Raw genomic sequence first — 70,526 nt, forward strand, 5'->3', positions numbered from 1 at the left:
CAGGGAATGTCCAGTTCCCTAAGGCCATATTATACCTGTAGCAACTGGTCCTGGACTTGTTGTGTTGTTTAATTCAAAATGATTTGAGAACTAGTCTGAAGACAACTGATCCCAAATCAGATGTTAGGACGAGGATGTAACTAGAGCCTCTGTCTCACTGGTCTCTAGCCTACTTGCTGTGTTCACTTCAGCCACACTGGACAGCTGGGAATGTGGAACAGACACACAGGACAGAGTGCCCATTCAGGCTACTCTGGGAAGGGGTTTTCCAAAGTGTGTACACACACACACAGTCAGACAAGGAACATACACGGTCACACAAATGCACACACACACACACAAATGCACACACACACACACAAATGCACACACACAAATGCACACACACACACACACACACACACACACACACACACACACACACACACACACACACACACACACACACACACACACACACACACACACACACACACACACACACACACACACACACACACACACACACACACACACACACACACACACACACACACACACTGTGGGACCTGAGTTTCTATGGTCAGAGCCCCTCGCTGTCTCACACTGTCACTCCTCATGACTCTGCACCCCAAACTATAACTTGACTGGCAGTTATCCACCAAGCAAACTAAAATCCAACAAAAGTTCCTCAAGCTGAGATGTTGTCTGGTTTGTATCACAAACACTCCACATGATTGGTCAAACAACATTTTTTTTTATTACAAAAATATCCTTTCAATTAAACAGGTTAAAACAGATAATCACATTTTGATGTTTATAAATCAATGGCTTCTAGAAAAATAAAACTTGTGTCAGTTCGGAGGTAATTTCTCCAAATGTAGTTTCAAATGTCACTTTTTTTAAGGTTGCCATGTTGCGGAGAATTTGTCTCCCACACTGTCTTGTCTTACCAGGATTTGGGAAACATTCTGCTTAGGTGTACCAGGATTCAGACGACACCTCAAAACATATTATGTGATATTCATTTTGACACAGCACTATAAAGATTTGCCCATTTGAAAAAGCCCCACGAATAGCAAATAAATATTCAATCATATATAATACTGTGAATACATATTTCCAGGCACAAATAACATAGGTCAACATCTATAGGTTAAATTGAAAATAGATTACTTACTCAAAACGTGAACAACATACAAATATACAGTACAACAAATAGCGCCATGCTAATGACAGACAACATTATTACAGTATCTTCAACCGGAAAGAAGCTTATGTATTTCAAATCCAATAAATCAAAAAAAAAAAAATATGTGCATTAATGACAACTTTGGTAAACAGGTTAGGAAAGTGCAACAGATTAACAATTTGATGCCGGAATATTGAATTGAGGTATGTGACATTCAAATATCGTAATTAACATCCAATTTCCCATCTATATTTTCTACAGACCACGCAATCAACCATCTCCACACAGAAACACAACCATGCAGTATCATGTGATAATTCATATGGATCATGTAGTCAAACATGAGTGGGTTTGCACTGGAAATCGCTTCATCTTGCCAAACCAAAGGTATTTCACAAAAAAATATTTTACACTTACTTACTTTTTCAACTGGTATTTATCAGGTATTTACTCTGAAATTATATGGTAACAATGGGTACTTTATGGCATTTCCTTCAAGGAACAACCCATTCAAATGGTGGCCAGTGGTGTTTGTTGTTACGAATCCGAAGGAAACAGATAATTCAAAGTCACTACTGTGTTATCATTTTACCATGTAGTATCCTGGTAAATACCTGGTCTTTTATGTACTGTAAAATAAAGTGCTAGCACTATTTCTCCCACTACGACCACCAAGCTAGTACTGACACTCCAACTCTGCATCGCTAATCTATTCGATTCAGTCTTTTAACAACCAAAAAGCATGGTAGCGTCTGAAGTCCCTGTTCCAGTCCATTTTCTTCCATTTAGTGCCTAATGAACACAACCCAGTTGAACTAGTCAGTTTTCTAAGCTCCCCGGTCCTAACCCTTCTTAGGGTGCATGTAGTGCTTTTTTTCAGTGCTTAATTATCGTCAGTTAGCGATATTTGTCTTAACACCCCCATGGGGTGGGAGGGGCAGTAACTCTCATAGCTTGGGAGTAGGGCAAAGTTGCCCCTAGATGTTGGGTCAGTTTTGCATTTTCCCCACTTTATGGTTTGGATTGGGGAACGGAAGATTATCCTATAGCTGTACCTAGGGGAAACTTCACGCCGGAGCTCATAGCCTGACGCACTTTGTCCAGGTGGGACTGGGTGCTAATTACCGCTGACGCCGCCCCATGTCAAGGCCCACTTTTAGTTTTTGATTTTTGTCACATGTGGATTGGCGCTGTTCCTCAGCAGTGATTCGGTCGAGTCCGTGCTCATGCGTGGGGAGATCCGGTGTCCTTTATGGACTCGGCACGTGGAGTTGGCATCTCTAGTAGGGCTCTGGAAGATAAATGAATGATGATCATGAGTAAAAGTGTTCCTTCCCATAGCCTAACTAGGCATAGTAGCACTTTGAGGATAATGTATGAAACACTCCAAATAAATAAAATGATCATTATAGCATTATTATTATTTTAGAGAAGTGCTCTTTGTTGTTCCCTAATGTGATAGCTGACCAATCAGCCTGTTACCAAACCATAGTAAACTTTTTTGACCCGATACAATGCTATTTTACAGTAAACAAATTGACAACAGACTTTCAGCACACTTATAGGGAAAGACATTCAACATGCACAGCACTTACACAAATGACTGATGATTGTCTAAGAGAAATTGATGATAAAATAATGTGAGGGCCGTCTTGTTAGACTTCAGTGCTGCTTTTGACATTATCGATCATAGTCTGCTGCTGGAAAAACATATGTGTTATGGCTTTACAACCCCTGCTATATTGTGGATAAAGAGGTACCTGTCTAACAAAACACATCATCCAGATATCCAACATAATCCAGGTCGAATCAGGAATTCCCCAGGGCAGCTGTCTAGGCCCCTTACTTTTCACAATCTTTACCAATGACATGTAAAACCAGTGTGTATATGTATGCGGATGACTCAACACTATATGCGTTAGGTACTACAGCGACTGAAATGACTGCAACACTTAACAAAAAGCTGCAGTGAGTTTCAGAATGGGTGGCAAGGAATAAGTTAGTCCTAAATATTTCTACAACTAAAAGCATTGTATTGGGATAAGTCATTCACTAAACCCTAAACCTCAACGAGATCTTGTAATGAATAATGTGGAAATTGAGTAAGTTGAGGTGACTAAACTGTTTGACAGTTATCATCAAAATATATTGATACAACAGGCATAGTAGCTCGGAAGGTACTGACACACGCATACAAGCGCTAGCACACCCACTTTACACACACGTACATTGTAATATTGTTGTATTATACATTTTGTATTGTAGATATGTAGTGGTGTAATAATGTTTTATGATGTACTATTTTATCTTTGCTTTATATGTAATGTAAGTGCCTTAATGTGTTTGGACTCCAGGAAGAGTAGCTGCTGCCTTGGCAACAGCTAATGGGGATCCCTAATAAATACAAATACTGTAACGTAATATCCGTTAGCGAACTACAGGCCAACCCTGCAATTACTATTGCAACAACACATCATCAGTAGGGTAAAACTAACCTGTCTCACGACGGTCTAAGATGGGGAGAAGTCTAAAGCGCTGCTCTGCCTTCTCAACAACACTATCAACAAGGCAGGTCTTACAGGCCTTAATTTTGTCTCACTTGGACTACTGTTCAGTTGTGTGGTCAGGTGCAACAAAGAGGGACTTACAATTGGCTCAGAACAGGGCAGCACGGCTGGCCCTTAAACGTACACAGGGAGCTAACATTAATGATATGCATGTCAATCTCTCATGGCTCAAAGTGGAAGAGAGATTTACTTCATCACTACTTGGTTTTGTAAGAAGTGTTGACAAGCTGAATGTACCGAGCTGTCTGTTTAAACTAGTAGCACACAGCTCAGACACACATGCATACCCCACAAGACATGCCACCAGAGGTCTTTTCACAATCCCAAAGTCCAGAACAGACTATGGGAGGCACACAGTACTACATAAAGCCATGACTACATGGAACTCTATTCCACATCAGGTAACTGATGCAAGCAGTATAATCAGATTTTAAAAACAAGTACAAATACACCTTATGGAACAGCGGGGAGTGTGAAGAGACACACACAAAAGTACAGACACACGCATACGCACACAAGCCCTAGCACACCCACTTTACACACACGTACATTGTAATATTGTTGTATTGTTGTATTATACATTTTGTATTGTAGATATGTAGTGGTGTAATAATGTTTTATGATGTACTATTTTATCTTTGCTTTATATGTAATGTAAGTGCCTTAATGTGTTTGGACTCCAGGAAGAGTAGCTGCTGCCTTGGCAACAGCTAATGGGGATCCCTAATAAATACAAATACTGTATCTTATTAGCCGTTAGCGAACTGTATGAAGAACATGTCTGTCGAAACGTCATTGTATCCTCAATTCTGAAATTCATGGCAAATTAGGGGAGGGACATAAAAGCTTCCTTTCATGGCTATTTATTTTACTCCTGTAACACGTTTGTGTGTAATGTATGTTAGTAATGACTGTGTGTGTGTGTGTGGCCTCACCTGTGCCTGTGTGTGTAGCTGCTCCTGTAGTCGAGATAATTCCTCTTGCAGGTCCTGGATCCTGCCCTGCGCTCTCTCCCTGTCTGCCCGCTCCGAGTTAAAGTCATCTGTGTAGATGAGAACCTGTGAAGAAGAGAGGGAAAGGGTGAGGGTGTGTGTGTGAGAAAGAGAGAGGGATATGTTTCTGATGTGTACGTGTCAGAGAGAGAGAGAGATGGAAGAGGGAGAGCAAGAGTGGGGAGACAGAGGGACAAACAAACAGAGAGATAGAAAGAGAAAAATAAAGATAGAGAACGTGAGAGAGAGAAAGAAAGAGAAATTGAAAGAGAGAGGAGTCAGACGATCCTAGACCACACTAACCTGTTGCTCTAGCATCTGGATACGGTCCTTGTATCGTCTCCTGCTCTCATCCAGCTCTCTCCCCAACCTCCCACAGTCCCCCAACTTCTCCTCCAGTAGGCCGTTGAGCCTGGCTATCTCCTGCTGGAGCAAACCAGCTTTGGCTGAGGCCAACTCTGGGAACAAGTCCAGGCCAGGCCCAGGCTCTTGTGTAGGTCTGGGCCCTAACCTATGCCCCATACCTGGAGCAGGGCTGGAGGAAACAGCCAGGGCACTAGATTCATTCAGCTTCTGACACAGGTACCTCACATACTGTTCCCTGCTCGAGTCATACTTTTGCCATTTGGAGTTTAGACCTTCCACCTGGGAAAATTAAGGAGGGAGGGAGGGAGGGGAAGAGGGAGACATTAGTCAAAAACATGTGCACACACTTGCGCACACATAGCTTCACACAAACACACACACAGAAGGCTGTTCAACTTTGGTTCTGATAGCCCATATGCTATGACAATGTTGGATAACTACAGTCTGCAAAAACATGACAGTAATTACTACAGTTTATGTGTACTACAGTTTCTTTACTATAGTATTTATACTTTAATAAACTGTAAATAGTACAGTATACTAGAGTCATGTATATTCAATACTACAGTATTCACTGTAGTGTGCACTGCTGTGCATAGTGCTGTAAAGTCTACAAAAACAGTGAATACCATAGTATACTATAGTATTTTTTTCATGTGGGTAGAATGGGGTTTATACAGTGTGCTCCTGCTTACATATGCCACTCTTTGAGTTAGCTTTTGGTTCTCTTCTTGGAGTTTGCTGACTCGAATGTCAACGCGACCAGCTTCCGTATAATCCAATATCTGACCATGAAAAGGGGAAACAAGAGCTCAAAATGATACTTTCCATTTAGAAATCCAACAGAAACAAACACAAATAACTTGACTGAAAAGCACATAATGGCAGACACAGAGCGATTCCAAATGCTTTAGTACACACACCTCTTTTTCATTGCTTTCATTGTTATGTTTGAAAGACAGTTACAGTGCTCTTCCCAGTGAGCACAAGACATTGAAAATACGTAAATTGCCGATGGAGTTGTAGCTCGGATGTAGATACTGCTGTTCTCCTCTCTCAGTTGGAGTTTAGTGCTTGCAACCCCAGGATTGTGGGCTTTTGGTTTAGATTCCCGCATAGGCCACATATACTGAATATAACATTCAGTATATACACAGTTTGTGGATATGAGTTAGCTATTTACACTCGTACCCGTCTACAGGTTCAAAATAGCAGATATGGGTGATGATAAATGCCTAAATTGGAACACAGTGGCTGTACAGTAACATGCTATATGTGAAGTCAAAATGAAAGGTCTCTGCTTCCCAGCGCAGTACTGGTTTTGACTGAACTTGAACACCGCGCGTGACAATAAGTTATCCCCATCTCTCCCGCAAATGTTGTCTGAGTGAGGGAAATGCTATAAATAAAGAGGACTCAATGTATTTTGAAAGATGAGACATTGAGGATTATAATACCACTTTGATGTCACACAAGCAAGCCAAACACCCCTTAGTTCAAATGTGCACTTCCCCATTCCATATCATAAAACTCACGTGATATACAGTGCCAACGATTATGATCACAATGTTTGATGTACAGTTAGTTACAAGATGACATGGCGTATTGTGACGAAATTTGGCAGGGAACACGCATCTAAATGCACTCGTGATTATTTTATAATCGCACCAAAATGTGTATTTGCTTCTCTGACTTGCCTTGTGAAAGCCTAACACTTGTAAGATCGTATTTCGTAATTTAGCTAGCAATAGAACACGCTTTCAAATCATGCCCACCTGACCGGATTGCGATTTAGAATATCGTCAAAATATATTGATACAACAGGCATAGTAGCTCGGAAGGTACAGACACACGCATATACGTAAACAATTACGTAGGATATTACGTCGGAACTGTGCGCACTTTGGAGAGGTGTGCTTCCACATGGAGACACCAGCTAGACCTCTCACTTGTCATTTCTTTGTCTTATGTTGCACCTACCCCAAATTTACCGTGAATGTTCTTATCGTGTTACTGAATGTATCCAGAGCATTTTCAGAGTTCGTATTCAACAACGGCGGCAAAAAGTACAGTAAATTTAAAACGCACATAAAATCAACAGTGTAATGTTTGGATTCAGTCTTGTGTCAGATTAACTGTTTTGTCCTCACCCTTTAGTCTAATATTTATTTTTCCCATAATCTCCAAACTGTTCCCCTTTTGATTGCTACCCTGTTTATGCATGTGCTTTTCATATATCTTCTGTAAGAAACATTTCAACTTAGCCCTATCTTTAGGCCAATTCCCACGAGTGTAAGGGGTTAACTATAATTTGCCTTGGATAAAAGTGCTTGATAACTATGCTATTACACACTTATTATAAACTGGGTGAGTCAAGCCCTGAATGCAGATATCAATAGCAATAAGGCACCTCGGGGGTTTGTGGTATATGGCCAATATACCACGGCTAAGGGCTGTGTCTAGAACTGCCCTTAGCCGGGCTATATTGGCCGTATACCACATCTCCTCGGGCCTTATTGCTTAATTATACAACCTTCATACACACCTCTTTTGCCTTCTGCTGCATTTTCACCTCCTCCGTCACTCTCTCTCCTCCCTTCTCTCTCTCTAGTCGGCCCAGTAACTCCTGACACACCCTGACTGTGGCTCCCAGTTGGCCCCGGAGCTGGTCGGCCTCTCCAGCCAGCGAGGTGCACAGGACGGCACGGGTGGCCTGGGCACGGTCCCTCTCGGCCAGGGCAGAGCGGAGCCTCTGGATATCCTGGTCCTTCTCGTGGTCTGATTGACGGATCACACTCTCCAGCTCTCGCTCCATCTCCCTCAGCAGCTGTTGCAACCTCTGTATCTCCTTCAGGGGTGGGAGAAAATAATAGAATAGGCTTCAGTGTCAAATGTGTGTCAAATGCAGAAGATACTTCAAAAATATAGATTATTATTATTGATGGACAATATAGCTTTTTGGAATGTTTTATTGTGTTGAATTATGACTTGTATCTGACACAGATGTGTTTGTTTTATGAAGTTAAGGCGAAACAACACTGACACCTGCACCGCTGTAGTTGTTCACATTGAAATGGAAAAAAAGTTTTTGCTATAGCAACATCCTCTCTGTACTGCAAGGTGGTTTTGAAGCAGGGACATTTTTATCAAGCCTGGTTGGCAAGTTTGGTGGTTAGGTTAGGCCTACACTAATAGTCTTCCCAATAGACCAAGTGCATATAGGAATGGTGTGGTCATATATATATATATATATATATATATATATATATATATATATATATATATATATATATATATATATATATATATACATATACATATATATATATATGTCATCAATGATCGTTTTAATACTTGCAGAGCAGACTTTGAAATTAAGTAGGGCTATAACCTAATATTAAAAAGCACAACTATGTTTCACAGGTTTAGCCTAAACATTAAATGCACATGATACACATTAAGAACACATAACATACAGTAAATTCTACTCACTTGTTGTCTCAACTCTGCTTGCTGAACCGCATTCATTTCTGTGTCTTTCAATTTGAGCTTCAGCTTGCAGATTTCTTTGCATAAACTTTCCAGCAAAGATTCGGCCGGTGCTATGACAACAGGGTCATACCCTTCCACATTGATACAGGTGTTTTCGTATTTGCCTAACCTAGCCTTCAAATCTGCGATTAAATTGTCCCTTTTCTTGATTTTCTTACTTAATGTGTCAATCTCCAGCCGAGTTTCGTGGTAAAAAGTAGTCAATGTATGGCAGCTCCGTATTTTTGATTTCAGCGTATCATTATCCAAATCGACATCCATCGTGTTCTTTATTCCAGTCATGTTCCTTATTCCAGAGGTCATTTATCGCTGTTGCTTCTGACAGATGTGGATGGGGAAAAATCTTCAATATTCCATCAGCTTCTGAAATGATTCTGTTAGTTCGACAGAGTTTGTGTTCGTAGGTTATGCAACATGTCTTCAAGATTAGGTTGAGGATGTCAACTAAGTAGCCTAAGGATGTGCCTCATCTGAATTTGGAAATATATAATTCCGACAATTACAGGGGATTTCCAAGAGGGGCTTCCCCGAGACAATAGGTGGATTTTTCTTGTACTTTACTTTTTAACAACGTCGGGTATATTGACAACACCTTTCCGAGTTGATCAATCATCCATTCCAGTAACAATCTAAATTATATGCTTTCGTTCCTTCATAAATGTTCTAACAATAAAGGACACTGGAATAAATTGACACAGTTTGACGGGAGCAAAATAAAAAAAACGCAGCTGCTTGAACTATTTGCACATGCGTACGACTTTTCCGGTAACATAGTAGGCTAACGTTACCTCCCTTTTGTGACATGAGTAAATCCACAGATCATGCAATTCTGGTTTGACAGTTTCTAAACTAACGGCCTTTGCTTGAGTAATCCGCGTTGGTAAAAATCCGTGAAGCAACTCTGTTTTATCGGATGGAATGTAAATGAGTTGCCGGTAGCTCTATTTTCCTAAATGAATGACAATTCCGATAAATTTAATGAAATTAATTTATGTACCCCTAATCTAGTGTGTTTAATTCAATTGTTTACAAACCAGATGTTGTATTCAACATGATGTGATAAATGAGTTACCCGTAGGCAATGAACTTTCAACCTCAAATTTATCGAGCCTACTTTGCGATTTTAGCCAAAAATGTATGGCCAGTACGGGTATCGAACCCGCGACCTTCGCGTTATTAGCACGACGCTCTAACCAACTGAGCTAACCGGCCAGATGTCAACTGAATGTGACAAAATTAAAAAGAACATGTGTTCACTCTTCAAACCAAGTTCGTGATGATATATTGTAACCAACGGCAAGTCGCACCAAGGCGTAACAAATCATGATACAATTGTAACAAAATCGGTTACCAATGTCACATTTATTTTCCGTTTCGATGTAGGCCACTGCCCTAAAGAAAGTAAGATCTGAGTGGGTAACAGCTCATCACAATTTTCTGGGTAGAATTATTGCCGAAGGCCTGTGGTGTAAAGTACTAAAGTAAAACGACTTCAAAGTACTACATAAGTAGTTTTTTTGGGGTATCTGTACTTTACTTTACCATTTCTATTTTTGCCAACTTTTACTTGTACTTCACTACATTCCTAAAGAAAACAATATACTTTTTACTCCATACATTTTCCCTGACACCAAAAGTACTCGTTACATTTTGACAGGAAAATGGTCCAATTCATATACTTATCAAGAGAACATCCCTGGTCATCTACTGCTTCTGATCTGGCAGACTCATCAAACACAAATGCTTCATTTGTAAATGATGTCTGAGTGTTGAAGTGTGCCCCTGGCTATCCATCAATAAAAAATATAAAAAATTGTGCCCTCTGGTTTTCTTAATAAAATGAATTTGAAACGATTTATACTTTGACTTTAACTTTTGATACTTAAGTACATTTTAGCTATTCAATTCACTTTTGATACATAAAACCAAATACTTTTCGACTTTTACTCAAGTAGTATTTTACTAGGTGACTTTCACTTATACTTGAGTCATTTTCTATTAAGGTATTTTTACCTTTTTTAAAGTATGACAATTGAGTACTTTTTCCACCACTGCCCAAGGCCATGAACTCAAATAAACACGAAAATGAGTCAAAACATTGGTTCAGACAACAGACAGATGTATTTATTGACCATTATTTTATCAGGTTAGCAGACAGAGAACTCACTAAGTGGAGAGAATCATGGCATCCCAATGCTCTTTAATGCAGTTAAGTTTATGCAAGAAAACTGATGGATTGGTAATTATTTGTATTTTCAATCAGTGATTATTAGATAAATTACACAATAATATCAATACCATTCTCATTACAGTGCAATACAATTCGAAAATGGCATGTAAAATACAGAAAATACAACAAAATACAAATACAACTATATATATATATATATATATATATATATATATATATATATACAGTACTAGTCACATTTGGACACACCTACTTATTCAAGGGTCTTTCTTTATTTTAAAAAATATTTTCTACATTGTATAATAATAGTGAAGACATCAAAACTATGAAGTAACACATATGGAATCATGTGCTAAAAAAAGTGTTAAACAAATCAAAATATATTTTAGATTTGAGATTCTTCAAAATAGCCACCTGTCACGTTCTGACCTTAGTTCCTTTGATTTGTCTTTGCTTTAGTATGGTCAGGGCGTGAGTTGGGTGGGTTGTCTATGTTCAGTTTTTTATGTTGTGTTTGCCTGGAATGGTTCTCAATCAGAGGCAGGTGTCGTTAGTTGTCTCTGATCGAGAATCATACTTAGGTAGCCTTTTCCCACTTATGTTTCGTGGGTGTTTATTTTCTGTTCTGTGTTTGTATTTCACCGTTAAGGACTGTTTTTGTTTCGTTCTCGTGTTTTGTTGTTTTTGTTCGAGTATTTGTTTTCTTTAAAAGAGAATATGAATACTTACCACGCTTCATCTTGGTCCTCCTCTCTCTCTCCCAACGACGAACGTTACAGAAACACCCACCACCAAAGGACCAAGCAGCATGGTAACAGCCAGTAGCAGCAGCAGCAGCAAGGACGGCAAGGGACCCTGGGCACAGGCCGGAGAATATCGCCGCCCCAAGGCTGAGCTGGAGGCATCGAAAGCCGAGAGGCAGTGGTATGAGGAGGCAGTTGGAAGCACGAGAGGCAGCCCCAAACATTTCTTGGGGGGAGCCCATGGGGAGTGTGGCGAAGTCAGGTAGGAGACCTGTGTCAACTTCCCGTGCTTACCGTGGAGAGAGAGGGACCGGGCAGGTACCGTGTTATGCCGTGAGGTGCACGGTGTCCCCGGTGCGCAGGCATTGCCCGGTGCGGTACATAGCAGCGCCTCGTATTGGCCGGGCTAGGTTGGGCATCGAGCCAGTTGCCATGAAGCCGACTCAGCGCATCTGGTCTCCAGTGCGTCTCCTCGGGCCGGGGTACATGGCACCCGCCCTATGCATGGTGTCCCCGGTTCGCCAGCACAGCCCAGTGCGGACTATTCCACCTCGCCGCACTGGCCTGGCTACGGGGAGCATTCAGACAGGTAGGGTTGGGCAGGCAGTGCGCCTCCACGGTCCGGTCTATCCGGTGCCGCCTCCACGTACCAGCCCTCCGGTGGCAGCCCCTCGCACCAGGCTGTCTCTCCGTCTCTTCCCTACAGGTGCTCCCGCCTGTCCAGTGCTGTCAGAGTCTTCCTCATGCCCAGCGCTGCCAGAGTCTCCCGTCTGTCCTGAGCTATGCAGAGTCTCCCAGTTTGTCCTAAGCTGCCAGAGTCTCCCATATGTCCTGTGCTGCCAGAGTCTCCCGTCTGTCCTGAGCTGGCAGAGTCGCCCGTCTGTCCGGAGCTGGCAGAGTCGCCCGTCTGTCCGGAGCTACCAGAGTCGCCCGTCCGCCAGGAGCTACCAGAGCCGTCCGCCAGCCAGGAGCTGCCAGAGCCGTCCGTCAGCCAGGAGCTGCCAGAGCCGTCCGTCAGCCAGGAGCTTCCAGAGCCGTCCGTCAGCCAGGAGCTGCCAGAGCCGTTCGTCAGCCAGGAGCTTCCAGAGCCATCCGTCAGCCAGGAGCTGCCGGAATGCCTGTCACTCTGGTGCTGCCGGAGTCGTCCTTCACTCCCGCCTGTCCGGTGCTGCCAGAACCTCCTGTCCATTCGGGACACATTGCTAGGGTCCCCAGTCCGACGCCGCCGCTCGATAGAGTCCATGGAGGTGGTTGAGGAGGCGGACAAAGACTATGGTGGAGTGGGGTCCACGTCCCGCGCCAGAACCGCCACCGAGGTGTCATTAGTTGTCTCGGTAGCCTTTTCCCACTTGTGTTTCGTGGGTGTTTATTTTCTGTTCTGTGTTTGTAATTCACCGTTTAGGACTGTTTTCGTTTCGTTCTCGTGTTTTGTTGTTTTTGTTCGAATATTTGTTTTCATTAAAAGAGAATATGAATACTTACCACACTGCACCTTGGTCCTCCTCTCTCTCTCCCAACTACGAACGTTACACCACTCTTTGCCTTGATGACAACTTTGCACACTCTTGGTATTCTCTCAACCAGCTTCATGAGTTAGTCACCTGGAATGCATTTAAATTAACAGGTGTGCCTAGGTAAAAGTTCATTTGTGGAATTGTTTTTCTTCTTGTTGTGACAAGGTAAGGGTGGTATACAGAAGATAGCCCTAATTGGTAAAAGACCAAGTCCATATTATGGCAAAAACAACTCAAATAAGAAAAGAGAAACAACAGTCCGTCATTACTTTAAGACTTGAATGTCAGTCAATACGGAACATTTCAAGAACTTCGAAAGTTTTTTCAAGTGCAGTTGCAAAAACCATCAAGCACTATGATGAAACTGGCTCTCATTAGGATCGCCACAGGAAAGGAAGACCCAGAGTTACCTCTGCTGCAGAGGATAAATTCATAAGAGTTACCAGCCTCAGAAGTTGTAGACGAAATAAATGCTTCACAGAGTTCAAGTAACAGACACATCTCAACATCAACTGTTCGGAGGAGACTGCGTGAATCTGGCCTTCATGGTCAAATTGCTGCAAAGAAACCACTACCAAAGGACACCAATAATAAGAAGAGACTTGCTTGGGCCAAGAAACACGAACAATGGACATTAGATCTGTCAAAATCTGTCCTTTGGTCCGATGAGTCCAAATTTGTGATATTTGGTTCCAACCGCTGTGTCTTTGTGAGATGCAGAGTAGGTGAATGGATGGTCTCTGCATGTGTGGTTCCCACCGTGAAAGATGGAGGAGGAGGTGTGATGGTGTGGGGGTGCTTTGCTGGTGACACTGTCTGTGATTTATTTAGAATTCAAGGCACACTTAACCAGCATGGCTACCACAGCATTCTGCCGCAATACACCATCCAATCTAGTTTTCACTTAGTGGGTCTATCATTTGTTTTTCAACAGGGCAATGACCCAACACACCTCCAGGCTGTGTAAGGTCTATTTCACCAAGAAGGAGAGTGAGTGCTGCATCAGATGACCTGGCCTCCACAATCACCCGACCTCAACCCAGTTGATATGGTTTGGGAAGAGTTTGACAGTGGTGAAGGAAAAGCAACAAGTGCTCAGCATATGTGGGAACTCCTTCAAGACTGCTGGAAAAGCAACAGTCTTGAAGGAGTTCTCACAGCTGGTTGTGCAAATGCCAAGAGTGTGCAAAGTTGTCATCAAGGCAATGTAGGGTACTTTGAAGAATCTAAAGTATAATTTAATTTGTTAAACACTTTTTTGGTTACTACATGATTTTATGTGTTATTTCATAGTTTTGATCTCTTCACTATTATTCTACAATGTAGAAAATAGTACAAATAAAGAAAAACCCTTGAATAAGTAGGTGTACATTTTTTTGACTGGTACTGTATATATATATTTGGGACCCATATGTATAATTTGTACTGTTCTTTATAAAAAAATTGATATTTGTTATATTTGACTGTGTAAAACCTAGCACTACTACCTATTTATCTGAGATTGAGGCAAATATATAGCATTTATCACACCAAACTGGAAGTCTTCCGACGAGCTTGGAAAGACAGTACCGTGCAGTACCGAAGAGCCCTTACTGCTGCTCGATCATCCTATTTTTCTAACTTAATTGAGGAAAATAAGAACAATCCAAAATTCCTTTTTGATACTGTCGCAAAGCTAACTAAAAAGCAGCATTCCCCAAGAGAGGATGACTTTCACTTTAGCAGTGATAAATTCATGAACTTCTTTGAGGAAAAGATTATGATTATTAGAAAGCAAATTACGGACTCCTCTTTAAATCTGCGTATTCCTTCAAAGCTCAGTTGTCCTGAGTCTGCACAACTCTCCCAGGACCTAGGATCAAGAGAGACGCTCAAGTGTTTTAGTACTATATCTCTTGACACAATGATGAAAATAATCATGGCCTCTAAACCTTCAAGCTGCATACTGGACCCTATTCCAACTAAACTACTGAAAGAGCTGCTTCCTGTGCTTGGCCCTTCTATGTTGAACATACTAAACGGCTCTCTATCCACCGGATGTGTACCTGTCACTCCGACCGAAGGACACTCCCCTTCCCATTCGGGTGGCTGTTCGGAGGTCGGTCGTAGTCGCCAGGCTACTAGCTGCTACTGATTATTTCCTCCCCCTCCTTATGTGTTGATTGAGTGCACCTGTTTTGAATTAGGTAGTAGGCTTTATTAGTCAGCCGGCCCGCAAAGTTCCTTGTGCGGGATTAATTATTGTGACCATCTGTTTTAGTGTACTTGTGTGCACGTGTATGGGTTTGTGTTTTTCCCATTTTGTGGGTTTTCCCTGGACCGTTTAAGTCCCCCTGTTTGGGGGCATTTGTTCGTTCATTACGCCCTGTGTGTTCGTGAGGGTTGGCTTATGTTCGCCGTTTGTCGGTGCATTAAAATAGCACTCACCTGAACTCTGCTTCCTGCGCTTGACTCCTCACCCACTACACTCAGATCGTTACAGAATCCCGCACCACTGAGGAATGGAGTCAGCAGGAGCAACAGCCACTCCCCTCCCATCGATGGAAGAGAGGGTTCTACATCACACCACCGTTCTCCATTGGATCGGAACGGCGATGGATCTGGTGATGGAGAGAATGGACCGATGGAAGAGAAGCGGTCTCCTCTCTCCACCTTCGCCCCCCTCTCCTCAGGACTCCCCAACTCCAGCACCCTCTGTCTTACGCTCCCGAGGGTCTATGAAGGAGCGGCAGCAGGATGCCAGGGGTTCTTACTCCAGCTAGAACTGTACCTGGCCACCGTCAGACCTACTCCCTCGGGAGCGGAGAGGGTGAATGTCCTCATCTCCTGCCTCACGGGTCGTGCTCTGGAGTGGGCAAATGCAGTTTGGAATGGCCCAGACTCAGCTAAGGAGCACTACCCCGCTTCCGCGCCGTGTTTGACCATCCTCCAGATGGCCGAGCGGCGGGAGAACGACTATTCCATCTTCGGCAGGAGAAAAGGAGCGCCCAGGATTACGCGTTGGAGTTCCGTACCTTGGCAGCAGGATCTGGGTGGAACGACAGGGCCCTTATCAACCACTACAGGTGTAGTCTCCGGGAGGACGTCCGCAGGGAGCTAGCGTGTCGGGACACCGCTCTTTCATTGGATGAGCTAATTGACATGTCCATCCGACTGGACAATCTGCTGGCTGCCTGCGGGCGTTCGGAGAGGGTCCTGTGTGTTCCACCACCCAGCACCTCCACTCCTGTTTCGATGGAGTTGGGAGGGGCTTTGCCGAGGGGTACCAGAGGAGGAGGCTTCCTCTGCACCAACTGTTGTCGGAGAGGACACACGGCCGATCGGTGCTGGGGGGGTCCGTCTGGGAGTCGAGATGGCAGGCGGAACATTTCTCGATCACCCCAGGTGAGTCAGCACCAAACTCACCCAGAACCCCCTGTTGGTCACATGTTTGTCTTGATTTTTTTTCTTAAATTTTTTCCCTCTTCCCAGCATAGGCCGCTAGTCGATTCAGGCGCAGCTGGGAACTTTATGGATCGCGGACTTGCTATTAAATTAGGTGTTCCGCTTGTGCCGATAGATTCTCCCTTTCCCGTGCACTCCCTAGATAGCCGGCCATTAGGGTCCGGGGTGGTCAGGGAGACCACGATCCCACTGGACATGGTAACGCAGGGGAATCATAGGGAGCGTATCAGTCTCTATATTATTGATTCGCCTGTGTTTCCAGTGGTATTAGGGATTCCCTGGCTGGCCCGGCACAATCCTAAAATTTTGTGGAAACAGAGGGTTCTCCAGGGGTGGTCAGAGGAGTGTTCTGGAAGGTGTCTGGGAGTTTCCGTCGGTGCCACCTCGGTGGAAAGTCCAGACCAGGGTCCCACAGTGTGCATTCCCCCCGAGTATGCCAATTTGGCAATCGCTTTTAGTAAAAAGAAGGCGACTAAATTACCACCACATCGACCGGGAAGGGATTGTGCGATAGATCTCCAGGGTAACGCTGCGCTTCCCAAGAGTCACGTGTACCCATTGCCCCAAGAGGAGACGTTGGCTATGGAGACATATATCACGGAGTCTCTGGGACAGGGGTACATTCGGTCCTCCATTTCACCCGTCTCCTCGAGTTTCTTTTTTGTGAAGAAGAAGGAGGGAGGATTGCGTCCATGTATTGATTATAGAGGTCTAAATGCCATCACAGTGGGGTTCAGCTACCCACTACCTCTCATTGCTACGGCAGTGGAATCCTTTCAGGGAGCGCAGTTCTTCACAAAATTGGATCTCAGGAGCACGTATAGCCTGGTGCGTATTCGGAAGGGAGACGAGTGGAAAACCGCATTTAGTACCACATCGGGCCACTATGAGTACTGCGTCATGCCGTATGGGTTAAAAAATGCTCCAGCCATTTTTCAATCCTTTGTAGACGATATTCTCAGGGACCTGCACGGGCAGGGAGTGGTTGTTTATATCGATGACATTCTGATCTACTCAGCCACTCACGCCGCGCATGTGTCTCTGGTACGCAAGGTGCTTGGTAGACTGCTGGAGAATGACCTATACGTCAAGGCTGAGAAGTGTGTGTTCTCCAAACGAGCCGTCTCCTTTCTGGGTTATCGCATTTCCACCTCGGGGGTGGAGATGGAGGGTGACCGCAGTAAGGCCGTGCGTAATTGGCCGACTCCAACCACGGTAAAAGAGGTGCAGCAGTTTTTTGGGTTTTGCCAACTACTACCGGAGGTTTATCCGGGGTTTTGGCCAGGTAGCGGCTCCAATTACCTCACTGCTAAACGGGGGCCCGGTGCGGTTGCGATGGTCAGCAGAGGCGGACAGAGCTTTCAATAGGTTGAGGGCGCTGTTCACGGATGCACCCGTGTTGGCGCATCCGGACCCCTCTCTAGCATTCATAGTGGAGGTGGACGCGTCCGAGGCTGGGGGGTGCCGTGCTATCACAGCGCTCGGGTACGCCACCAAAACTCCGCCCCTGCTCTTTCTTCTTGAGTAAGCTCAGCCCAGCGGAGCGTAACTATGATGTGGGGGACCGGGAGTTGTTAGCGGTGGTCAGGGCTCTGAAGGTGTGGAGACACTGGCTTGAGGGGGCTAAGCACCCCTTTCTCATCTGGACCGACCACCAAAATCTGGAGTATATTCGGGCAGCTAGGAGACTGAACCCGCGGCAGGCAAGGTGGGCCATGTTTTTCACTCGATTCCGGTTCACTTTATCATATAGACCGGGCTCCCAGAACGTGAAGGCGGACGCACTGTCCCGCCTTTACGACACGGAGGATAGGTCCACCGAACCTACTCCCATCCTTCCGGCCTCAAAGCTGATGGCACCGGTGATATGGGAGGTGGACTCGGACATCGAGCGGGCGTTACGGGCTGAACCCACGCCTCCTCAGTGTCCGGCGGGGCGGAGGTACGTGCTGCTTGGTGTTCGAGACCAACTGATTCGGTCCTACCCTCCTCGGGTCACCCTGGGGTGAGGAGGACAGTGGGGAGCCTTCGGGGAAGGTATTGGTGGCCTACCTTGGCTAGGGACGTTAAGGTTTATGTCTCCTCCTGTTCGGTATGCGCCCAGAGTAAGGCTCCTAGGCACCTTCCTAGAGGGAAGTTACAACCCCTCCCCGTTCCACAACGGCCATGGTCACATCTATCCGTAGATTTCCTGACCGAACTTCCCCCGTCTCAGGGCAACACCACGGTTCTGGTGATTGTGGATTGGTTCTCTAAGTCCTGCCGTCTCCTCCCGTTGCCCGGTATCCCAACAGCCCTACAGACTGCGGAGGCATTATTCACCCACGTCTTCCGGCACTACGGGGTGCCGGAGGACATCGTTTCTGATCGGGGCCCCCAGTTCACGTCCCGAGTATGGAGGGCGTTCATGGAGCGTCTGGGGGTCTCGGTCAGCCTGACCTCCGGTTATCACCCCGAAAGTAATGGGCAGGTGGAGAGAGTAAACCAGGAGGTGGGTAGGTTTCTGCGGTCGTACTGCCAGGTCCGGCCAGGGGAGTGGGCGAGATACATCCCCTGGGCTGAAATGGCCCAGAACTCACTACGCTCTCCTCTAGTAATGTGTCCCCCTTTCAGTGTGTGTTGGGGTACCAGCCGGTCCTGGCACCGTGGCATCCGAGCCAGACCGAGGCTCCTGCGGTGGAGGAATGGGTGCAGCGCTCCAAAGAGACCTGGAGGGCCGTCCAGGGATCCCTTCAACAGGCTAGTGGATGGCAGAAAAGGAGTGCTGACCGCCACCGCAGTGAGGCCCCCGTGTTTGTACCAGGGGACAGGGTCTGGCTCTCGACCCGAAACCTACCCCTCCGCGTGCCCTGCCGGAAGCTTGGGCCGCAGTGTGTAGGGCCGTTCAAAGTCCTGAGGAGAATAAACGAGGTGTGTTATCGATTACAACTCCCTTCCTATTATTGTATTAACCCCTCGTTTCATGTGTCTCTCCTCAGGCCGGTGGTAGCTGGTCCCCTACAGGACGGTGAGGTACTGGAGGTCCCTCCTCCCCCTCTGGACATCGAGGGGTCCCCGGCATATACGATACGGGCCATTCTGGACTCGAGACGCCGGGTGAGGGGCCTGCAGTACCTCGTGGACTGGGAGGGGTACGGTCCGGAGTAGAGGTGCTGGGTACCCACCAGGGACATTTTGGATCCGTCAATGTTGAGGGATTTTCATCGCCTCCATCCGGATCGCCCTGCGCCTCGTCCTCCGGGTCGACCTCGAGGCCGGTGTCGGCGCGCTGCGGGAGCCACGCGTCAAGGGGGGGGTACTGTCACGACTCCGACCGAAGGACACTCCCCTTCCCTTTCGGTTGGCGCTCGGCGGTCGCCGTCGCCGGCCTACTAGCTGCTACTGATTATTTCCTCCCCCTCCTTATGTGTTGATTGAGTGCACCTGTTTTGAATTAGGTAGTAGGCTTTATTAGTCAGCCGGCCCGCAGAGTTCCTTGTGCGGGATTAATTATTGTGACCATCTGTTTTAGTGTACTTGTGTGCACACCTCTTTGGATGTGTTTTTTTCCCATTTTGTGGTTTTTCCTGGACAGTTTAAGTTCCCCTGTTTGGGGGCATTTGTTCGTTCATTACGCCCTGTGTGTTCGTGAGGGTTGGCTTATGTTCGCCGTTTGTCGGTGCATTAAAATAGCACTCACCTGAACTCTCTGCTTCCTGTGCTTGACTCCTCACCCACTACACTCAGATCGTTACAGTACTAAACTCACTAAAAGTGGCAGTAATAAAGCCTCTCTTGAAAAAGCCAAACCTTGACCCAGAAAATATAAAAAACTATCGGCCTATATCGAATCTTCCATTCCTCTCAAAATTTTTAGAAAAGGCTGTTGCACAGCAACTTACTGCCTTCCTAAAGACAAACAATGTATACGAAATGCTTCAGTCTGGTTTTAGACCCCATCATAGCACTGAGACGGCACTTGTGAAGGTGGTAAATTACATTTTAATGGCATCGGACCGAGGCTCTGCATCTGTCCTCGTGCTCCTAGACCTTAGTGCTGCTTTTGATACCATCGATCACCACATTCTTTTGGAGAGATTGGAAACCCAGATTGGTCTACACGGACAAGTTCTGGCCTGGTTTAGATCGTATCTGTCGGAAGGATATCAGTTTGTCTCTGTGAATGGTTTGTCCTCTGACAAATCAACTGTAAATTTTGGTGTTCCTCAAGGTTCCGTTTTAGGACCACTATTGTTTTCACTATATAATTTACCTCTTGGGGATGTTATTCGAAAACATAATGTTAACTTTCACTGCTATGCGGATGACACACAGCAGTACATTTCAATGAAACATGGTGAAGCTCCAAAATTGCCATTGCTAGAAGCATGTGTTTCAGACATAAGGAAGTGGATGGCTGCAAACTTTCTACTTTTAAACTCGGACAAAACAGAGATGCTTGTTCTAGGTCCCAAGAAACAAAAAATCTTCTGTTGAATCTGACAATTAATCTTAATGGTTGTACAGTCGTCTCAAATAAAACTGTGGCGTTACTCTGGACCCTGATCTCTCTTTTGAAGAACATATCAAGACCATTTCAAGGACAGCTTTTTTCCATCTACGTAACATTGCAAAAATCAGAAACTTTCTGGCCAAAAATGATGCAGAAAAATTTATCCATGCTTTTGTCACTTCTAGGTTAGACTGCTGCAATACTCTACTTTCCGACTACCCGGATAACGCACTAAATAAACTTCAGTTGGTGCTAAATACGGCTGCTAGAATCCTGACTATAACCAAAAAAAATTATCATATTACTCCAGTGCTAGCCTCTCTACACTGGCTTCCTGTCAAAGCAAGGGCTGATTTCAAGGTTTTACTGCTAACCTACAAAGCATTACATGGGCTTGCTCCTACCTATCTCTCTGATTTGGTCCTGCCGTACATACCTACACGTACGCTACGGTCACAAGACGCAGGCCTCCTAATTGTCCCTAGAATTTCTAAGCAAACAGCTGGAGGCAGGGCTTTCTCCTATAGAGCTCCATTTTCTATGGAACGGTCTGCCTACTTATGTCAGAGACGCAAACTCGGTCTCAACCTTTAAGTCTTTACTGAAGACTCATCTCTTCAGTGGGTCATATGATTGAGTGTAGTCTGGCCCAGGAGTGGGAAGGTGAACGGAAAGGCTCTGGAGCAACGAACCGCCCTTGCTGTCTCTGCCTGGCTGGTTCCCCTCTTTCCACTGGGATTATCTGCCTCTAACCCTATTACAGGGGCTGAGTCACTGGCTTACTGGGGCTCTCTCATGCCGTCCCTGGAAGGGGTGCGTCACCTGAATGGGTTGATTCACTGATTTGGTCATCCTGTCTGGGTTGGCGCCCCCCCTTGGGTTGTGCCATGGCGGAGATCTTTGTGGGCTATACTCAGCCTTGTCTCAGGATGGTAAATTGGTGGTTGAAGATATCCCTCTAGTGGTGTGGGGGCTGTGCTTTGGCAAAGTGGGTGGGGTTATATCCTTCCTCTTTGGCCCTGTCCGGGGGTGTCCTCGAATGGGGCCACAGTGTCTCCTGACCCCTCCTGTCTCAGCCTCCAGTATTTATGCTGCAGTAGTTTATGTGTCGGGGCTAGGGTCAGTTTGTTATATCTGGAGTACTTCTACTGTCCTATTCAGTGTCCTGTGTGAATCTAAGTGTGCGTTCTCTAATTCTCTCCTTCTCTCTTTCTTTCTACCTCTCGGAGGACCTGAGCCCTAGGACCATGCCCCAGGACGACCTGACATGATGACTCCTTGCTGTCCCCAGTCCACCTGGCCGTGCTGCTGCTCCAGTTTCAACTGACCTGAGCCCTAGGACCATGCCCCAGGACTACCTGACATGATGACTCCTTGCTGTCCCCAGTCCACCTGGCCGTGCTGCTGCTCCAGTTTCAACTGTTTTGCCTTATTATTATTCGACCATGCGGGTCATTTATGAACATTTTAACATCTTGGCCATGTTCTGTTATAATCTCCACCCGGCACAGCCAGAAGAGGACTGGCCACCCCACATAGTCTGGTTCCTCTCTAGGTTTCTTCCTAGGTTTTGGCCTTTCTAGGGAGTTTTTCCTAGCCACCGTGCTTCTACACCTGCATTGCTTGCTGTTTGGGGTTTTAGGCTGGGTTTCTGTACAGCACTTTGAGATATCAGCTGATGTACGAAGGGCTATATAAATAAATTTGATTTGATTTAAATTTGATTTATCATGTTTTAGGGAAGACCCAGATGCAGACAGTGTCGAAGTAACAAAAGTTTATTACTAGAACAGGGGGCAGGCAAAACAACAGGTCAAGGGCAGGCAGAGGTCAGTAATCCAGATCAGAGTCAAACAACCCCATGCCATAATTAGATAGTGAAAAAACACATCCATCTCTATCATAATTTCTATAAACAATAAAATATAATTTACCAACATTTCTGAAAATGGATATATAGCATTTTGGAATTAAACTCTTTGTGAAAATGAGTGAAAAAAGCAAATGAATAGGAAGAATATTTGCAACCATGATTTCAAACCATCTACTACAACACTTAAACCTATATTTCTAAGCAGTAGGCTGATCAGTTTATTTTCATTTTTATTTCATGCCAACATCAAAACAAATCATAGAAGTCAATGTCATACTATATTACTTGATCTACACTGTACTCCCTCCCCTTGCTTAATTTGAAATGCATCCAACCTGATACAGTCAAATGGGGGATGTTAGCATTATCTCCGTAAACTCAACTCTCTATGCTCCTCTTCAGGCATGAGCAAATCATCCATTGGATAATGACCATCGTCACCTATATCTTGGATGAAATACTCCTCACTGTCACAGGCAGTGCTGTGGACACCCTGCTGGCAGTCTGTAGCTTGGCTCTGGTGTCTCTCCTCACTCTCACTGGTATCACTCTCTTTACTGTCACTGGTATTGCTGCTATCACTGGTCTCACTAGTGTCACTGCTCTCGCTACTTTCACTGCTTTCGCTACTATCGCTGGTATCCTTGATGTTACTTGTGTCTCTTATGTCAAAGTTAACAGTACTGACGTCACTGGTAACAGTACTGACATTACCAGTAACAGCACTGACGTCACTGGTATCAATGCTGACACTGGTCTCACTGAGAGAATCAGAGGCTTTGAGGAAGCTCTCTACCAATGCCAAGGCTGCATTGCTCTGAACTGTATCGCCAGGCTGGCTGTGGTTGGTTGTCAAAGTGGTGGAAGAGAGTCTGCTCTGTTTCACTGCTCCTTGATTAGTGGGTAGGTCCAGCTGCCCTTTGACCTCAGAGCTGCTGTTGTCCTCTGCACTCAAGACTCGGACGGCAAACACTCGGATCCAATTCTAGAGAAGTGGACAAGACACAGATGGGTGAAATAAAGGTTGGTTGTCATCAGTTCATACAGAATGGTAATCCTTAATTTGAAATCAAATCAAACATGCGCCGAATATGACTGTACAGTGAACCTTTCCCAACGATGCAGAGTTTCAAAAATAGCAAATAACACAAGCGGAATAAAATAAAATACACAAGAATGGAGCTACAGTGCATTCGGAAAGTATTCAGACCCATTGACTTTTTCCACATTTTGTTACATTACAGTGTTATTATAACATGTATTAAGTCCATTTTTTTCTCATCAATCTACACACAATACCCCATAATGACAAAGCAAAGATTTTTTTGTGCAAATGTATAAAAAAACAACAACAGAAATATCACATTTACATAAGTCTTCAGACCCTTTACTCAGTACTTTGTTGAAGCATCTTTGGCAGCTATTACAGCCTCGAGTCTTTTTGAGTATGACGCTACAAGCTTGGCACACCTGTATTTGGGGAGTTTCTCACATTCTTCTCTGCAGATCCTCTCAAGCTCTGTCAGGTTGGATGGGAGCGTTGCTGCACAGCTATTTTCAGGTCTCTCCAGAGATGCTAGATCTGATTAAAGTCAGGGCTCTGGATGGGTCACTCAAGGACATTCAGAGACTTGTCCCAAAGCCACTCCTGTGTTGTCTTGGCTGTGTGCTTAGGGTTGTTGTCCTATTGGAAGGTGAACCTTCGCCCCAGTCTGAGGTCCTGAGTGCTCTGAAGCAGGTTTTCATCAAGGATTTCTCTGAACTGTGCTTCGTTCATGTTTCCTTCGATACTGACAAGTCTCCCAGTCCTTGCCGCTGAATAACATCCCCACAGCATGATGCTGCCACCACCATGCTTCACTGTAGGGATGGTGCCAGGTTTCCTCCAGATGTAACTGTCACGCCTGCTCCCGCCTTTCATTACGCACACCTGTCACCATCATTACGCGCATCAGCGCTCATTGGACTCACCTGAACTCCTTCACGTTTTGATTGCATTCCCTATATCTGTCTGTTTTCTCTGTTTCATCTCCATGTCAGCATTATTGTTGTTTCCGTTTCCACTGTCCAGACGTTGTCCGTATTCTGTTCCTGTCTGTGGTTTTTAAATGTTCACTCCCCGTGCCTGCATCTCATCTCCAGCGGTAATCCTTAGTGTGACGCTTGGCATTCAGGCCAAATAATTCAATCTTGGTTTAATCAGACCAGAGAATATTATTTCTCATGGTCTGAGAGTCCTTCAGGTGCCTTTTGGCAAACTCCAAGTGGGCTTTCATGTGCCTTTTACTGTGGAGTGGCACAGCTGTCTAAGGTGCAGCAGTTTAAGGCACTACCTCTCAGTGCTAGAGGTGTCACTTCAGACCCTGATTCGATCCTGGGCTGTATCACGTCTGGCTGTGATTGGGAGTCCCGTAGGGCAGCACACAATTGGCCCAGCGACGCCCGTGTTAGGGTTTGGCCATCGTTGTAAATAAGAATTTGTTCTTAACTGACTTGCCAAGTTAAATAAAGGTTCAACTAAAAAAATGAAAATAAAAAGTGTGACTTCCGTCTGCCCAGTCTACCATAATGGCTGATTGGCGGAGTGCTGCAGTGATGGTTGTCCTCCTGGAAGGTTCTCCCATCTCCATAGAGGAACTCTGGAGCTCTGTCAGAGTGACCATCAGGTTATTTTACACCTCCCTGACCAAGGCCCTTCTCCCCTGATTGCTCAGTTTGGCCGGGCGGCCAGCTCTAGGAAGAATCTTGGTGATTCCAAACATCTTTCATTTAAGAATGATGGAGGCCATTGTGTTCTTGGGAACCTTCATTGTTGCTGAAATGGTACCTTTATGGTGCCCTTCCCGAGATCTGTGCCTCGACACAATCATGTCTCGGAGCTCTACGGACAATTCCTTCAACCTCATGGCTTGGTTTTTGCTCTGAGATGCACTGTCAACTGTGGGACCTTACATAGACAGGTGTGTGACTTTACATTTACATTTACATTTAAGTCATTTAGCAGAATAATGTCCAGTTAATTGAATTTACCACAGGTGGAAACATCTCAAGGATGATCCAATGGAAACAGGATGCACCTGAGCTCAATTTCGAGTCTCATAGCAAAGGGTCTGAATACTTATAAGGTATTTCTGTCATCTTGTGTTATTTTGTATAGATTGATGAGGAAAATGTTTTATTTAATCAATTTTAGAATAAGGCTGTAACGTAACAAAATGTGGAAAAAGTCAAGGGTTCTGAATACTTTCAGAATGCACGGTATATACTGGGATTACTAGTACCAGATCAATGTGCACAGCTACGAGGTACTTGAGGTAGATACTGTACGTACATGAAGGCAGGGTAAAGTGACTAGGCATCCAGATAGATAATAATAAGAGTAAAATAAAGAAAAGAGTAGCAGCAGCAAATTATGAGTGTAAAAGTGTGTGTGTGAATGTGCGTGCGTGTATGTATGTGTGTGTTGTGTCGGTATGCGTGTGTATGTTATGTGTGTGTGTGTGTGTGTGTATGTGTGCGTGCGTGTGTGTGTGTGTGTGCATGCGTATGCATTTTAATAATATAATAATAATAATATATGCCATTTAGCAGACGCTTTTATCCAAAGCGACTTACAGTCATGTGTGCATACATTCTACGTATGGGTGGTCCCAGGGAATGAACCCACTACCCTGGCGTTACAAGTGCCATGCTCTACCAACTGAGCTACAGAAGGACCACAATGTTTGAAGGTGTGAGAGATTTGTATAGGAGTGACAGTGAAGTGCGTGTGATCAAATGTGTGAAGGTGTATAGGTGTAGTGAGTGTGCGTAGGGTCAGTGCAGATTGTTTGGGTACCATTCATTGGTTATTTTAGCAGTCTGGCTGGAGTCTGGCTGGAGTCTTTGGCAATTTTTTGAGCCTTCCTCTGATGAGCTAGTAGATTGTGAATGACTCGTAAGCACATACTGTATGTAGTAAGTGCTCTGTGCAGACTAAATATAAATGTCAAACTAAGATTTTGACAGGCTTAGCATTGTGTAAAAATGCGTTCTTATTATAAGTACATGACATAACAGGACACAGGATACTATGACAAGTGCAAGACGAACCTTTCGAATGTTTTCTTCACTGCCTTGGCTGTTGTCTCTTGTATCCCCAATAGCATTGGAGTCAGTCTGCTGAAACAAACCAACAGAAGATACAGTAAATGCAACCATCGTCATTTTCCTGACATGTTGTAAAATTGATTGCATCTTTCTCATTTTATTGTCTTGATATGCACTCTGTGAAATGGTGTAAATCTGAGGATCTTTACCCTGTCCTCCAGTGATTGGCTCGCACTCTCCAAAGAATGGCTCTCGGAAGACTGTGTGAAGGGGAACAGATTGCAACAAAATGGACCAAGGAGGTATTTTTCAATGTATTTATTTTTTGTATCGACTAACAGCCCTAGTATTTGCACAACCAGAACAACTCACATTAAATACAACACTACAGTTTACTGTAGAATACTACAATACTTACTATAGAATTCTACAGTAAACTGTAGGATACTGTAGAATACTATACTACACACTATAGTGTCCCTCAATCATTTCTAGTACTTACTATACAACATTGTAGTCTACTGTAGAATACTATAGTAAATACTACAGTATTATCTGCAAAAAAATCTCCGTAGTAAATACTACAGTAATGTCTACAAAAACACCACAGTGTGCGAAATACTGCACTTTTTATATTACAGTATTTCATTTGCATTTACTCTGCCCATTCCCCTCCCGATATAGCAATTTATGCCACGCACAAGTGAGAAACCTACATGCCAAGTATAGAACATATATTGCGTTCTCTACAGGGTATAGAAAAGAGCAGAAGCTCTGAACTATCCTTTCAGACCCCAGTCCTACCTACGTACAGGTTATGGAAAATGTGCTCTTTTAGTATTTCTCCAGTAGGTTTCCTGAAGGAGAAAGCCTCCACTTCTATGTCAAAGATAATAAAACTAAAACACTATAGTAAATACTATATTACTTTCCGCAAAAACACAACAGTAAATACTACAGTATACTACAGTCTGCAAAAACACTATAGTAAATACTACAGTACTGTATACTACAATCTGCAAAAACACTACAGTAATTACTATAGTATATACTACAGTTTTCTTTTACTACAGTGTTTGTACTATATTTTACTGTGAATACTACAGTATACTACAGTAAAAACTACAGTGAATAATATAGTATTTATACCATAGTATACTTAAGCAATAAGGCCCGGGGGTGTGTGGTATATAACATGGCTAAGGGGTGTTCTTATGCAGGATGCGACTCGGAGTGGCTAGATACAGCCCTTAGCCGTGGTATAATGGCCATGTACTATAAACCCTGAGGTGTCTTATTCCTATTATAAACTTGTTACCAATGTATTTAAAGCAGTAAAAATATAAGTTTTGTCATACCCTGCTGTACCACGGCTGTCAGCCAATCAGCATTCAGGGCTCGAACCACCCAGTTAATAATATAGTATTTTCAAGTGGGAAGGATAATACTGGAGTAGGAATACTGTTGTTGTCACTCACCTCTGAATTGGATTCCAATGATTCGGACTCAGACTCTGAACTCTGAAACGCAATTTAACACAGATTGAACATTAAAGATTAGAGCCACTTGATAAAGGAGAACAGCGTATGTATCAAGCGTCTCAGAGTATGCTGATCTATGATCAGTTTTGTCTTGTAGATCATAATGAATAAGGTTACATGGACAATGGGGACTACTGCTCTGAAACGCTGTGTAAATACGCCCCCCAGATATATTTAGGCATTGCTTGTAATGTCAATACATTTGAGCAGCCTTTAAAAAAAAAAGATGAACTTACTTGGTCCTCTGAGGTACTTTCTTCTGAGCTCTATAAGAAAAGAGATGTGGGTTATTATAAACATTTGTATGTATTACAAATAATAAGCATAGTACATTTATGTCTTGTTCATGCAAGTGATTATAAAGTGTAACGGATATGTGTTAGATAAAGACCTATTCTGATTTTCGCCACTGCACTTACAACTGTACGTTTTACATTCTACACCTTTTGACATTTTAATATTATTCCATTCAACCCACCTTGAGCTCTGAAGTGTCACTTTGATTCGGAGATTGTGAGGCGGATGAACTTAACCTTTGCGTTTGAGTCTGAAACACAATGCCAGCAGAAAACCGCAATGCATTTAATGACAACCTGTGTGCCAGCATCAACAATCATCATGCTTATTTCAAATCTTAACAAGTCCACCATTGCCCCAAAAAACTCATTGTAGGGTTAAATATGGGTGTATACAGTGCAATGACCTCTACCTTGACTACAATCTAAACTTGAAGTTTGGCACAGGAGTGAGGAACTACCGTAACTGTCAGCTTTTCTGACTTGGACTGTGGTGGAGGTCGACAACGTGATTGCAGTCAACAGGCTTGCATTTGTGTGCATTTTTCAGACCCATACCCCAACACAACAATCAAACTGCAGATACTTTTGATTGCTTCTTTTGATAGCACTTACCATGTTTGATGATTCCAGTTCGCTCTGCTCCAAAATAGCTTTGTACAGAATCTGTCAAAAGAAACAAATACAGTAGGAGAACACAAAATAATACAAAAGTCTGATGTGTTAAATCTATATCAACTCACCATTTACATTTTTTATTGTGAATGAATTAAGATTGTTCAATAAAAAACAAGGGTACTTACTGGGTTGGCATAAACCGCTCCAACCAAGCAAAAAATCACTATTGTAATCTTCATTCTACAATAAACACAGAATATTAACATGGTTGATTTGAGTAACTGTGGATTGATGCATTAGGCCTACTGGAATTATTTTTTGTATTTCTAATAACATGTATCAAGTGTCTGAATAAAACCATCAATAGTTTGTCCTAGGTGTGCTGTTAAAAGAAAAGCATAAAAATGTTGCCACCCCAAACAAGTGAGACAATTGCAGTTCAATTCATTTCCCACATGCAGATTTTTCATTTACATTTGAAATACTATAGCTATATCCACTCTATATACTACAACTATATACACTTTAGTGTATAAATTCTGTGCTAAACCTGTGTATTGTGTATGTGTTGAAATCAACCATGGTCCTTTACCTTTTCCCCAGTTCCACCAGAATCAGATGTTTGTAGCTGTAAACCCAACTCTGCCAATAGTCCGTGTACTGGTAGTAGTTTGGAACGCCAGGCACTACTATCCCACTGGATGTTGAGACAAAAAGAGAGGGATTAAGTGGATGTGGTGAGTTGAGGAGACAGACAGGGCTATATACTAACCAGAACCCTCAATTAACATGATCGCCTCACTTCCTCCCAGCCAACTCAGCTTCACCACACGTTTTGTGAAAGTGTATGGGTGCCGGATACCGAACGCACACACACCACACGTGATTACAAGAGCATGACCACATCGGCCACACCATCTCCTCCACCTTCAGGGCCTTCTTCATCTCCATGGCCTCATCTTCCTTTTCGACTACAGGATCTTCATCGTGGCCTGGACCTTGTACCACAAACAGAGCCAACAACCACAATTACCTCAGTAGCTATCGCGCCACACAAATGCTTCACTAGGACTGCTTTCGATGGCTATGTCTGGACTGATTGTTAATCGGCAAGTAAACAATGTATTAAAGATGCTATGCTAAACCATAGAAAATGTCAACATTTTGGGGGAATAAAAGCGGTTTTCATTTGTACTTAGAAAATTGTAGATTGCCTTTATCTAGAGCGGTATTAGAGAAGAGTATATAACAGATCATTGACAGAATGTTACCAGTGGTGTAGTGGAGGGTAAATGCACACAAATGCTGTTCATGCACATTATTTTGCAGACAAATGCATTGAAAGTAAAGTGAACATTACTTTACTCACACTGACTGGCGATCAGTGTTTACCCACATATTTTTAGTTGACAATATGGTTTTCATCTTTCGTCTTTTGTTAATGAAAACATCAATAATAAAACACTGTTGCAATTAGTCTTAATGTTTTACAGTAGGCTATACAATTGCCATTTTGAATGGAGAAATACAATTACACTAAGAGTGCAGGATTGAAGAGCAGATATTGCTCATGACATGGTTGCACCATAAGCCTTTAAGTCTCTGAGATTTCATGTACCATCCTCCATGCATATTGAGTTACACCTGCCTGGGTCGATTCTCCAATGCAACCAAGGTCAGGACATTTTAAAACATAGGTGAACGGAAAGATAAAAAGATATCGTGGTGTAGCTGTTCTTACACCGATCAAAAAATATAAACGCAACATGCGTATATTGTTTTTATATTTATTAAGGGTCCCCATTAGCTGCTGCCAAGGCTGCAGCTACTCTTTCTGGTGTCCAACGAAACATTAAGACAGTTGTATACAGTTTAAAATATTACATGATATGACATTTCCTACCACTTTACCAAATACATTTAGTGTGTTTCCTCAGGCCACTACTCCACTATCACATATTTACAATACAACATCTCATGTGTGTAGAGTGTGTGTCTTATCATGTATAAAGTGTTGGTCCCATGTTTCTTGAGCTAAAATAAACAATCTCTGAAAATGTCCATACCACAAAAAAACGTTTTTCTAAAAGATTTGGTGAACACATTTGTTTACATCACTGTTAGTGAGCATTTCTCCTTTGTGAAAATAATCCATCCACCTGACAGATTTCTGCATAGTGTACCTTTAATTTAGAGTACATATTCATTAGCATACCTCTCATTTAATTGAGGATACACTGACTCATTAATGTTATTACATGAATATAAACATACCATTGATCTGCATCTCTGAGGGAAATACACGACATGGCCACCACATAATATGAAGTTGGTCCTCCTCGTTGTTATAACAAGCTCTAATCTTCTGGGAAAGCTTTCCACTAGATGTTGGAACATTGCTGCGAGGACTTGCTTCCATTCAGCCACAAGAGCATTAGTGAGGTCAGGCACTGATGTTGGGCAATTAGGCCTGGCTCGCAGTCGGCGTTCCAATTCATCCCCAAAGGTGTTGAGGTCAGGCTCTGTGCAGGCCAGTCAAGTTCTTCCACACCGATTTCAACAAACCATTTCTGTATGGACCTCTCTTTGTGCAAGGAGGCACTGACATAATGAAACAGGAAAGGGCCTTTCCCAAACTATTCCCACAAAGTTGCCTAGAATGTCATTGTATGCTGTAGCCTTAAGATTTCCCTTCTCTGGAACCATGAAAAACAGCCCCAGACCATTATTCCTCGACCACCAATCTTTACAGTTGGCACTATGCATTGGGGCAGGTAGCGTTCTCCTGGCATTCGTCAAACCCATATTCGTCTGTCGGACTGCCAGATGGTGAAGCGTGATTAATCACTCCAGAAAACGCGTTTCCACTGCTCCAGAGTCCAATGACGGCGATGTTTACACCACTCGACAATGAAAACCGTTTTATGAAGCTCCCAAAAAACAGTTTTCGTGCTAACGTTGTGTCCAGAGGCAGTTTGGAACTGGGTAGTGAGTGTTTCAACTGAGGACAGACGATTTTTACACGCTACTCACTTCAGCACTTGGCGGTCCTGTTCTGTGAGCTCCTAGACAATTCCGCTTCACAATAACACAACTTTCAGTTGACCGGGGCAGCTCTAGCAGGGCAGAAATTTGACGAACTGACTTGTTGGAAAGGTGGCATCCTATGATGATGCCATGTTGAAAGTCACTGAGTTCTTCAGTAAGGCCGTTCTACTGCCAATGTTTGTCTATGGAGATTGCATTGAAGTGTGCTCAATTGTATACACCTGTCAGCAACAGGTTTGGCTGAAATAGCCGAATCCACTAGTTGGAAGAGGTGTCCACATACCATTGGCCATGTAGTGTATCTGTTTGGTTCTCTGAGAGGATAGTATTATTTCATATACCGTATTCATTGCTTGCACTCATGTTAGCACTGCCCCAGATGATAATAAAGCATGGCCTGGGACTAGTCCTCATTGTTTATATAAGAAACCCCATTTATTTAATGTGAAATATTTCACTTTTCTGTGTAGTTTACATATTTACTTATTTTTGGGAGATATAATTCAGCATGGAAAGATGAATCAGATATTCAAAGTATTAAACATGTCTTTAGATGTATTGATTTACAAAGCAAAAGACCATGAACATAAGTTAAACTAATGAACCAATGACCTTGCCTTGCCTTCTGCATGACATAACAGCTGTTACCTAGCAACATCACACCTGTTTAAGGGATTAGAGCAGGTAGTCAAGTGGCCAATGCCTCACAGATATCACTGATAAGATTGGAGGGGTTTACTTAATCCCAGTCGAGCACATGGGCAGCGGTATAAAAGTGAATGGAGGGAGCAATAGGGTCTACACACTGAACACTGACCAGGCTTCCACCAAGATACACAACATACGCAGGTAATGCTTTTCCCATTCACTGTGTTAGGTTTCCAATGTATTGTTTCACTGCTGTGTTTTGTGTTTATGAGTTTTCAACTTCTGAGATGAATATGCTGGTTTTGAATGGTTTTATTCACGTTTCCTGTCAGGATATTGCCACCCGTCACTAAAATGTGCTTGTTGAAATCAACTGGACTATCCCTCATCCTGTCCGCACTTCTAGTCATCGCAGACTCTTATCCAAACAGTGACAAGACAAACAGTAAGTTTTACATTTCAATAACTGTTTTTGTTGATTGTTTATGAGTTCTGGGAACAAAATGAGCAGTGAGTTCTGCAGTGAGTTCTGTTGTCATTACAGAGAGAGAGAGAGAGAGAATATAAATTGGTATACTACCTCCTTATTCCCAAACGGTGTGTTTACAAGGAAGAGAGCCACACATTGGTGATAAATAGTGCACCAAGCTCAAGATCAGACTATTCAATAGATTCTCAATGAATGTATGTCATTATCTTCACAGTGGGCTGTGAGGAATGCACACTGAAGCCGAACACAATCTTCCCCAACATCATGCAGTGTACAGGCTGCTGCTTCTCCAGAGCTTATCCAACCCCACTACGGTCCAAGCAAACCATGCTGGTCCCCAAGAACATCACCTCTGAAGCCACATGCTGCGTTGCAAAAGAAGGGGAAAGGGTAAGACAATATTTAGCTAATAAAGTAGTTGGGATTGATATTCTCTACTACCGAAAGTTTGATCATCTGACCTGACGACATTCCTAGTGTAACGCACATAACGTCTAAACGTATCATTTAACAACAACTCCAATTAACCTGAATGTTTTATTTTATTTTAAACCGTCTCTCTTTCACTTGATTCTTTCTCTCCTCCTCTCTCAGGTCACCACCAAGGATGGCTTCCCGGTGACGAACCACACAGAGTGTCACTGCAGCACCTGTTATTACCATAAATCATAAAATGTCTGTACGGGCTGGAAATCTCCTTGTTGTAGAAGTAAAAGCTTGGCAACAGATCATGTATTTTGCACAACTTATTCCTGAAGTTCCTTGTGTTTTAAGAGAAATCATATATTAGGAAATCATTGTGATCCACAAAATATAATATTCTACGGATAATATTTATAGTGCTCTTATGGTAGCAATGATATAAAGTTGTATTTCTGTACTGTGTTAATCAATGTAGACTTTACTGTATGAATTGAATACTGATTAAAATGCCAATTAACATGATTGCATCACTTCCTCCTAGCCAACTCAGCTTCATCACTGTATTGGTGTCAGATGCTGAATGCACACACACACACACACACACACACACACACACACACACACACACACACACACACACACACACACACACACACACACACACACACACACACACACACACACACACACACACACACACACACACACACACACACACACACACACACACACACACACACGCACACACACGCACACACAAACACATTCTCGCTTCCAAGAGTTACTCCATTCAGTCTTTCTCCTTCTACCTCCTCCCCCTCACTGAGTTAAGTCAATATAATTTAGGATGCTAAACTATAGGGTGGGCAGCTTCTTGTAAAAACAAGCGTGCCCACTCCTGGAACGGAAGACGGAAGGTCAAATAAGAACATGTCTCCTTTCTGTGAAACTATTCCATTTCCTCAAAGAAATACAGTAAATACACACTGAACATACATAGATCATCATTCCAGCCATGAGCCTGTCCTCCTCATTTCTCCCATCACTGGCCTAGTAAGTGAGTGAAAATGTAACTTTCAGTCAGTGTGGATGAAAGGGTGGATTATACATTCATACTTGTTGTTAAGATGAGGATACCAAAAGCATTATACATATCTCAACATTTTTGGACAGACAATTTGACTTTAAGTGTATTGTTTTCTTTCTGAATGTCGGTAGTACATTATTTAACGCTTATAATATGAGTCATACACAGTAATATGATGGATATGAGTGGAATTCTTATGCTATAAACATAGCACAGTCTGTCTAAATGCTGAGGACAGTCACTTTCCTCTAGAAGCTCATGTAATAAATTGTTTCCTGTATGTCCATATTAGGCTCATCCTAAATTGGCCTATGGAATTCCATGTGTGTGGGGAGGGGACTGATTCTCAGAACAGTGCACTATTCTGGGAGAGAGCCTTTTGTCTCTCACCACACCATGGGTGTGTGTTTGTGGGTGTTCAAGCATATGTGTGTGTCCGGCTGTGGCTTGTGTAGGCAACGTGGTTTAGTTTATGGTGGGGGGGGGGGGGGGGGGGAGTGTAACATGTGGCTGCAGGCAAAAAACCCACAGCTCACAAAATCTATTTTATTTTGGTCTCTTTGGTAAACAACCTAATTAAACATTTTAGCTAAACATGTCGGCACATACCCTTTGGAAACAGTTCTCTTAATGTAAGAATCCATTTTTACCCATGTAGATTACCTGTATTGACCAACCCCATTTTGAGAGAAATCAAATTGATCTTTTTTACAAGCCCCAAAACTATCACATATTGATAGTTGCCGCTATCACCAAATGAAGATTGCACAAAACGAATTGCTGAATTATATTAAATGGGATGTAAGGAAACTTTCTTAGCTGACCCACTTACTTTCAGGGTGACTGAGGAACTTGATACATATGGACATCTAGTGGTGCAAAGTGGCAACATCAACACTTCATCCTCGCTATATGAGCCATGTTATAATTCCCTGGTGTGATGCATAGGGTGTTTGCCTTTCACTTTAGCAACCTGGTTTGCTTTCCTGTCCAGCTGTTTGCTACTTTGGTGTCAGAGTGGGATGCGCCTTCCCTGTTCGGGGGGGGGGGCAGTGTAGCAATCTTTGCTATATTAGCCACGTTAGAATTCTCACAAATTGAGTTAACTCTATTGGCGTGATGTATAGGGAGTTTTCCTTTCACGCCAACTACCCGTGTTCACTTTCCTGCTCCGCTGTTGGTTAAAGTAGGTGTAATATATGAGTTAAAACAAGAGAACAACAACCAGCATAAAGCGGAAGTCCAGCTGTTCTATTGTTAATCTTCAATAGAATGACGTAATACAATTGTTATACGGAATCAACTAGACAAACCTACAATTACACCATACTCGCAAAGTCTAGGGTCTCTATGTTCTAAAAGTTAGGGGTCCAACAAGGGTTCTTCTAAGATCCTAGATGTTTCTCAAAGAACCACTAAAAGGTTCTTCTTGGTCACAATAGCCCCATCTGTCTCCGGCGACATCACTCTGCTGCGGGGAGGTGTGTGACCCCTATCTCCATGGGTTCAGTTGGGGATGGTACGAGTTGGTCTACATTAGGCCCGGTGGCAATGGTCAGGCAAGTAGTCGCATCAGCGATGGTCAGGTAAGGCCTGATGACAACGGTCGGGTGAGAAGTCGTGGCGGCGACAGTCAGGTGTGGGCTGACAATGGCAATCAGCTGAGGGTTTACGACGGTAATCAGGTGCGGGCCGACCGCAACGGTCAGGTGAGTAGTTGCGGCGGTGACAGTCGGGTATGAGCTGATGAAGGTGATCAGATGTAGGCTGACCGTTACGGTCAGGTAAGTAGTCTCGACTGTCAGGTGTGGGTTGACGATGGCGATCAGTGTAGGCTGACCGCAGCGGTTAGTTGAAGGCTGATGTTTTCGATCAGGTGTAGGCTGATCCCAAGGTTTAATTGAGCTGTTCTCTTATCATGCTGCCTTTGTGACTGCAGTTTATCATCTCTGGTTGTCACCAGCTGTTCCCGCTTAATCTGACTTTGATGAAGATCTCTAGTCGAAGGTGCGCGTGCTATGGGGGGGCCGGTGAGTTGGCAACCGATGAAGGTGAGGCTCCATCCTCACTGTTGTGGGTCAGCCTGGGAAGAGACTGTTGGGGATCGATTGTCATGTTTGTCATTTATTATCATGTCTTGTCCCTGTGCTCCCCATTCTATTCGTTTCCCTCTGCTGGTCTTATTTGGTTCTTTCCCTCTTTCTATCCCTCTCTCTCCCCCTCCCTCTCTCACTCTCTCGCTCTCTCTTCTCTCTATCGTTCCGTTCCTGCTCCCAGCTGTTCCTATTCCCCTAATCATCATTTAGTCTTCCCACACCTGTTCCCGATCCTTTCCCCTGATTGGAGTCCCTATTTATTCCTTTGTGTTCCGTTCCTGTCCCGTCGGTTCCTTGTTTAGTATTCACCGTGCTGTGATTGTGTTTCGCCCTGTCCTGTCGTGTTTTTTGCCTTCATCAGATGCTGCGTGTGAGCAGGTGTCTCTGTCTACTACGGCCTGCGCCTACCCGAAGCGACCTGCAGTCTGTGGCCGCTTCTCCTGTTATTCCCCTCTACAGACTAGAGGATTTCTGTTATTCCCTGTTTGGACTTGAATAAACTCTGTTTCTGTTAAGTCGCTTTTGGGTCCTCTTTCACCTGCATGACAGAAGGAACCGACCAAGGAATGGACCCAGCGACTACAGACGCTCGTTACACTGCCGTCGAGATCCAAGGAGCCATGCTCGGCAGACACGAGCAGGAATTGTCTGCTGCTCGCCATGCCGTGGAGAACCTGGCCGCTCAGGTTTCCGACCTCTCTGGACAGTTCCAGAGTCTACGTCTCGTGCCACCTGTTACTTCCTGGCCTGCCGAGCCTCCAGAACCTAGGGTTAATAACCCACCTTGCTACTCCGGGCAGCCCACTGAGTGCCGCTCCTTTCTCACGCAGTGTGAGATTGTGTTCTCTCTCCAACCCAACACATACTCTAGAGAGAGAGCTCGGGTTGCTTACGTCATTTCACTCCTTACTGGCCGGGCTCGAGAATGGGGCACAGCTATCTGGGAGGCAAGGGCTGATTGCTCTAACAAGTTCCAGAACTTTAAAGAGGAGATGATACGGGTTTTTGACCGTTCAGTTTTTGGTAGGGAGGCTTCTAGGGCCCTGGCTTCCTTATGCCAAGGTGAACGGTCCATAACGGATTATTCTATTGAGTTTCGCACTCTTGCTGCCTCTAGTGAGTGGAACGAGCCGGCGCTGCTCGCTCGTTTTCTGGAGGGACTCCACGCAGTGGTTAAGGATGAGATTCTCTCCCGGGAGGTTCCTTCAGATGTGGACTCTTTGATTGCTCTCGCCATCCGCATAGAACGACGGGTAGATCTTCGTCACCGGGCTCGTGGAAGAGAGCTCGCATCAACGGTGTTTCCCTGCTCCGCATCGCAACCATCTCCCTCCTCTGGCTTTGAGACTGAGCCCATGCAGCTGGGAGGGATTCGCATCTCGACTAAGGAGAGGGAACGGAGGATCACCAACCGCCTGTGCCTCTATTGCGGAGTTGCTGGACATTTTGTTAATTCATGTCCAGTAAGAGGCCAGAGCCCATCAGTAAGCGGAGGGCTACTGGTGAGCGCTACTACTCAGGTCTCTTCATCTAGATCTTGTACTACTATGTCGGTCCATCTACGCTGGACCGGTTCGGGTGCTACATGCAGTGCCTTGATTGACTCTGGGGCTGAGGGTTGTTTCATGGACGAAGCATGGGTTCGGAAACATAACATTCCTTTCAGACCGTTAGACAAGCCTACGCCCATGTTTGCCTTAGATGGTAGTCATCTTCCCAGTATCAAATTTGAGACACTACCTTTAACTCTCACAGTATCTGGTAACCACAGTGAGACTATTTCTTTTTTGATTTTCCGTTCACCGTTTACACCTGTTGTTTTGGGTCATCCCTGGCTAGTATGTCATAATCCTTCTATTAATTGGTCTAGTAATTCTATCCTATCCTGGAACGTTTCTTGTCATGTGAAGTGTTTAATGTCTGCCATCCCTCCCGTTTCTTCTGTCCCTACTTCTCAGGAGGAACCTGGCGATTTGACAGGAGTGCCGGAGGAATATCATGATCTGCGCACGGTCTTCAGTCGGTCCCGAGCCAACTCCCTTCCTCCTCACCGGTCGTATGATTGTAGTATTGATCTCCTTCCGGGGACCACTCCTCCTCGAGGTAGACTATACTCTCTGTCGGCTCCCGAACGTAAGGCTCTCGAGGATTATTTGTCTGTGTCTCTTGACGCCGGTACCATAGTGCCTTCTTCCTCTCCGGCCGGGGCGGGGTTCTTTTTGTTAAGAAGAAGGACGGTACTCTGCGCCCCTGCGTGGATTATCGAGGGCTGAATGACATAACGGTTAAGAATCGTTATCCGCTTCCCCTTATGTCATCAGCCTTCGAGATTCTGCAGGGAGCCAGGTGCTTTACTAAGTTGGACCTTCGTAATGCTTACCATCTCGTGCGCATCAGAGAGGGGGACGAGTGGAAAACGGCGTTTAACACTCCGTTAGGGCATTTTGAGTACCGGGTTCTGCCGTTCGGTCTCGCCAATGCGCCAGCTGTTTTTCAGGCATTAGTTAATGATGTTCTGAGAGACATGCTGAACATCTTTGTTTTTGTCTATCTTGACGATATCCTGATTTTTTCTCCGTCACTCGAGATTCATGTTCAGCACGTTCGACGTGTTCTACAGCGCCTTTTAGAGAATTGTCTCTACGTAAAGGCTGAGAAGTGCTCTTCTCATGTCTCCTCCGTTACTTTTCTCGGTTCCGTTATTTCCGCTGAAGGCATTCAGATGGATTCCGCTAAGGTCCAAGCTGTCAGTGATTGGCCCGTTCCAAGGTCACGTGTCGAGTTGCAGCGCTTTTTAGGTTTCGCTAATTTCTATCGGCGTTTCATTCATAATTTCGGTCAAGTTGCTGCCCCTCTCACAGCTCTTACTTCTGTCAAGACGTGTTTTAAGTGGTCCGGTTCCGCCCAGGGAGCTTTTGATCTTCTAAAAGAACGTTTTACGTCCGCTCCTATCCTCGTTACTCCTGACGTCACTAGACAATTCATTGTCGAGGTTGACGCTTCAGAGGTAGGCGTGGGAGCCATTCTATCCCAGCGCTTCCAGTCTGACGATAAGGTTCATCCTTGCGCTTATTTTTCTCATCGCCTGTCGCCATCTGAGCGCAACTATGATGTGGGTAACCGTGAACTGCTCGCCATCCGCTTAGCCCTAGGCGAATGGCGACAGTGGTTGGAGGGGGCGACCGTTCCTTTGTCGTTTGGACAGACCATAAGAACCTTGAGTACATCCGTTCTGCCAAACGACTTAATGCCCGTCAAGCTCGTTGGGCGTTGTTTTTCGCTCGTTTCGAGTTTGTGATTTCTTACCGTCCGGGTAGCAAGAACACCAAGCCTGATGCCTTATCCCGTCTGTTTAGTTCTTCTGTGGCTTCTACTGATCCCGAGGGGATTCTTCCTTATGGGCGTGTTGTCGGGTTAACAGTCTGGGGAATTGAAAGACAGGTTAAGCAAGCACTCACGCACACTGCGTCGCCGCGCGCTTGTCCTAGTAACCTCCTTTTCGTTCCTGTTTCCACTCGTCTGGCTGTTCTTCAGTGGGCTCACTCTGCCAAGTTAGCTGGTCATCCCGGTGTTCGAGGCACTCTTGCGTCTATTCGCCAGCGCTTTTGGTGGCCGACTCAGGAGCGTGACACGCGCCGTTTCGTGGCTGCTTGTTCGGACTGCGCGCAGACTAAGTCGGGTAACTCTCCTCCTGCCGGTCGTCTCAGACCGCTCCCCATTCCTTCTCGACCATGGTCTCACATCGCCTTAGACTTCATTACCGGTCTGCCTTTGTCTGCGGGGAAGACTGTGAGAGCCGCCAATAAACGCAGGATTAAGAGTCCAAGGTATTGTTGCGGCCAGAGAGTGTGGCTTTCCACTCGCAACCTTCCTCTTACGACAGCTTCTCGTAAGTTGACTCCGCGGTTCATTGGTCCGTTCCGTGTCTCCCAGGTCGTCAATCCTGTCGCTGTGCGACTGCTTCTTCCGCGACATCTTCGTCGCGTCCATCCTGTCTTCCATGTCTCCTGTGTTAAGCCCTTTCTTCGCACCCCCGTTCGTCTTCCCTCCCCCCCCTCCCGTCCTTGTCGAGAGCGCACCTATTTACAAGGTACATAAGATCATGGACATGCGTTCTCGGGGACGGGGTCTCCAATACTTAGTGGATTGGGAGGGTTACGGTCCTGAGGAGAGGAGTTGGGTTCCGTCTCGGGACGTGCTGGACCGTTCACTCATCGATGATTTCCTCCGTTGCCGCCAGGATTCCTCCTCGAGTGCGCCAGGAGGCGCTCGGTGAGTGGGGGGGGTACTGTCATGTTTGTCATTTATTATCATGTCTTGTCCCTGTGCTCCCCATTCTATTCGTTTCCCTCTGCTGGTCTTATTAGGTTCTTTCCCTCTTTCTATCCCTCTCTCTCCCCCTCCCTCTCTCACTCCCTCGCTCTCTCTTCTCTCTATCGTTCCGTTCCTGCTCCCAGCTGTTCCTATTCCCCTAATCATCATTTAGTCTTCCCACACCTGTTCCCGATCCTTTTCCCTGATTAGAGTCCCTATTTCTCTCCTTGTTTTCCGTACCTGCCCTGTCGGATCCTCATCTATAATTCACCGTGCTGTGTCTATGTTTTGCCCTGTCGTGTCGTGTTTCCCTCAGATGCTGCGTGGTGAGCAGGTGTCTGAGTCTGCTAGGTTCAAGTGCCTTCCCGAGGCAACCTGCAGTTCTCGATCAAGTCTCCTGTCTGTTCTCGTCTTTACGAGTAGTATTATGCTTTTTGTTTTGTAAAGTTTCTTACTGGATTAAAAACTCTGTTTTCGCCAAGTCGCTTTTGGGTCCTCATTCACCTGCATAACAGAAGGATCCGACCAAGGAATGGACCCAGCGACTACAGAGGCTCGTAACACTGCCGTCGAGATCCAAGGAGCCATGCTCGGCAGACACGAGCAGGAATTGTCTGCTGCTCGCCATGCCGTGGAGAACCTGGCCGCTCAGGTTTCCGACCTCTCTGGACAGTTCCAGAGTCTTCGTCTCGTGCCACCTGTTACTTCCTGGCCTGCCGAGCCTCCAGAACCTAGGGTTAATAACCCACCTTGCTACTCCGGGCAGCCCACTGAGTGCCGCTCCTTTCTCACCCAGTGTGAGATTGTGTTCTCTCTCAACCCAACACATACTCTAGAGAGAGAGCTCGGGTTGCTTACGTCATTTCACTCCTTACTGGCTGGGCCCGAGAGTGGGGCACAGCTATCTGGGAGGCAAGGGCTGATTGTTCTAACAATTACCAGAACTTTAAAGAGGAGATGATTCGGGTTTTTGACCGTTCAGTTTTTGGTGGGGAGGCTTCTAGGGCCCTGGCTTCCCTATGCCAAGGTGATCGATCCATAACGGATTACTCTATAGAGTTTCGTACTCTTGCTGCCTCTAGTGACTGGAACGAGCCGGCGCTGCTCGCTCGTTTTCTGGAGGGACTCCACACAGTGGTCAAAGATGAGATTCTCTCTCGGGAGGTTCCTTCCAGTGTGGACTCTTTGATTGCTCTCGCCATCCGCATAGAACGACGGGTAGATCTTCGTCACCAGGCTCGTGGAAGAGAGTTCGCATCAACGGTGTTTCCCTGCTCCGCATCGCAACCATCTCCCTCCTCTGGCTCTGAGACTGAGCCCATGCAGCTGGGAGGGATTCGCATCTCGACTAAGGAGAGGGAACGGAGGATCACCAACCGCCTGTGCCTCTATTGCGGATTTGATGGACATTTTGTTAATTCATGTCCAGTAAGAGGCCAGAGCCCATCAGTAAGCGGAGGGCTACTGGTGAGCGCTACTACTCAGGTCTCTTCATCTAGATCCTGTACTACTATGTCGGTCCATCTACGCTGGACCGGTTCGGGTGCTACATGCAGTGCCTTGATTGACTCTGGGGCTGAGGGTTGTTTCATGGACGAAGCATGGGTTCGGAAACATAACATTCCTTTCAGACAGTTAGACAAGCCTACGCCCATGTTTGCCTTAGATGGTAGTCATCTTCCCAGTATCAGATTTGAGACACTACCTTTAACTCTCACAGTATCTGGTAACCACAGTGAGACTATTTCTTTTTTGATTTTTCGTTCACCTTTCACACCTGTTGTTTTGGGTCATCCCTGGCTAGTATGTCATAATCCTTCTATTAATTGGTCTTGTAATTCTATCCTATCCTGGAACGTATCTTGTCATGTGAAGTGCTTAATGTCTGCCATCCCTCCCATTTCTTCTGTCCCCACTTCTCAGGAGGAACCTGGCGATTTGACAGGAGTGCCGGAGGAATATCATGATCTGCGCACGGTCTTCAGTCGGTCCCGAGCCAACTCCCTTCCTCCTCACCGGTCGTATGATTGTAGTATTGATCTCCTTCCGGGGACCACTCCTCCTCGGGGTAGACTATACTCTCTGTCGGCTCCCGAACGTAAGGCTCTCGAGGATTATTTATCTGTGTCTCTTGACGCCGGTACCATAGTGCCTTCTTCCTCTCCGGCCGGGGCGGGGTTCTTTTTGTTAAGAAGAAGGACGGTACTCTGCGCCCCTGCGTGGATTATCGAGGGCTGAATGACATAACGGTTAAGAATCGTTATCCGCTTCCCCTTATGTCATCAGCCTTCGAGATTCTGCAGGGAGCCAGGTGCTTTACTAAGTTGGACCTTCGTAACGCTTACCATCTCGTGCGCATCAGAGAGGGGGACGAGTGGAAAACGGCGTTTAACACTCCGTTAGGGCATTTTGAGTACCGGGTTCTGCCGTTTGGTCTCGCCAATGCGCCAGCTGTTTTTCAGGCATTAGTTAATGATGTTCTGAGAGACATGCTGAACATCTTTGTTTTTGTCTATCTTGACGATATCCTGATTTTTTCACCGTCACTCGAGATTCATGTTCAGCACGTTCGACGTGTTCTACAGCGCCTTTTAGAGAATTGTCTCTACGTAAAGGCTGAGAAGTGCTCTTTTCATGTCTCCTCCGTTACTTTTCTCGGTTCCGTTATTTCCGCTGAAGGCATTCAGATGGATTCCGCTAAGGTCCAAGCTGTCAGTGATTGGCCCGTTCCAAGGTCACGTGTCGAGTTGCAGCGCATTTTAGGTTTCGCTAATTTCTATCGGCGTTTCATTCGTAATTTCGGTCAAGTTGCTGCCCCTCTCACAGCTCTTACTTCTGTCAAGACGTGTTTTAAGTGGTCCGGTTCCGCCCAGGGAGCTTTTGATCTTCTAAAAGAACGTTTTACGTCCGCTCCTATCCTCGTTACTCCTGACGTCACTAGACAATTCATTGTCGAGGTTGACGCTTCAGAGGTAGGCGTGGGAGCCATTCTATCCCAGCGCTTCCAGTCTGACGATAAGGTTCATCCTTGCGCTTATTTTTCTCATCGCCTGTCGCCATCTGAGCGCAACTATGATGTGGGTAACCGTGAACTGCTCGCCATCCGCTTAGCCCTAGGCGAATGGCGACAGTGGTTGGAGGGGGGCGACCGTTCCTTTTGTCGTTTGGACAGACCATAAGAACCTTGAGTACATCCGTTCTGCCAAACGACTTAATGCCCGTCAAGCTCGTTGGGCGTTGTTTTTCGCTCGTTTCGAGTTTGTGATTTCTTACCGTCCGGGTAGCAAGAACACCAAGCCTGATGCCTTATCCCGTCTGTTTAGTTCTTCTGTGGCTTCTACTGATCCCGAGGGGATTCTTCCTTATGGGCGTGTTGTCGGGTTGACAGTCTGGGGAATTGAAAGACAGGTTAAGCAAGCACTCACGCACACTGCGTCGCCGCGCTTGTCCTAGTAACCTCCTTTTCGTTCCTGTTTCCACTCGTCTGGCTGTTCTTCAGTGGGCTCACTCTGCCAAGTTAGCTGGTCATCCCGGTGTTCGAGGCACTCTTGCGTCTATTCGCCAGCGCTTTTGGTGGCCGACTCAGGAGCGTGACACGCGCCGTTTCGTGGCTGCTTGTTCGGACTGCGCGCAGACTAAGTCGGGTAACTCTCCTCCTGCCGGTCGTCTCAGACCGCTCCCCATTCCTTCTCGACCATGGTCTCACATCGCCCTAGACTTCATTACCGGTCTGCCTTTGTCTGCGGGGAAGACTGTGATTCTTACGGTTGTCGATAGGTTCTCTAAGGCGGCACATTTCATTCCCCTCGCTAAACTTCCTTCCGCTAAGGAGACGGCACAAATCATTATCGAGAATGTGTTCAGACTTCATGGCCTCCCGTTAGACGCCGTTTCAGACAGAGGCCCGCAATTCACGTCACAGTTTTGGAGGGAGTTCTGTCGTTTGATTGGTGCGTCCGTCAGTCTCTCTTCCGGGTTTCATCCCCAGTCTAACGGTCAAGCAGAGAGGGCCAATCAGACGATTGGTCGCATACTACGCAGCCTTTCTTTCAGAAACCCTGCGTCTTGGGCAGAACAGCTCCCTGGGCAGAATACGCTCACAACTCGCTTCCTTCGTCTTCTACCGGGTTATCTCCGTTTCAGAGTAGTCTGGGTTACCAGCCTCCTCTGTTCTCATCCCAGCTTGCCGAGTCCAGCGTTCCCTCCGCTCAAGCGTTTGTCCAACGTTGTGAGCGCACCTGGAGGAGGGTGAGGTCTGCACTTTGCCGCTACAGGGCACAGACTGTGAGAGCCGCCAATAAACGCAGGATTAAGAGTCCAAGGTATTGTTGCGGCCAGAGAGTGTGGCTTTCCACTCGCAACCTTCCTCTTACGACAGCTTCTCGTAAGTTGACTCCGCGGTTCATTGGTCCGTTCCGTGTCTCCCAGGTCGTCAATCCTGTCGCTGTGCGACTGCTTCTTCCGCGACATCTTCGTCGCGTCCATCCTGTCTTCCATGTCTCCTGTGTCAAGCCCTTTCTTCGCACCCCCGTTCGTCTTCCCTCCCCCTCCCCGTCCTTGTCGAGAGCGCACCTATTTACAAGGTACATAAGATCATGGACATGCGTTCTCGGGGACGGGGTCACCAATACTTAGTGGATTGGGAGGGTTACGGTCCTGAGGAGAGGAGTTGGGTTCCGTCTCGGGACGTGCTGGACCGTTCACTCATTGATGATTTCCTCCGTTGCCGCCAGGATTCCTCCTCGAGTGCGCCAGGAGGCGCTCGGTGAGTGGGGGGTACTGTCATGTTTTGTCATTAATTATCATGTCTTGTCCCTGTGCTTCCCCTTCTATTCGTTTCCCTCTGCTGGTCTTATTAGGTTCTTTCCCTCTTTCTATCCCTCTCTCTCCCCCTCCCTCTCTCACTCCCTCGCTCTCTCTTCTCTCTATCGTTCCGTTCCTGCTCCCAGCTGTTCCTATTCCCCTAATCATCATTTAGTCTTCCCACACCTGTTCCCGATCCTTTTCCCTGATTAGAGTCCCTATTTCTCTCCTTGTTTTCCGTACCTGCCCTGTCGGATCCTCATCTATAATTCACCGTGCTGTGTCTATGTTTTGCCCTGTCGTGTCGTGTTTCCCTCAGATGCTGCGTGGTGAGCAGGTGTCTGAGTCTGCTAGGTTCAAGTGCCTTCCCGAGGCAACCTGCAGTTCTCGATCAAGTCTCCTGTCTGTTCTCGTCTTTACGAGTAGTATTATGCTTTTTGTTTTGTAAAGTTTCTTACTGGATTAAAAACTCTGTTTTCGCCAAGTCGCTTTTGGGTCCTCATTCACCTGCATAACAGGATGATAGAAAATTGCTATTATTGTTTTTTTCTTTGAAGTAAATTTAGCCCACTTTTGCTAAAATAGAAAATATAGGCTACTGATGGTGCCTTGAATACCGGTTTCTTTCATTTAATGTTCATGTTATGGGGATTTTTATATAAAGGAAATTTGTCTTTTGTGTCTGTTGAAAATTAAAGATTACTGACAGAGCCATAAGAAAATATTGCTTTATTTATCTGATCATATTGGAATATATTTGTTAGGTTTTCAGTAGGTTCAATTAGGTTCACTAGACTATATGCGTCATTTAAAAAATTTTCAATGAACATTCGAACAGTCCGGCCCTCGGCTTGTAGCTAAATTTTTTATTTGGCCCTCCGTCCATTTGACTTTGACACCCCTGCTGTAAAGCAATCACAAGTTTATCCAGTTGGGTATAGTGTGTTAGAGCCTTGTTACACATGGCCAGAGTGTGATTTTCGTCCTTAGATTATTGTAGAAGAGACTGACTAACATTGGCATAATTGAGCCACAATACTTTTGTGGCTTGTGGATGGGCAGACCACATCATACCAGAAAGAGTTTTGTGGGTTTCAATTCAACTGTTTTCATTTGGTTGTAAACCTGATGTAACAATCTGCCACCGCCAAGTGGATTTGGGGCAAAAGTTAAATACTGACTGCATGAAAAACAAATATGTGTCAAGGCAGCAGTTTCCAGTATTTACCCCAACCAAATTCAGAGTATGTGCAGTGCAAGGCACCCACTCTGCCAATGGGTTGATCTCTCATATGCTTGATTGCAGGCATTTTGCATGTTGTGCCTTTATGTTGCTCAGAAAAGAACCTGTCAGTTTGGGTATTGTTTAAGTTGTTGCTCGTGCTGTTGATTCATTTTCTGTAATTTGATTTTCTGGGCCCCACTCAGGCCACTATCACTTTCCCCACATTTTCAGTAGGCAGGCTAGCTAGCAAGATGTCATATGCCATATTTGGTAACAGCTTTCTGATTGGATTATGAATGACACATGACTCACACAATTGACCAGTTAATTGTACTTATTTTGCAGTTTATTATTTTGACTTTTTATTAATAAGTTACCCAATCAAGGCAGGACCCCCAGTTACCCACGTGGGTCCCCCAACTACTCTCCTCCCCCATCTAATGATTAGCAGAGCAGCAGCAGGCAGCAACAGGCTGTCTACAGTCATTGAGAGTGGGCTCTTGAGTCCTGCTGTGGTTGGCAGTTGCAGTAAAAAAATATATATATTATATACAGTTGAAGTCGGAAGTTTACATACACCTTAGCCAAATACATTTAAACTCAGTTTTTCACAATTTCCCTGTCTTAGGTCAGTTAGGATCATCACTTTATTTTAAGAAAGTGAAATGTCAGAATCACATTCCCAGTGGGTCAGAAGTTTACATACATTCAATTAGTATTTGGTAGCATTGCCTTTACATTGTTTAACATGGGTCAAACATTTTGGGTAGCCTTCCACAAGCTTCCCACAATAAGTTGGGTTTTTGGCCTATTCCTCCTGACAGAGCTGGTGTAACTGAGTCAGGTTTGTGTGCTTCCTTGCTCGTACATGCTTTTTCAGTTCTGCCCACAAATGTTCTATAGGATTTAGGTCAGGGCTTTGTGATGGCCACTCCAATACATTGACTTTGTTGTCCTTAAGCCATTTTGCCACAACTTTGGAAGTGTGCTTGGGGTCATTGTCATTTAGAAGACCCATTTGCGACCAAGCTTTAACTTTCTGACTGATGTCTTGAGATGTTGCTTCAATATATCCACATAATTTCCCTCCCTCATGAAGCCATCTATTTTATAAAGTGCACCAGTCCCTCCCGCAGCAAAGCACCCCCACAACACGATGATGCCACCCCCGTGCTTCACGGTTGGGATGGTGTTATTTGGCTTGCAAGCCTCCCCCTTTTTCCTCCAAACATAACGATAGTCATTATGGCCAAACAGTTCTATGATTGTTTCATCAGACCAGAGGACAATTATCCAAAAAGTACGATCTTTGTATTCATGTGTAATTGCAAACCATAGTCTGGCTTTTTTATGGAGGTTTTGTAGCAGTGGCTTCTTCCTTGCTGAACGGCCTTTCAGGTTATGTCGATATAGGACTCGTTTTACTGTGGATACAGATACTTTTGTACCCGTTTCCTCCAGCATCTTCACAAGGTCCTATGCTGTTGTTCTGGGATTGATTTGCACTTTTCGCACTAAAGTATGTTAATCTCTAGGAGACAAACGCGTCGACCTCCTGAGCGGTATGATGGCTGCGTGGTCCCATCGTGTTTATACGTGCGTACTATTGTTTGTACATATGAACGTGGTACCTTCAGGCGTTTGGAAATTGCCCCCAAGGATGAACCAGACTTGTGGAGGTCTACAATTTTTTTCTGAGGTGTTGGGATTTTCTCAATGATGTCAAGCAAAGAGGTACTGAAGTTTGAAGGTAAGCCTTGAAATACATCCACAGGTACACCTCCAATTGACTCAAATGATGTCAATCAGCCTATCAGAAGCTTCTAAAGCCATGACAACATTTTCTGGAATTTTCCAAGCTGTTTAAAGGCACCGTCTACTTTGTGTATATAAACTGCTGACCCACTGGAATTGTGATAAAGTGAATTGTAATTGAAATAATCTGTCTGTAAACAATTGTTGGAATAATTACTTGTCCTAACCAATACTATAGTTTGTTAACAAGAAATTTGTGGAGTGGTTGAAAAATGAGTTTTAATGACTCCAACCTAAGTGTATGTAAACCTCCGACTTCAACTGTATATTGCATATATATATATATATATATATATATATATATATATATATATATATATATATATATATATATATATATATATATATTTTTGCTGTCTCCTGGGCAGAGGGGCTTCAGTTCCGGTAAACCCCTGCATTAATCTGACCCTGACTGTGGCCTACCCCTCTTACCCACCTACTACATACCACAATGCTTATGTATGTTTATCCCACAGGAAGCTGCTGAGAGAAGGACAGCTCATAATAATAACTGGAATGGAGTGAATGGAATGGTACGCTATATATAGCCACACCCATTTCTGACAGGTTATAAAGTTGAGCACACAACCATGCAATCTCCATAGACAAACATTGGCAGTAGAATTGCCTTACTAAAGAGCTCAGTGACTTTCAACGTGGAGCTGTCATAGGATGCCACCTTTCCAACAAGTCAGTTCTCCAAATGTCTGCCCTGCTAGAGCTGCCCCGGTCAAATGTCAGTGCTGTTAGTGAAGTGGAAATGTCTAGGAGCAACAAAAGCTCAGCCGCAAAGTGGTAGGCCACACAAGCTCACAGAGCCGGGTGCTGAAGCACGTAGCACGTACAAATCGTCTGTCCTAGGTTTCAAGACTCATTACTGAGTTCCAAACACCCCTGGAAGCAACATCAGCAAAAAAAAAAACTGTTCGTCGGGAGCTTCATGAAACGGGTTTCCATGTCTGAGCAGCCGCACACAAGCGTAAGCTCACCATGCACAATGCCATTGGACTCTGGAGCAGTGAAAACCATCCGCTGGAGTGGTGAATCTCACTTCACCATCTGGCAGTCTGACCGAAAAATCTGTGTTTGGCGGATGCCACGAGTATGCTACCTGCAGGGTAGCCTAGTGCTTAGAGCGTTGGGCTAGTAACTGGAAGGTTGCAAGTTCAAATCCCTGAGCTGACAAGGTACAAATCTGTCGTTCTGCCCCTGAACAGGCAGTTAACCCACTGTTCCTAGGCTGTCATTGAAAATAAGAATTTGTTCCTAACTGACATTCCTGGTTAAATAAAGGTAAAAAAATGGTTTGGCCTAGGTCTGTTGGTTCCTTTAATGCTACAGTATTCAGTGACATTCTAGACGATTCCATTGAACACCTTTGTGATTAATTCAAACGCTGACTGTGAGCTAGGCCTAATAACCCAACATCAGTTCCCGACCTCACTAATGATCTTGTGGCTGAATGGAAGCCAGTCCACACAGCAATTTTCCAACATCTAGTGTAAAGCCTTCCCAGAAGAGTGGAGGCTTTTATAGCAGCAAACAGGGGACCAACTCCGTATTATTTCCCATTATTTTGGAATGAGATGTTTGTCGAGCAGGTGTCCATATAGATTTGGTCATGTAGTGTATCAAAGAACATGGCAACCATCTGCTTGATGTGTCCAATACCATTCCATTGATTCCGTTCCAGACATTACTATGAGCCCATCCTCCCCTTTTTAAGGTGCCACCGGCCTCCTGTGGTTCACGCATCAGTGTATCATCCATCCTTGTGATTGTAAACCAGTTTGGGGGATTTTAGTTGATCATAGGAAATAAGAGCTAGTGCGTAAACTTCCACATTACGGGTTTGATTGAATACTCTCTCTCGCTTCCCTGCTTGGCCATACTCAGTTGACTGTCTCCTCTGCTGTAGTCCACTGTCCACTGTCCACTGTTTCCCTTGACACAGAAGGCACAAAAGACCCTGAGAGGTGTGGTGTGTGTGTTGCTGGACGAAGCGTCAGTGTGCGAGAGACAGTGTGTGCACTTTCTTGGGTGAGATAGTACATTGTGTGTGTATGTGTGTTTGCGTCTGTGTGACGCAGTCTCAAACCTCTCCTTGCAGCTGCCAACATCAGGTAATAACTTTTTCTTCTTCTCTCTTAGTTAAATCCACTTGAAATGATCATTTTCAATTCCTTGAAGACACATTTTGTCGTCACAAAAACAAATCCCTCTAAATCTGTCTTATTGATGAAATTGACACTGGGGATGTGGTGGATATATATGAGAAGAGTGATTTTGTGTTTTGTTTACTGATGAATCAATCTGCTCAGATGTGTATTTTTTGTCCCCATTCTGTTGCATAGGGTGCTACTGCAGGATTGTTTTAGATGTTATGGACGTATTAGACATCTATGACTCAGATTTTACATTAGCATGCATGCTTTAGAGAGCGTTTCATGAAATTACTGTGTAAGAAAACAAAAAAAATTAATACTTTAAAAACTTTACAAAGATTGACCAAAGAGTAATCCCATTCATTTATGTAGCAAGTAAAACCGACAAAGACAACGTTCACATGATATTAATATCATTACGCTAAAACAGAATCATCCTGTTTCAATCTCTTCCATGTGATTTATCATTTTTGGCATGCAATATCTCCCCCCCCCACCCCCCCGCATTGTCTCCAAACACAGGGACAAAAAGTTTGTGGACTTAGTCGACTCTCTTTCCTGTCTAGTAGCTTCTGCTGTTTGCTTTAGCGTCCACTGAACTCTCAATGTGACTTTTTGAGAGAGGGGTGCATCTCTGAAGGGAGAGTTTCACACTATGGAAACCGAGAGGGAGGGTGTTTTAGTTTTGTATTTAAACTTTATTTAAGTTATCTAAGTCATTTAAGAACAAATTCTTATTTACAATGACGGCCTACCCCAGCCAAATCCAGACAATGCTGGGCCAATTGCGCCCCACCATATGGTACTCCCAATCATGGCCGGTTGTGCAACAGCCTGGAATTTAACCAGGGGCTGTAGTGACACCTCTAGCACTGAGATGCAGTGACTTAGACCGCTGCACCACTCAGGAGCCAAAAAGGGACTCAAGATTTAAATGTTCTAAAGTTGGGGGAAATGGTTTGTCCATTGGTTTTGAACGATTGCATAATACGGGATTGTCATTGCCCTTATCAGAGACTAAGGTGGACAAACCTCATGTCTGTCCTTGATATACAGTATGATAAAATCATTTGAATGGCGCATTTATACCCATAATTAAAGGGGCACTCTGCAGTTCAGACAATAACAAAGCGTTTACCCTGCCACTGATTTTTTTAAACAGCTGGTAGATACAGCTTGGAAGATAGACAGAGCTATGGATGCAAGGACTGCAAGGACTGACCATCCATGAGATATATAAAATATAATATTTTAGGTTCTGATGGGGTACTACAATTAAACAAGGCATTAATAACTTATATTCTTCAAGAATCAATGGGTATATAACAATAATGTAAAAGTACAAAAATACAAAAAAGTACAAAAATGTATGTACTAATCACACTTTGCCTAATCACACGTGGTCCTTCTGTAGCTCAGTTGGTAGAGCATGGCGCTTGTAACGCCAGGGTAGTGGGTTCAATTCCCGGGACCACCCATACGTAGAATGTATGCACACATGACTGTAAGTCGCTTTGGATAAAAGCGTCTGCTAAATGGTATATATTATTATATATTATTGCCGCTTTAAAGGCCCAAAACAGCTGTTTTTATCTCAATATCAAAAGAAAGAAGCAAAAACGATACCTCAAGCAAGAATTTTGCTCGGAATGTTTGGGAGTGGTCTGTGGAAGGGTTCCCTTTCAGTCGGTACTCTCGGTACAACACAACTCACTTTTGCGACTTTGATTGAAGAACTAAAATCACGCCTGACTAGGCTAATGAAATCCGTGCCTTTCTGAAAGCCCCACCTTCCACAGGTGATAACACTGTGGCTCAAATTCATTCTTAAATGATTTCACTCTTCACCTCAATGTGAGCAAGAACAATTCATGCTTCTACACATTTATTTTTTATTTGAACATGAGACTATCTGACTTTGTGCCATCTAGACTGTCCCTTCATGGTCGATCAGTTTGTGTGCGCATTGCCAGCGGCTGCATGCAAACTCTTTGGATAGACGTGTAGCATTCTTGAGAAAGCTCGGGGTTAACATTGGCGACCTTCCTGTGCTGGATGTCGGTACCTGTCAAGTTGCAGGACGTGGGGAGGAATTTGGGGCTGTGGTCAGAGCAGAACTAGCCTCCCAGCAGGGCGATAGTGAGCCGGCTGAATCGGTCTCCCACAGTGACTCACTGGGCCCAGGTTCGGATGACGACATGTTAACTCTGGCGGGCTCAGCAGGGTTCTTGGTTAAAGAGGAGGACTTAATTCAGGGGAAGCCACCTCCTCACGCCTGTGATTGTCCTCCCCCGCAGAAGTGACCTTCCTCCACCACAGAAGAAATCTGTACATGCACCCTGTGATTGCTGCTGTCATGCACTACCTGCCTCTTTTTACGGATTTTTGCAAGGAAGTAAAAACAACCTGCTCCAAGCCACATTCCCCTTCGTCCGTAACTATGATGCAGTTCTACCAGACTGAGCTGCTGACGGAGTTGGATGCAGCTTTGACTGCCACGTAGCCCCACACAGAGCTCTTGTGCAGATTTCATTCTGTCCATGTCCCGGTGCACCGTTCTGCAGCTCAGGAAATGTATTGGAGCTACTGTGGTGGCAAAGTGTCACCTTTAGCTGACTCTCTCTCGGAGGTGCCATAGAGGGACAGATAGATGTACTTTGATGAGCAGATTTCTCCTACGGGGTTGTTCGGACCGATTTTAGGCTAAAAATAAGCAGGAAAAGGCACTGCGGGCTGACGGTGGAGAACCTTCCCGAAAGGAGACAGGCGGAGCCCTGCCGGCTAAGCGGCTGTCGAGAGTGGTGGAAATAAAAAACAACCAGTCCATCCCTGTCCACGAGAGGGCATTAATGCCCCCTCAGATGGCACTTTACGGGAGACTCACTTCCTGCTCCGACCAATGTCGCGCATGTGTTGCCCAGGATCGTGTGAACAGTGACGTCACGATACCTGCTGCACGATGACGCCGACAGAGCGGAAAGCTCTGCTTCGAGCTTCCAAGCGACTTTGCCGTATTTAGTTTTTTCTGTGTGTTATCTCTTACATTAATTAGCCCAGGTCATTTCTTGTGTTACTACATTCAGACGGAAAGAACTAAAGAAGTAAACCACTAGTAACTCACCAGTATTACAACCGGGAATACGACTTACCCAAATTGGATCCTTCGTTCGTACCCCTCAGGGCAATTGAACTGATTCCAGAGGCTGATCCAAAACACAGCTAGCGGAGAAGAGATATTTGGAGTGGACTTCTAGTCCGACTCAGGATGCGTACACACCATCCACCGCTTTCGAGTATATATCACGCTAATGTTCAGTCTCTGGATAATAAAGTAGCCGAGCACAGGGCGAGAATCTCTTTCCGGAGAGAAATATTGAATTTATTTTTGCTAAATATTTTTCAACTGTGCTGTGATGCTTTACAAAAGTTCTGAACCTTTCTATTCTCATAGTTTCTACAGATTGTAAATTAAAAATAAACCTTTTTGCTAAAAGTATTAATATATTATTGATCAATTGGCTATGACTTTTCAAATCACCCAGCATTGCTATCTGCAGTGTTAGCTCCAGGTAAATGTTGCAATTCTTCAGCCATTCCTGGACCTGTGACCAAAAACAAGCTACATATGGACAGTACCAAAATTATCTAATGTCTCTGTCTCTTCACAGCAAAATCTGCAGAGCTGGGAAGGTTGTATCCCCCATATACTGTACATAACATTATTTTGGTTGCATGAATTTTGTATAATAATTTAAAGTAAAAAATGTAACGTTTTGAATCCGGCGTCATTTTGCGTGTCAGTTCATAAACCAGGTGCCATGGAATCGGTACATTGAAAATCTCTTCCCAACTAAACTTTTTCAAAGGAAAGATGGCCAGGGTCCCTGCTTATCTGCGTGAATGTGCATTAGGCATGCTGCAAGGAGGACTGCAGATGTGGCCAGGGCAGTAAATTGCAATGTCCGTACTGTGAGAAGTCTAAGACAACGCTACAGGGATAACTGATAGCTGATAGTCTTCGCAATGGCAGACCACATTTAACAACACCTGCACAGGATCCAGTACATCCGAACATCACACCTGCGGGACAGGTACAGGATGGCAACAACAACTGCCCAAGTTACACCAGGAACGCACAATCTCTCCATCAGTGCTCAGACTGTCCGCAATAGGCTGAGAGAGGCTGGACTGAGGGCTTGTGGGCCTGTTTGTAAGGCAGGTCCTCACCAGAGATCACCGACAACAACGTTGCCTATGGGCACAAACTCACCATCGCTGGACCAGACAGGACTGGCAAAAAGTGCTCTTCACTGACGAGTCGCGGTTTTGTCTCAACAGGGGTGATGGTCAGATTCGCGTTTATCGTCGAGGGAATGAGCATTACACCGAGGCCTGTACTCTGGAGCGGGATCGATTAGGAGGTGGAGCGTCCGACATGGTCTGGGGCGGTGTGTCACAGCATCATCGGACTGAGTTTGCTGTCATTGCAGGCAATCTCAACTCTGTGCGTTACAGGAAAGACATCCTTCTCCCTCATGTGGTACCCTTCCTGCAGGCTCATCTTGACATGACCCTCCAGCATGACAATGCCATCAGCCATACTGGTCGTTCTGTGCATGATTTCCTGCAAGACAGGAATGTCAGTGTTCTGCCATGGCCAGCTAAGAGCCCGGATCTCAATCCCATTGAGCACGTCTGGGACCTGTTGGATCGGAGGGTGAGGGCTAGGGCCATTCCCCCCAGAAATGTCCAGAAACTTGCAGGTGCCTTGGTGAGCGTGAGGTAACATCTCACAGCAAGAACTTGCAAATGTGTTGCAGTTCTTGAGGAGGAGATGCACTGCAGTACTTAATGCAGCTGTTGGCCACACCAGATACTGACTGTTACTTTTTATTTTGACCCCCTATTTGTTCAGGGACACATTATTCCATTTCTGTTAGTCACATGTCTGTGGAACTTGTTCAGTTTTTGTTTCAGTTGTTGAATCTTGTTATGTTCATACAAGTATTTACACGTTAAGTTTGCTTAAAATAAACGCAGTTGACTGTCAGAGGATGTTTCTTTTTAAAAAATTGATTTTGCAATATGTATGGCACAGCTGCCAATGATTTGGTCCTTAAATGAAACTGAGATATTTTTTTATTTATCACAATTTTCTTGAACAAATGTTGGTCTTTAATGCAGGGCCCTGGGATTATTATTGCTGCTGCCTTTCCAGCGCTGCGTGGTAGCCACTCTCTTGGATGCATCAATGTCCCCGACAGGCATGCTGAAAATGGCCCAGTGGGGAGAGCCTCCGGTACTGTCGCAAGGGGTGCTCATGGGACAGGTGTTATTCTGTTGGTCATGACAGACGTGTCCCCCCAAGTGTGGGGCTACTCGATTTGGGGGTATGGACGGTGGGACAGAGTACCAGACATATCAATTACCTCGAGCCTCTCGTAGGTTTCAGGCGCCTCCTCCCACGTTCGTTGGGCTGTTTAGTGGAGGCTTACACCCCTGGGTGGTTGCCCAGATATGGGAGAGGTTTGGCAGGGCCGACCTAGATCTTTACACATCGCAAGAAAACTCACAGGGTTGTCTGTTCTTCTCTCTGAGGGACCTAAGTGCCCCGTTGGAAACTATTGCTCACCAGTGATCTTGGACACTGCTGTACCTATTGCGCCCACATGGGATTTAGCTCTGGTTTTGGAGACATTGTGCCCCCTTTGAGCCTCTGGAGTTGGTGGATCTGAAGATCCTCTCCTACAAGAGCTATCTGCTTATGGCTTGGGCTTCGGCTAAATGTGTTGGGGACCACACCTTATCCATACATGGTTCCTGTACTCAGTTCACCCCTGGCGACTTTAAGGTGACGCTGTGTCCTAATGCAGCCTTCATGGTCATGACCAACACGTCTTTAGCCTTTGAGCTATTTTCCCTTTTCACCTCCTCCTTTTGCTTGTGAAGGGCAACAGAGGTTTCATGCTCTGTGTCCAGTACTAGCTTTATGCATGCCCTTTGAGTGGATCCGAGATATCTGGTTATGTGACCAGATTTCTTCTGTTCAGCTAATCCAGCTCGTAGCAGGGCGCTCTCTGAGCAGCGTCTCTCCTACTGACTTGTGGAGAAGCGTGGATGCTTCTGCTCCCAGTGTAGCCCACAGTGCTTACAGCTGGGAAAAGAGAAGGTGTCCACAATACCAAGACTACCGTGCGGGTGGAGGTCTGGGTGGTCTGCCATGGGCCATTTCAGTTGTTGTCCATTGGTGCCGGCTTGGGGCGGGATTTCAATTCTCCATAGTTGTGTTGAACTGACATGGGTTGGTAGGTTACTCTCTAAATGTGATCCATTAAAGTTACTAATTACCTGTCCAAAAGTGTATCAGTAACGTAACTCAACTTTTGGATTACCCAAACTCAGTAACATAATCTGATTACTTTCCTATTAAGAGACATTATTAGAAGACACAAAGTAATATTACCAATTGAACGACACCTATTGCAGGGTCAGTCAATGTTAGAGTTTAGATGGCCATAAATGTATGTTGCAATTTACTTTATGGGCTAGATATGTTTCTTACCCATTGCTTTCTACTTCAATAGATAATTATACGATTAGGCTTTATCTTTATATTAAAAAAACAAAATCTGTCAGATTTCTGGTAATTTCAGTTGATAAAATACCCTTTATCTTCAAGCATATGAAATATTGATTAGATAAATAGTTTTACCTGAACATAAGCCAAAAATGAAGGACTTATTAGCCTACTCTGTTGTTTATATTTGTGTTGTCAAGGAGGACTGATAAGGCCCATTGCTTCAAAACATTGTTGAAAAAGAAATACTGCTGTCATGGAATGGCATGCCTTGAGCACTTCCAGAAAAATGGTTATTTGCACGTGACAAATGATTGCCCGGCCTGCTGTTTAAGTTTTTGTTGGTGACACTTTGATATCTCGATACCTCCAGTCTATTAAAAGTGCACAAGTTTGAGCATGTGTCCGTTAGGCCTATGGAAAAATATTAAATCAGCTCAAATTAGATTGAGCAATAAAAAGTCCCACTCGTGGTATTCAATATGATACAAAACAAGGGAAAAAAGTAATTTGCCTGCACTGGTCCTTTAAACTTTATACTCCAGTATAAATACTAATAAATAACATATGCCATTGAATTTGATGTCATTATAGGTATGAGGACCCATTTACTGTTCCTTTGCCTATTGACCTCAGCATTTGCTGTGTCTGTAAGTACTGATAAATCCACTCTTGCTTTTTGAAACAGCTTTTTAATCAAATAAATGAATAACCACAAGTCTAATGATATTTGATCAATCATTCCTTGCTATTCCCAAGGTCAAAGGCAAACCTCACGACAAACATCAAGCTTTATCCAAGTCCTCACACACAGCTAAAGAGAAGGTAAAGTGCATCCAACTCCTGTATTTGAAATACATCTCTATAAAAACGGAACATTGACAAGGATTCCCCAGAAACTTTACCTTTCATTATTATATTATTATTTCATTTATGACAAAAGTTTGTCTAGAGGCTATATCTTTTGTTATATTTACAAAAGTTTTTCCAGAAACTTTACATTTTTAGTTGTACTGACTTTTTACACTTCCCTTCCTGCTAAAGGACATTGTTCCAGATGAGGCCAATGAGGGGGAGGTCTTGCCAACTTTCATGTCCTTTGAGTCGAGCAGTCAGGATCAGGAAGATGAGGACATGAGCTACGAGGACAATGCTAATGTTAATATGGGTCCCTCCAATGAGGAAGGGGTGTTCGAGGTGTCTGACAGTGGTGAGAGGAGCACCCCTGTCCTGCTGAGCGATAAGGCACTGGTGGACCTGCTCCAGGGGGAGTCAGAGGAAGAAGAGGTGGAAGAGGAGGAGGAGGAGGAAGAGGAGGAGGGAAAGATCGAGTCTGAGGAGACACAATCTGAAGAGGAGGAGGGAGAAGAAGCGGAGGGAGACTTGGACAAAGAGGAGGATGAGGAGGTGATAGATGGGGAGGAGGAGGTGGATGTGGATGCAGAGAAAGAGCCAGAAAAGGTGGAGGCGATGGCAGATGAGGAGGAGTCAGTTGAGGATGAGGAGAAAGGAGGGGAAGAGGAGGAACCTGTGGTCGGGGACGGAGGAGTAAAGCATGAGGCTGAAGTCGAAGAGACGTACAGCAACACCGAGCCGGAGATTCCAGAGGATCTGGACTACGCAGGCGACAGTGACAACACACAGCCCCTGGAAACCGAGCTTGAGGAAGGGAAATCCCTCGCCGAAGACGCCCAGCTCCTCTTAAATAAGGAAGAGGAGGCAAAGGTGGAGGAGAAAGAAGAACAAGTTAGCAAGGAAGATGAAATCCCCACTGCCACTGATGACTATGAGTCCCAGCAGGACATACAAGAAGCCGAGGCCTCTGAGAGCCAGGAAGTGCTCGGCCAGTACAAACTCCCTGAGGGAAGCAAGGACCAGCAGAAAGGTTCCAAGGACAATTCCCAAGGAAAGGGGAACAACAAAAAAGACGGAGACACAGACGCTGAACTCCAAGAGACAAAGAACAGTGTGGATCTTGATGGGACACATCTTGCTGTAGAAGGGGGAGAAGAGAAGGAGCAGAAGAACATAAACGAGAGCGCCAGTCACACCCTAGGCAAGGCTACGAAGCAGAGGAAGAACCAGAGGGTGAGGAAGCACCCCCCACAGAGGGATGAGGCCCCGCCAGGAGAAGGAGTCCCAGACCACCAGGGGGATGAGGGGGAGAAGGAGTACTACCGCACCACTGACAATGCTGTCGACAAGACCAAGCGGAGAAGAGCCGGGAAATGGGTACAACTCATCACACATCGCCCATTAGCTACAATGCAATGTCATCCTGAAACCTCAACCTACATTGAACCATGTAACCCCTATATAAAGCCTTTTCTGTGAGTGACCTATTTGAAATTCAACCAATGGTCCATGGATGGATCTACTCTATTCTCAGAGCTTCCCAAAATTAGTGTATACAGTATGGGAAATAGGGTGTCATTTAAAATGCAGCCCACATCTTATCTATTAACATCTGTGGGTGGTTTGTTGAACTCTATTGTGATTTCACCTTCTGTTTCCTACCCAGGCTCCTCTGGTGGGAATGAACCCGGTCCAGATCAGGGCAACAGTGGACCTCTACCCCAGCGCCAGGCCCTCTTTGGCAGCCAGCCTATACAGACCCCAAGCCTCCGCTGCCGGTAAGTGTCAATCTCAGCAAGGCACGCACGCACGCACGCACGCACGCACGCACACACGCGCGCACACACACACACACACACACACACACACACACACACACACACACACACACACACACACACACACACACACACGCACGCACGCACGCACGCACGCACGCACGCACGCACGCACGCACGCACGCACACACACACACACACACACACACACACACACACACACACACACACACACACACACACACACACACACACACTAGGAATCTGCTGACTGGGCCCTTTCACTAACACTCCCAGAAGAATAGTGCCACTCCAATTCACCGCTGCTACCAAAACAACCCCCCCCCCCCACCTCCGCTGGATTAAGGGTTCAATGAGAGAGCTCATGTTGAATTCGAGCACTGTGCAAACTCAAATGGCAATGGAATGCAGGCGGTAATGGCTGTGGTGTTAGTGCTGGTGTTTCCATTGACATCTATAACCACTGGAAAGTACATACTTGTTAATCATGATTAAGACTTGATTAAAACATTAATAACACATGAACATGCAATAACTTAGTGAAATATAGCAGAAAAGAAACAATAGTGTTGTCACATCAATGTTCCACTGAAATATAGCAGAAAAGAAACAATAGTGTTATCACATCAATGTTCCACTGATATAAAATTCTAGGGCATGAGTGTGTTTAGACGACAACAAAAAAAATCTCTTTTAGACCCTTGTGAGAACTTCCGTTGTAAACGTGGAAAGACCTGCAAACTCAACGAGGAGAAGAAGCCTACGTGCGTGTGTCAGGAGCCTTCTGCCTGCCCACAGAGTGTCACTGACTATGATCATGTGAGTATGAACAGTGGTCATTGGGGTGGCCTGGGCGGGGGTTCAGAGTTCTGGATCATATGCACTATACAGTATGTACTGCTGAGGAGCATGGGTTGAATCTGACCCACTGCTCTAGCACTTTCTCTCTCTACTCCTTCCTTTCTTTCTATCCTGTCCAATAAACGTAAACAATACGAAAGGAATTCCTTTAAACACACTTGGGAAGAGTTGCTATTATGGACAGGAACTGTGGGCAATAGAAATTGATAAGATCGGTACCACAGAACTATGCTGCTGTAAAAGTTACGATTTGGACATGTCTTCTGATCCTACATCTGTAGTTGGAGGAAACTTGAAGGAAATATGCCAAGAATCTGGCAATGGTAGGTACAACCCTGACATGATATTCTAACAACGTTGGGGAGCTGTTGGTTTTGGCTAGAATTGTATCTGCAGGCCCCTGTGTCCAAGACAGGTGCACTAGCCTCAGTCTGAATAGAGTTAACTCTATTGGAACTCTGTGATGCTTAGTTTCTTACCAAGAGCAGGATCACTACAATATCTTTAGCTGAAGCATTTCATTTGTTAAATCCATAACACATGAAGTAATGTATCTTTCATGCAGGTATGTGGAACTAACAATGTCACCTACGACACATCCTGTGAGCTCTTTGCCACCAAGTGCAACCTGGAAGGCAGCAAGAGAGGCCATAGACTTCACCTGGACTACACTGGACCCTGCAAATGTAAGACAGCTATAGTCAGACCACCTCTACAGTTTCTGACCAATACAGTATCTAATCTGAAATAACTACAGTATAACACATTTTTTTCCTCTCCATTTCCTCCTCCCTTTCATTTTTCTTTCTCATTCTCGTCTGTTTCACACTCTCTATTTAATTGTCTCATCTTACCTTGCCTCTCCCCCTTCCTCTCTTTCTCACTCTCTCTCTCTTTCTTCCACTACCTTGCTCTCTCTGTTAGTCATAGCACCGTGTATGAATGGCGAACTGGTCCAGTTTCCTCTGCGTATGCGCGACTGGCTGAAGAACGTCTTGCTGCAGCTCTATGAACATGACTCCATGTCCCCGGGCTTCCTCACCCCCAAGCAACGCATCAGAGTGAGTAAATGTCTTCTTTTTTTCCCTCAAATAAATCTGAGAAAAAATAAACCTTGTATGGACACCCTTAACTTAATGCTTAAAATACAAGGGTAAAACATTACATTAGACATACCATCTATAAAGGGGTTAGAAGTAGTTCATTGATAGTTCCATTATTTATATTTTCAAAATAATTCATATTCATATAAAGGCGCTTTGTGAAGTTTTAACCAACTGCATTCTTAGGGATTAATAGTGTATATATCAAAGCCCAAAAATCACCAGTGCCTCACAATTGATTTTCAAACTGCGATCTTGTTAGCACACATTCATATTCAATCCAATACAATTTTATTATTCATGTGTGACCATAAATAATCTCCCAGGTGAGAAAGATCCACGAGAGTGAGAGGCGCCTCCATGCCGGCGACCACCCCATTGAGTTGCTGGCCCAGGACTTCGAGAAGAACTACAACATGTACATCTATCCCGTGCACTGGCAGTTCGCTCAGATGGACCAGCACCCTTCTGACAGGTACAGTACTCCAGGAGAAGAAATATTTTGTTGTTGTCATAAAAAAAAAGAAAAAGAAAAATAACCTTACGCCAAGTTTTCATTGAAATGCTTATGAGCTTCTGTAAAAAGTTACATGCCTAGTGCAGTAGGCCAGTATGACATCATGGATGATGTCATACCTGCAGTCAAATCAGCAAGTAGTGATACAGTCATAAATAATATTGAAGAAGTGTTGTTATATGTCTTTGATATGATTCAAGAGTGAATAGATTCACTTGTAGCTGTTCACCTTCACAAGACATTCTGATTACGGCTCTCATTGTAATGTTGGTGAATCTGATTCAGATTCCTTGTGAATCATATACATGGTGGGTCTGAATCTAATATGTGATTAAGAATCAGTTTAACTGAACCTTTCACATTTGAGTTTACCTTAAAGGCCCATAGAGCGGGAAACAAAAGTGGAAGCACAGCTGGGATATTCCTGGAATTAGTCCATTTGGGTAAATCTAGTTCAGACTGTGTCTGAATGGTTTCTAGTTTTGGGTCAGACTTCCCATACTCAAACCCCAATGGAATAAAACGGAGTGAAACAGGGAAGCTCTACTTGAAGAATGGGAGACGCTTATTTTAGTTTTCTGTTCCAAAAGGTTTCAAAACCTTTTCCATTGCATAAGGCTTATGGAAATGACACTGGTGTTCCTATCCAGGTTCCTGTCCCACTCTGAGCTGGCCCCCCTGAGGGTCCCGTTGGTCCCCATGGAGCATTGTACCTCCCGCTTCTTCCAGGAGTGTGACGCAGACAAAGACAAACAGGTGTCCTTCAGGGAGTGGGCCCACTGCTTCGGCATCAAGGATGGTAAGAGTGTGCAGTCTTATACAAAGTGAAGGCAATTCAATGACCAAAGAATGAGGCTTGACATGATTTTGCCAACGTTGTGATGGTTGTAGTAGTTAGATGCGAGTGAAGGAATGAATGCTGCGTTACTGTAGCTTACAGAAGGACCATGGTCATGTGCTTTCACACATGTTTGATAGTATGACCCTATATTGTAAACTCTTGTAAAGATGTAATCTTTTGTGATTTTCCATTTTCCCTCTCTGCAGAGGACATGGATGTCAACCTGCTCTTCTGAGTCCAATCAGTACCTCATCAAGCAACCAGCTTTAATAATCATTTAACAAGATCACCTTCAATTATGGCAGAACCACATACCTTAATTGGCAGAAGAGAGACTTGCGTTGATTTAAACTGTAAGTTTTTCGGAATGCTCTGTAAAGTTAGACTGGTAGAACCAGCCTAATCGCTGTGTTCACCATTATATTCAACTTCACGTATCAGTCTGGAATTTCTCCTTATTGAAACTGTTTGAGCCTATGTCTGTAATGAGAAGCATTATTCAAAACCAAGTTGTCAGTGATGGGATCACCTTAAACCAATCAGAGGAGTACCTAATTCAAAGCACAGGATTTTGGGGGTGGGTTTTCTGAGAGGACTCTGATTTGACCAGTCATTTCTTGGCTTGTCCTAAACGCCCATCTATTGGAGAAAGCCCAGGTGTATGTATATGCAGTAAAACAGAATGGTGAACACAATAATCAGGTGGGTTCGACCATTCTACTGCAAAGTACAATTGATTAAAAAGTAAAAGTGAGAATGTCCTTCCATGTCTTAAGTCATAGATGGAAGAGGAGGATGGTTCAAGTTGCCTTAAATCAGACTAAATCTAAAACAAATTTGGATCTATAAATATGTGGACGTTCTATGATACTGTATGTAGATAGCGTATAGCTGATAGTGGTATTAGTAGAGCAAGCTTTTTTTGAGCAATTAACAATGATATTAGTGTTATGAACACATTCCAAGAGGGGGAAAGTTTACGAGTGCTTTTTAGTAGATGACTGACTACAAAACAGAAATTGACTTCTATGCAGGTGAGACCGATCACTTTACTTTTTGACCAAAATATGACAGTATTCATTTTAAACATTTAAGTGGGAGCGTAACAATATTTTTTTGGTATGAAAACCATTTGTAATTGACTGTCAAAATAAATTGAGCTGTCAAAAGGAGAAATTGAGATGGCAGTAATAGGGTAGAACATGTGATGTTGACAGAATTACTAAGAGTTAAATGCTGCAACAGTTTTATTTGTCTTGCCTGATATAGCTACTTTTTTCTAACCTTTCTAATAAAAGTAATGTTGACCTCATCGGATCTCATCACATTCCTGTTTGATTGTTTTACTTTATGCACAATTGGATTGAAGGTAACTTTATTGATCCCCAGGGGGAAATTGTCATCAATAAAGTTATTTCATGCACCATAACAAAAACTGATACAACGAAGAGAAACCACTCCAGTATTTATTATTTAGGTTACACTGAAATACACTCAACCCTTCTTTATATTCTTATATGATAATTTGTACTGTGCAATGACATAATTGGGATGTAACTGTAATAAATTGTGGTTGGTGATGTCACTTTCACGTCAGTGTTGACGTTTTGTCTTTTCTAGTTTGCATGAAAATAATGACAGGCATCTATTTTACACAGCCACCACAGGCAAACAGCTGACTCATCCAACAAAGGCTTATAATAAGGACATAATCGTAATATGATAATACGGTTCAGATTCATGGTTTGTGTTTGCAATGCAGGTGATTTTGAATAAAGCCCTCTTTGGGTCAACAAGCCACAATTGTGTGGTCTGTCAAGATGGGGAGGATGACTGTGCATGTTGAGGTCAACATTTAGATCTGCATTCTGATTGGACTGTTACCGGTGGACATGGAGGAAGGGGCTCTTTATAAGAGTGAAACTAGAAACAACGTGTCATCTTCAGAAGTGTCTTTGTGAGCAGAGAAACTGTCGTCCTTCACAGAGGTATGACAGATAACAACTTAACCATTATCATGGAACAGCCTTCATGCAATTTAATCCAATTTCATGGACTTGTTTTGTATTTATTGAACATTGATGACACTGGGTTATTGCTCCTATCGGTTATATGAGATGCTGTTCTGACTTTCTTTTTTGTATGGTAAAGCAAAGCAACATGTTTTGTATGCTGTGGATCGTCTTTCAGACAATGTCTCTCCTGGTAAGACATATTTAAATATGTATTCAACACTGTAGCTACTACAGCCTCCAGACCTGGGTTCAAATACTTGGAAATCCTTTCAAATACTTTGAGCATTTGCTTGAGTTTGTTAGTAGTGCCAGATTTGGCACTTTCAGATTCAGGGTTTCCAGTTTTGGAACTTTTCTCATTTAATTTAGCAAGGCAAGCTCAAACAGGCACAAAGTATTTGAAATCATTTTTTCAAGAATTTGAAACCCAGGTCTAATAGCGTCCACTGTGCTTTCCTGGTTTCATTTACAGGTGGAAGCTGGAGGACAGTCTTCAGGTAGTGGTGAGGTATTGTGTGTTTCTTAAACATCTTAACAATAAGATATTGTTGATAAAATCGTCTTAACATACATTTACTTTCTGAGCTTCTTTACAATCGCTGAGAGTCACTTTTACCATAATGTTATACACACATACATACAATATAACACATAGCAATGTCTCAATACATATACAGCATAAAGAAATAGTGTGGACAGTATGACTCAGTGAGAGAAGTTAAGGCATTATGGGAAAAGTAATAGGATAACGTGCATTACTCTTCCCAGGCTGGTGGTGGCAATGGAGGAGTTGTGAATGGAGGCATGGTCGTTAACGCTGTTAAACCAGGGGTTATGAATGGGCTTGTCTTAAATGGGCAACCCTTTCTGGCACAGGTACGTATACAGTGTGGGGGGTTCAAAAGTGTCCCTGCGCTGCAACACAGAAATATCAGCTATATATTTCATTACATAGGTTTTTGTTAGGGGATTGCAAACAAACTTACTAGAGAGTAAACTAACATGGTCCAAGCACACCAAGACAGTCGTGAAGAGAGCATGACAAAACGTATTCCCCCTCAGGAGACTGAAAAGTTTTGTCATGGGTCCTCAGATCCTCAAATGGTTCTACAGCTGCACCATTGAGAGCATCTGGTTGCATCACTGCCTGGTATGGCAACTGCTCAGCCTCCGACCGCAAGGCGGGTAGTGGGTAGTGCTAATGGCCCAGTACATCACTGGGGCCAAGCTTCCTGCCATCCAGGACATCTATACCAAGCGGTGTCATCGGAAGGCCCTAAAAATTGTCAAAGACTCCAGCCACCCTAGTCATAGACTGTTCTCTCTGCTACCGCACGGCAAGCGGTACTGGAGCGCCAAGTCTAGGTCCAAGAGGCTTCTAAACAGCTTCTACCCCCAAGCCATAAGTCCCCTGAACACCTAATCAAATGGCTACCCAGACTATTTGCATTCTCTGTTGTTATCATCTATGCATAGTCACTTTAATAACTCTACCTTCATGTACATATTACCTCAACTAACCAGTGCCCCATCTCTGACTCTGTACCAGTACCCCCCCTGTATATAGTCTCCACATTGACTCTGTACCAGTACCCCCCTGTATATAGTAATATATGATAATAATAATAATAATATATGCCATTTAGCAGACGCTTTTATCCAAAGTGACTTACAGTCATGTGTGCATACATTCTACGTATGGGTGGTCCCGGGAATCGAAACCACTACCCTGGCATTACAAGCGCCATGCTCTACCAACTGAGCTACAGAAGGACCATAGTCTCCACATTGACTCTGTACCAGTACCCCCCCTGTATATAGTCTCCACATTGACTCTGTACCAGTACCCCTCTGTATATAGTCTCCACATTGACTCTGTACCAGTACCCCCCCTGTATATAGTCTCCACATTGACTCTGTACCAGTACCTCCCCCTGTATATAGTCTCCACATTGACTCTGTACCAGTACCCCCCCTGTATATAGTCTCCACATTGACTCTGTACCAGTACCCCCCCTGTATATAGTCTCCACATTGTTAATTTATCGCTGCTCTTTAATTACATGTTACTTTTATTTCTTATTCTTATATATTTGAAACTGCATCGTTGGTTATGGGCTCATTTCCCTGTAAGGTTGTACCTGTTGTATTTGGAGCATGTAACTAATAAAATGTGATTTGATTTCAACATTTGATTTGATTTGAGAGTCATATAGACGATGCACGGGTGTTGCAGTACAGGCATTTTAGAAAGTAACTTTTGAACCAGAGCATTTGTACTATGGGCTACCTCTCTAACATGTCATATTTCCAATGTAAACTGTTTCTCCTGGTCCAAACTATTCTTATTGGCAAAACAGGTGATACCAGTTGGTGGATCATTACTTATTCAACAACCGGGTGCACTTGGTCAGGCCGCCATGCCCCAGCTGGTCCCCATTGGTGCACTTCAGCAGGGTGGGGCACTTCCTGTAGGACAGGCGGGAGCAGCCAATGGAGTGCCACTACAACAAGGACTGCTTCCTCAACTAGCCAATAGGGTTTGTCTCCTTTGTCCAACTTTGCTTCTCCAACACTTACCAGAAGCCTAGAGATATCAGGAGAATCTATTGAAAATCACCAGTGTTACAGTGTGACTGTTTAAACATATCTTTGCAGGTTGTACCATTATTTGCAGTTCTGCCACAGGCAAATGGCATCGGAGGCCCCCAGGCCCCAATGTTGATGCAGGTATATCATTACTGTTGTATCAGTAGTATGTCTTGTATGTTCATGTTTTTGTAGATATCTCAACGCACCAAATTACATCCCATCTAACGGTGCTCACACTTTGATGTCAATGACCCATGACGGTGATTCTGTCTTTTTCATCGTCTCCTGTCAGATTATTCCTGTGGGTGGAGGAAACAACCTTCAGCAGCCAGCGGCTGGAGGGAAGGCAAGAAAAGCTAGAGTCAAGGTAACATGATGGGCCACCTCTGCTCATTAGTCATGAAGTTGCGGGCACTAAAAAGTTCCCCAGGCTGACTGTGCAAAGCGCAGATGGCGGAAGTATCCGGTGAATGAGATTAGGTTGATCTGTGGTATTAGTAGAGCAATTGCCACAATGCAAGCGTGTGCAACACGGCACTAAAATATTCTAGCAATACATAAATGTAAAACCCTGTGCACAGGAGCACGCTTACTGTAGATTCAGGTGCTGGTTTTGGCAGGAACAACTACTCTAGTATCCAATAGTATAAGTTTGGCATGAGTATTGTCAGGTTTGTCATTTATTGTCATGTCTTGTCCCTGTGCTCCCCATGCTATTCGTTTCCCTCTGCTGGTCTTGTTTGGTTCTATCCTTCTCTCTCCCCCCTCCCTCTCTCACTCTCTCGCTCTCTCTTCTCTCTGTCGTTCCGTTCCTGCTCCCAGCTGTTCCTATTCCCCTAATCATCATTTAGTCTTCCCACACCTGTTCCCGATCCTTTCCCCTGATTAGACTCCCTATTTATTCCTTTGTGATCCGTTCCTGTTCCGTCGGTTCCTTGTATTGTATTCACCATGCTGTGATTGCGTTTCGCCCTGTCCTGTCGTGTTTTTGCCGTGATTGTGTATCACCCTGTCCTGTCGTGTTTTGTGCCTTCATCAGACGCTGCGTGTGAGCAGGTGTCTCAGTCGACTACGGCCTGCGCCTACCCGAAGCGACCTGCAGTCTGTGGCCGCTTCTCCAGTTGTTTTCCCCTCTACAATCTAGAGGATTTCTGTTATTCCGTTTTGAACATTAATAAACTCTGTTTCTGTTAAGTCGCGTTTGGGTCCTCGTTCACCTGCATGACAAGTATAGTAGTAGTTTGTCACAAAAACATGTACTTTGGCACCAGATTTGAAAAACATTTTAGTGCTCGCAACTGTAGATTTCACAGATTACATCACAGTCACAAAGCAACGTATTATGCATCTTGATATACCTTTGTAAGAGTTTCACCTGCTCTCTCATTTTAAATCCCCTTCACAGCATTCAGTCCCTTTTCATGGAATGCCCACATCAACAAGAACAGATACTCCACTGGTATATTCTCAGTTCTTCCTCCTCTTCACTTCATTTGTGACAGTGTGATTGCCCTTATCATGTATTTGAAAGAATTGCCCTCAAATACAGGTACATTTGACTCATTTCCATATTATCAAGGCAGCTCTCAAATGAACCTTTATCCATTATTCACATTTGAATCACATTCTCATGAAACATGAGACAACTCATGTGGCCTTATGGTTAGAGCACAGAGTTTCAAAACCCAGAGGCGCAACATCGAGAGACATCCGGGAACGCTTGCGAAACAGACCAAGCAGACCAGGCCGGGGTTTGAGAAGTCAATGAGAGAGAAGTCAATTTATTTGACATTTTCTCGAAAT

The 70,526-nt window shown here is 44.6% G+C and overlaps 5 protein-coding genes and 2 non-coding genes across 8 annotated transcripts in view; 4 read left to right on the forward strand and 3 right to left on the reverse strand.

The window, feature by feature from the left end:
• Positions 1–716: 716 nt before the first annotated feature.
• LOC124013412 (TNFAIP3-interacting protein 2-like) lies at positions 717–9,396 on the reverse strand. The gene is made up of 6 exons (XM_046327756.1): positions 8,589–9,396; positions 7,642–7,944; positions 5,792–5,881; positions 5,034–5,375; positions 4,674–4,796; positions 717–2,462 (listed from the first exon to the last, which is right to left on the reverse strand). The coding sequence occupies exons 1-6, from the start codon at positions 8,949–8,951 to the stop codon at positions 2,328–2,330; spliced, it is 1,356 nt and encodes a 451-aa protein (XP_046183712.1). The 5' UTR covers positions 8,952–9,396; the 3' UTR covers positions 717–2,327.
• A 390-nt stretch (positions 9,397–9,786) lies between these two features.
• On the reverse strand, positions 9,787–9,860 carry trnai-aau. The gene has a single exon. It is a non-coding gene; the product is annotated as a tRNA-Ile (tRNA).
• A 12,934-nt stretch (positions 9,861–22,794) lies between these two features.
• Positions 22,795–30,415, reverse strand: scpp1 (secretory calcium-binding phosphoprotein 1). 2 transcript variants are annotated; one of them, XM_046326867.1, is made up of 10 exons: positions 30,327–30,415; positions 30,042–30,146; positions 29,635–29,689; positions 29,447–29,497; positions 29,014–29,082; positions 28,772–28,801; positions 28,473–28,514; positions 27,204–27,254; positions 26,998–27,063; positions 22,795–23,890 (listed from the first exon to the last, which is right to left on the reverse strand). In XM_046326867.1, exons 1-10 carry the CDS (start codon positions 30,398–30,400, stop codon positions 23,270–23,272), a joined length of 1,164 nt encoding a protein of 387 aa, XP_046182823.1. In that variant the 5' UTR covers positions 30,401–30,415; the 3' UTR covers positions 22,795–23,269. The 2 variants fall into 2 exon arrangements, with proteins under 2 accessions (XP_046182823.1, XP_046182822.1); XM_046326866.1 differs by having other exon boundaries at positions 26,998–27,066.
• LOC124013459 lies at positions 27,817–27,869 on the forward strand. Its single transcript, XR_006834884.1, has one exon. It is a non-coding gene; the product is annotated as a U7 small nuclear RNA (small nuclear RNA).
• Positions 30,416–33,193: 2,778 nt separating the features above from the next.
• On the forward strand, positions 33,194–34,585 carry LOC124012863 (glycoprotein hormones alpha chain 2). The gene is made up of 4 exons (XM_046326868.1): positions 33,194–33,346; positions 33,478–33,590; positions 33,850–34,025; positions 34,230–34,585. Exons 1-4 carry the CDS (start codon positions 33,255–33,257, stop codon positions 34,305–34,307), a joined length of 459 nt encoding a protein of 152 aa, XP_046182824.1. The 5' UTR covers positions 33,194–33,254; the 3' UTR covers positions 34,308–34,585.
• A 16,621-nt stretch (positions 34,586–51,206) lies between these two features.
• On the forward strand, positions 51,207–65,428 carry sparcl1 (SPARC-like 1). The gene is made up of 11 exons (XM_046327353.1): positions 51,207–51,521; positions 58,735–58,790; positions 58,900–58,965; positions 59,185–60,372; positions 60,662–60,773; positions 61,492–61,613; positions 62,221–62,341; positions 62,580–62,716; positions 63,085–63,233; positions 63,926–64,074; positions 64,323–65,428. The coding sequence occupies exons 2-11, from the start codon at positions 58,737–58,739 to the stop codon at positions 64,349–64,351; spliced, it is 2,127 nt and encodes a 708-aa protein (XP_046183309.1). The 5' UTR covers positions 51,207–51,521; positions 58,735–58,736; the 3' UTR covers positions 64,352–65,428.
• A 628-nt stretch (positions 65,429–66,056) lies between these two features.
• The window catches only part of LOC124013153, an 8,329-nt gene continuing 3,859 nt past the window's right edge, over positions 66,057–70,526 (forward strand). The window contains exons 1-8 of the mRNA XM_046327355.1: positions 66,057–66,104; positions 66,268–66,321; positions 66,604–66,639; positions 66,900–67,007; positions 68,492–68,671; positions 68,790–68,861; positions 69,016–69,090; positions 70,129–70,182. Coding sequence (XP_046183311.1) covers positions 66,277–66,321; positions 66,604–66,639; positions 66,900–67,007; positions 68,492–68,671; positions 68,790–68,861; positions 69,016–69,090; positions 70,129–70,182 — 570 coding nt within the window. The 5' untranslated portion in view covers positions 66,057–66,104; positions 66,268–66,276. The remainder of the gene's footprint in view (positions 66,105–66,267; positions 66,322–66,603; positions 66,640–66,899; positions 67,008–68,491; positions 68,672–68,789; positions 68,862–69,015; positions 69,091–70,128; positions 70,183–70,526) is intronic.

This window comes from Oncorhynchus gorbuscha, linkage group LG24, assembly GCF_021184085.1.
Source record: "Oncorhynchus gorbuscha isolate QuinsamMale2020 ecotype Even-year linkage group LG24, OgorEven_v1.0, whole genome shotgun sequence".
In the NCBI taxonomy this organism is placed as follows: domain Eukaryota; kingdom Metazoa; phylum Chordata; class Actinopteri; order Salmoniformes; family Salmonidae; genus Oncorhynchus; species Oncorhynchus gorbuscha.

Bases quoted from the DNA above. Each gene is read 5' to 3' on its own strand.
- scpp1 (XM_046326866.1), bottom strand. From the start codon at position 30,400: ATGGAGATGAAGAAGGCCCTGAAGGTGGAGGAGATGGTGTGGCCGATG. The intron at 28,802-29,013 runs GTGGGTTGAATG...CTTTTCTTATAG, and splicing joins GTGACACTTCAGAGCTCAAG to AGCTCAGAAGAAAGTACCTC. The intron at 27,255-28,472 runs GTGAGTGACAAC...CCCTTCACACAG, and splicing joins CATTGGAATCCAATTCAGAG to TCTTCCGAGAGCCATTCTTT.
- LOC124012863 (XM_046326868.1), top strand. From the start codon at position 33,255: ATGGGCAGCGGTATAAAAGTGAATGGAGGGAGCAATAGGGTCTACACA. The intron at 33,347-33,477 runs GTAATGCTTTTC...GTTTCCTGTCAG, and splicing joins AAGATACACAACATACGCAG to GATATTGCCACCCGTCACTA. The intron at 34,026-34,229 runs GTAAGACAATAT...CTCCTCTCTCAG, and splicing joins TTGCAAAAGAAGGGGAAAGG to GTCACCACCAAGGATGGCTT.
- LOC124013412 (XM_046327756.1), bottom strand. From the start codon at position 8,951: ATGACCTCTGGAATAAGGAACATGACTGGAATAAAGAACACGATGGAT. The intron at 7,945-8,588 runs GTGAGTAGAATT...CCACCCCTGAAG, and splicing joins AAGCAGAGTTGAGACAACAA to GAGATACAGAGGTTGCAACA. The intron at 2,463-4,673 runs GTGAGGCCACAC...TTTATCTTCCAG, and splicing joins AGCTACACACACAGGCACAG to AGCCCTACTAGAGATGCCAA.
- sparcl1 (XM_046327353.1), top strand. From the start codon at position 58,737: ATGAGGACCCATTTACTGTTCCTTTGCCTATTGACCTCAGCATTTGCT. The intron at 58,966-59,184 runs GTAAAGTGCATC...TTCCTGCTAAAG, and splicing joins CACACACAGCTAAAGAGAAG to GACATTGTTCCAGATGAGGC. The intron at 62,342-62,579 runs GTAAGACAGCTA...TCTCTCTGTTAG, and splicing joins CTACACTGGACCCTGCAAAT to TCATAGCACCGTGTATGAAT.